At 49.0% G+C, this 71,545-nt stretch overlaps 1 protein-coding gene and 1 pseudogene across 1 annotated transcript; both read left to right on the top strand.

Moving 5' to 3' along the window:
• Window positions 1-28,390: 28,390 nt before the first annotated feature.
• Window positions 28,391-29,251, top strand: LOC102963382 (annotated as a pseudogene).
• Window positions 29,252-40,333: 11,082 nt separating this feature from the next.
• On the top strand, window positions 40,334-53,095 carry CCR7 (C-C motif chemokine receptor 7). Its single transcript, XM_007085815.3, has 3 exons — window positions 40,334-40,426; window positions 46,637-46,686; window positions 49,634-53,095. Exons 1-3 carry the CDS (start codon window positions 40,417-40,419, stop codon window positions 50,711-50,713), a joined length of 1,140 nt encoding a protein of 379 aa, XP_007085877.1. The 5' UTR covers window positions 40,334-40,416; the 3' UTR covers window positions 50,714-53,095.
• The last annotated feature ends 18,450 nt before the right edge of the window (window positions 53,096-71,545 follow it).

The following is a 71,545-nucleotide window of genomic DNA, read 5'->3' as shown; positions in this document are numbered from 1 at the left end:
TTCGGGTCATTCACCATGGTATTGAAGTCTTAAGACGACAGAATCAGTGCCTTTTGCCAGGCTGGATTCAGCCCTGAAAAACAAGCCTATCTACATATGCCTGCCCACACCATGCTAGGCCAATTGGCTGGAGAATGAATTCAGTCAGATCCGATGTGACTGCTTTTAACCACAGGGCAGGGAAGATTGAAATTAAAACTCCCAATTGTCAGAGCGATCTGTGTAGAAGTCACCAATGCTGGAGATGTTTCAATGTTTCTTTGACAATGTGGGATAGAGCTGAGGTCTTTGATTTTCTTTTTGTTTCCCATATTCCCATAGGCACTGGTCAAGTCACATAAACTCTCAGCCTATTTCAACTGTAAAATAAATTGAACTACTTTGTCTCGGTGTCTTCCTGCTCCAAAGAGCCATGACCTTTAGTGCATTTATTTTGAGTATGAATGCGTAGAATTTAAGGGCTTATATTTTCATTAATTTTTAACAACCAAAAAAAAAAATGGGAGGGGGAATCCCCCACAGTCCCCCAGTTTTCTTACAGGAGTTTCAAATTTCATTTTTTACCCTGTCTGTCAACAAGCATGTATTTTTAAATGGCTCTCCTACAGTACATGAACATTCTTCTGTAAAAGAGAGCTTTGGGAGAAAGTTACTAGGAGCTATCCCATTTTAACATAGTAGAATGTCCTATGGAAAAGATAAAATACTTTGTATATTTGAAAAGGGAAATCTGACATTTGACTAAGTTGCTCTAAATTTTTAGTTTTGGTCCTTCACATTTAGATACCAGTTTGGGGTTTCAGACAGTTGGTGCTGACAGTGTGAAACTCCCACTGCCTGCAGTTAAATTGAAGCTTTGGTTTCTCATGTGAACAGGCAGGGAAGCTGGGATTATGCTTTGTTAAATCCTCGTTTCATGAATAATCCCCCTCTTCCCCCAAGCACTACCACACATGGTCTCCCCACCTGGTTTCAGCATACGCAGGGGTTTTATCTTGTTTCTGACCACTGGGCACACCTTGCTGGAACAATAATTGGCTTCTTAATGATTTGCACAGTAGAGGGCTTAACGTCTTTGTGAATGAAAAATCCACTGTGCAAAACAAGTTAAAAGGAACTTGTTAAAAGGAGGCTTTTTAGAAGAAATCATGCTGAATTATAATTTGGCTTACTGTGATAATGCTTCTTTGATCAGTATGGGAAGAAAAATTCAGAATTTAGTAGAAAACAATGTCTAAATGTATTAGAAACTATAAAACTATATTTATAAATGTCTTTAGTATTAGGTTGAACCATATGAAATTGTCAATGTAGGTTTTTGTCTACAAAATGACAAGTTCAACTGGTTCAACCTAGTAATTTTGCATTTTATAGTCCAAGTATAAGCTCGAAATAGCAGCTTTCTGAGTGTGAAATGATAGAACCTTCGATTTATCAGGCTGATCTATATACTTCTTTAATAATTACTGCATATTGTTAAATAAAACCCTGATTCAAATGCAAATCCCAAACTATCAAGTATTTAACCACTGATTTTGAAAATACATTGCAGGCGGGGCACCTGGGTAGTTCAGCTCAGGTCATTATCTCACAGTTTGTGAGTTTGAGCCCTGCATCAGGCTCTGTGTTGACAGCTCAGAGCCTGGAGCCTGCTTTGGGTTTTTTTGTTGTTTTTTTTTTCCAGATCTATTGTATAGGTTTTTTTTTTTTAATATACGAAATTTATTGTCAAATTGGTTTCCATACAACACCCAGTGCTCATCCCAAAAGATGCCCTCTTCAATACCCATCACCCACCCTCCCCTCCCTCCCACCCTCTCCCATCAGCCCTCAGTTTGTTCTCATTTTTTAAGAGTCTCTTATACCTGGAGCCTGCTTTGGATTCTGTGTCTCCCTCTCTCTCTCTCTGCCCCTTGCCCGCTCACACTCTCTCTCTCTCTCTCAAAAATAAATTAATATTAAAGAAAATGTTTTTAATTTAAAAAAAGAAAATACACTGCAGGAAAGAGTTAAACCAACAGGTTTACGTTCACATGTTTTCTCATTTAGCACCAAAAAGTTTCTTATTATTTCTTTTTTTTTTTTTTTTTTTTTTTTTTGCATGTATCAGGAGTAAAAAGTATTGTGTAGGGAGGGGAAATTCCCCAACGATTTAATTGCTTTTTACATAAAACTGAGACAATTGCAGATAATGGCTTCCTATGTTGAGCCATTTGAAAGGAAGGAAAGACTGCCCCAGACTCCTTGACATTCAAAAGTGGCCAAGAGGGGCGCCTGGGTGGCTCAGTTGGTTGAGCGGCTGACTTCGGCTCAGGTCACGATCTCACAGTTCCTGAGTTCGAGCCCCGCGTCGGGCTCTGTGCTGATGACTCGGAGCCTGGAGCCTGTTTCGGATTCTGTGTCTCCCTCTCTCTCTGACCCTCCCCCGTTCATGCTCTGTCTCTCTCTGTCTCAAAAATAAATAAATGTGAAAAAAAAAAAGTGGCAAAGACCTTAGGTCTCATCCAGCCTTAGGACAGAGAGCATCCCCTTCCCCGTATTCCCTAGAGTTGTCATGCGCTGCTAAAATAAATAATGTCTGGTCTTGGGAGACCCATCCACTCCGAAGACAGAGCTTTCCTTGTTTAGCTAACTCAAAAGTATTTCTCCTCATTGAGCTTTAAAATCTGCCTTCTTATAATGTCAACCCTCTTGTCCTGCTCCCACACCTGGAAATCGAAGAGAATAAATGTAATCTTCTCCTGAGTAAAACACCTTCAAATATGTCAAGACCAGTGCCCCTTGAGATCCTGCCATAGGACACAGTTTCTCCCGTCCAGTGTCTCTTGATGAACTGTGGGTAAAGGACTATGTCTTTTCTACTCTTCAGGTCTGAACTGCTAGAAAGCACTAATGTTCTCTCTAATAGGGTAAAATCATAGTTCCTCTGCCGTGTACTGCACTTGATCAAGGCACATGTCGAGACCTCAGAAACCACCTGTCTGAAATAAGGAGGGCTGTTCGATGATGCCCTTAAGGTCCTGTCTGGCATAAAATTTTTATAACTATGGTATAGATGCAAACTCCGTACAATGAGTGTTGATTAATAGTTTCATATGGACCAAAACGGGGAGCAAGGGGGCTCGATTCACTAACACGGTACTTCTCAAAGTTCAATCATTTGCATACATCACAACTACCATTTCTAGGTACCACCTGTACCATTATTACTTAATAGCTTTCTCTGAATCAACTTACTCATTCCCCTTGAATCATTTATTTTAGAAGGAAACTTTATATCAGCATAAATGTGAAACCATTATCTTTTGTCATAAAACGAAAATAGTCTTAAATACAGATATTTTGCTGGTTGTGTTTATACTTAAATCACATTATTTTAAAGAACATTATTTAAAAGATCTGCACAGGGCCACCCGGGTGGCTCAGTTGGTTGAGCATCTGACTTCAGCTCAGGTCATGATCTCGTAATTGGCAAGTTCAAAAGATCTGCACATCATCCAAAATCATCTGAAGGCTCCCATGTAGTAGACTGGATAGAGATCTTTGGGGAAGGCTGCAATAAAAGGAAGGCATACTTCTTGCTACCTGGAATCCCAGGAAACTATCCCTGGGTCAACAGCAGTTTGTAATTCAAGGACAAAGTAGTGAAAGCTGACCCTGTGATCACCTAATATTAAAAACCAACATCTGTTGAGCACTTACCATATGTCTCTGTGCTTTTCATACTTTTGAGTTTTATTTTCTAATTTCCTAAAGTTAATATTAGAATAGATCACTTTACCAATGAAATCTGTATTTATAATCTTAAGCCAAAGTTAATCAACCCCTACAAACCATTTTCCTTGGAGAAAAAAACAGCCTCAGGCTGTAGCACAAGGTACTAAAATGATATGGAGATTAAAGTTGTGTCCTAGGATTTCATCACTGCAGACCAATAACCCAAAAGACTTGAAGACAAAAGAATCTACTTGGAGGTCAGTGTTCTTACACTGGGAGTTGTATGCGTGAAACATACTCCCTTTTGAATCGTTGTCTTCTTTCCTTCAGAGTTCTCCGTACCACCAAAATAAACAACAACAAAAATGCACCGATTTAAAACTAATGACTTGTAAACTTTGATGATACAAGTTATCATGCGGCATGGAGAATGACTCCCATGTCTGATAGGGTGTGTTGTGTTTGCATTTTACCCCTGTTGTGGTTTCCTGTCAGTCTGTGAGCTTTGGGAACCCTTTGAAAAGACCTTCCTGGCTGAGTCTCAGACATTTCAGGAAGTACCAATGTCAGATGGCTGCCATGCAGTTACTTACTCTGTAAACTTTACCCACCTCTTCCTGTGTGTGAGCTTTGGATGGGTCTTCCTCCTCCTCCAAAAACACTCCACATATCCTGGGACATTAGCTTTCAAATCAAATGTCAGTCATAGTCCAAATGGATGATTCTCAAATTAATGGGCATCAAAATTTCCCCAGGGAGGCTGCCCGGGCCCCACCTAATCCTACCCAATTAAAGCCTGCCAAGTGGAAGCCTAGGAATCCAGCACATCAAAGCTTTGAGAACCACCAATTTAGTTTAATCCCCTCATTTTCCAAAAGGGGAAACTGAGGCCCAAAGAAGAGAACTGAGCGACTGACTCATCCAGGAGCCAACCATCTGGGAGCCAGGCCTAGAATTGTTCTCTACAGCTTCTCCCTCCTTCAGATCTTCAGGACATTCAAAAACCTGTGCAAGCCCAGCTGGACTGAACTTTGCCGAAAGCTTGACATCCTTCACCTGCCAATTTATTTAGACCAGGATCACTTTCCTTGCAAAGAAACCTTCCTACTTCTCCCCGCTAAACAGCAGAGGCTAGCACCGTGAGTTGTCATCAGAAACCCGAAACCAGTTGTGACCGGTATCCAGGAACCTAGAGTTTGATGTGCTCTCCAGAAGCAAAACCAGTGAAATCCAACCTGTACAGGGTGAGATCCACCACGCGAAGAGAGGCTGTGAAGAGTGGTGTCAAGAACGTTGCTTTCGTGCAATCCCAAGTTCAAGTCCAGTGACGCCATTTCCGTTTTGTCGTCTGCACAATGGGGACAAAATGACTGCAGTACCAATTTCCCAGGGTGATATGGAGAAGAAAATCATTAATCATTTTGTCGGTGTTTTCAGCCAGGCCCTCCTTGCAAAACAGTTCTCCTAGGCTTCTCACTGAACTGTAATGATCACCGAAGCGTGTAGCTTCATGACAAAAAGTGAGCAAATGCAAGAATTGGTACAGGATCCCGCCACCATAATATCTGTTTCCAAACACTTCGCAACCCAGTTGAGCACACCAACACTTCAGCACTTGGTGTCATGCACCGAAGCAGAGGACTCATGTGTTGAAGCGGGGGGAAATTTGTGCTTATCAGAATAGCTGACTCACCGTTGGTTACAGCCAAGCGAAGGCCCAAAGCAGGATCTGCCTGGGTCTCCTCTCTTGCAGCAAGATTATCTCATCTTTATCCACACCGCCCCCTGCCCCCCCACCCTACCGACCTTGAAAGTAAATTTTATGATTTCCCACTTCCCAAGATTGGTCTGTAGACCAAGGACAGGTGGATAGTTAATTGACACACTTAAAAAGAAGCAAGCCGATTTGTTCTGCTGTGGTCCAAGTTGTTCTAGTCAACACAAGTTGGAGTATCCTGCTGTCAGGGGCGTTAGAGCTGCTGTCAGCTAGAACATACTGGGTAGTTTGATAGCCTGAGACGAAGTGCAATATATTTATACATGATTTCCCTTCTCGGGGTCAAGAAACAGAGAGGGCTCTTAACACCAGGCTTGTCTCATGAGGTAACGCCCTCTTCTGACAACAGGTGTGAGCTCCCTGCCGGAGGGGGAGGAGATGGGCTGTTTCCTGAGACACCGGCCAGAGACAGAATCCCTAGTCTGACGGTGTCCTGGAGGTATTGCCTCGCACCTGGGAGGCAAATGCTCCATCCACCTGGGTGCCTGTCTCCCAGGCTGTGCCTCCGGCACCCTCTACAGGACATTGCCAAGAACTGGATGCAGGAAGCTGGGACAAAACCCTCAAGTTCACACATTTATCTGGGACGGAGGGGGGACTTTCAGTGCTAAAACTGGGAAAGTCCCAGGCAAGCTGAGACAAGCTGGCCACCCTATTAACTAAAAGGGGAACCCTATTAACTAAAAGGGGATCTAAAGCCCGGTGTAAGGGGTAGAGATCCTGAGTTATTAAACCACCTTCACTTTTTGGTTGAGATCAGGGAATGAGGGGGAGAGAGCATGGATGGACCAGAATTCTAAGGAGAGAGGGGCAGGAGCTATCTGGGGGTTGGAAGTGAGCTATTGAATAAAAGAGCCCTTTTCCCTGAGTCAAAACCCCTCGGCCCTGAAGCAAAGAAATGTGTCAGATTCTGCAGCAGCCTGGGAAAGAGCTGGGGTTGGTCATTTCTGTTTTTCTTGGTGAGCTGTGAATCATTCTTTCAAGTGTTGTTCCCTCAACAACTATTTAACACCTAGTATAAGCCAAGAACGTTCCAAAGCACCAGTAATAAAGATTCAGTATGACCTGGCCCCTGCCTTTCACCTGGTAGAGGAGTTGTCTATACACAAGGTCAGAGTCCAGTGGGTGAATACCAGCATGGATAAAAAACTTTGCCCAAATGTGCCCTGGAAATGCCCTTACCCTACCGAGCAGTGAGGAGCTCCTTATGGGCGCCCGAGTACAGCAAGAACCACTTGGCAGGAATCAGGCCCAGGGCCTGTGTTGGGGGAGCATATGAGGGACAGCTGGAGTCTCCTGAGTCCTGCAAGATCCCCAAAGCTAGCCCACCTTCTCTACCTGGCCTCCAGGAATTGACAGAGCCCAGAAAAGACAGGTGAACACCTTGGTGGAAGTGTGAAAGAAGCAATCAAATCTCTAACCACAGGAGGTATTTTGTGTGTTATCCATGATGGGAAAGATCATGGAGCAACATGGGACCATGCATGTGCTCTCAGATTAGATTCTTTCAGAAGGTAAATGTATATTGGGATTATATCATGCACAATTAAATACCTGTCTGGACAAGGACTGGAAGGGAAATTGGATCCAGTGTGTTTGTGGTGAGATCAGGGGTGACCTTTTATTCTTCTCTTTTGAAAACTGGGTTTAATAAAGTTACATTATTTTATAACAAACAAGGACAAATATCTTTAATGTTAGAAAGTTCACATGTCCTACACGTTAATGAAAAATGAAGTCAAAAAAAAAAAAAAAAAACAAACCCATGATTGTTATGAATTAGACCAGTTACAAAAGAAAGGACAGTCCCTAGATGAACGCATCTGAAGTTCCCCAGGAAGAGAAGAAACAAAAGTTTGCACAGCGGAATTAATTCTCCTTTCAACTCATGGGGTTAATTATTTTGTTCATCTTCCCACCCTAACTGGTGCCAGAGCTGGCATCGGAACACCCAGGCCCGGAGTGAAGACACCAGCTCTGCCCAGCTGCCCCCAGGCAGGCTGGGAGATGTAACAAGAGGCTGGTGTCCTTCCAACACATGGTCTTTGGAGGATAACAAATCCAAGTTGCCAGCAAAACGAAGAGATGGAAGCTTCTGATTCAACAGTGAGGCCAGATTGAGCCTCGGGGTCCCGCAGGGCTGGGGTGTGTGTGGACGACCAAGGAGGCCACCAGGACAGGTTCCCAGCTGCTGAGGGCCCGGCTCTGGGGCTCAGAGGTGGGTCCAGTGCTACCCCCTCACACATCCCCCCGGATCCCCCCACCCCCTCTCCGTGGAACTTCCGAAAAGGCTTAGGATCATTTATGTAAACTTTAAACAGGATGCGTCCTGTTCATCCAGTTTCAATGCTGCAGGGAAACCAGCAAAGCCCTATCACATTATGTTCTCCACCCAGGGCCTATCCCAGGACCCAAGGCCTCCCCCACCCCCAAGGTCTGGCCTGGATTGTGGACAAAGAAGTAAGTATTAGCTGGTAGGAAATTTGAACCGTTGTTGAGTCAACTCTGTACCAGAGTTTATCCATTTGCAAACATGGTTCTGGGGGCCAAGGTGGCCACCCTGAGAGGTCGCCTAGCACCTCTGCCCCTTGCCATTCACCCCACTTGCTGTACCCTAGAAAGACAGAAGAAACTGGAATCTACCTGGGTAGAACCTTCCTGGCCTCACCTGAAAACCAACCGACCTCCATCCCAAGCCCCTAGGCCAGGCAAATTCCTGCAATGCCAGGGCCAGATTGCAAACATTTCTGCCCTCTTTCTCCTGTGTCAGACGAGCAAAGAGCTCTGTTACTCCCAGTGGCCCTGGCTGGGTGTCTCCTGAGTCTGGATCCTGACCCTGATGAGATTTCAGCTCTCTTCAGATCCAGGGGGAGGATTTGCTATGAAATTTCCTTCCCAGCCTTGTCCCCAGCCTCTTCCTCTGACACAGACAAAAACAGACTGCGTCTTCTCCAGAAAACAAGATGGTAGCTGAGGAGCCAGTGATGGATCGTTTTTCACATGTTCATCCAATACTTACTGACAGCTTAATAGATAGCCGGGTGATAGGGTACACTCCGAGATAAGAGGGACCTGGGAGCAGGCCCAAGGGGGTGGATTCTTGAAACCAGAGGAGAGAGATGCCCTGAATGCCTCAAGCTGGGGTCACATTCTTGGCCCCTGAGCCAGAGGAGCTCGGAGGAGGGACATAGCAAACCTTGGAGTGTGGAGGGCAGAGGGCCCCCTGCACGATGATCTCCATGCTTCTCCATTGGGGAACTTTGGTTTGTAGTCCAGTGGGCATGCCCAGTAGCTCTGTATTTTGATATCTGTCAAACAAGGGGAAGAATAACCCCTTCCCTCCCAGAAACCCTGATCCCCAGCTTCTCCAGCCCCAAGATCCCAAACCCCAAACAAGCCAAAACCCACGGGAGACAGGAGAGGGCCGCCATGATGTGCCCTCCCCAGCAAGCTCCCTGTCCATCCTCCATGTCCCAGACCCTTATTCTCAGTTCAACTAAGCTATACGAGGGAGTGCTCCCAAGGGGAAATAGGAATGGGACCATCTGAACTGCAAACACTCTGGCTGCTTTGGAAGTTCACACTTGCCCTATCATGCATTGCTGATTTTCAGCACAGAGTATGTGGTCCCAGGAGCAGGGGCCACTGGGTCCAGAGACTCTGTCCTGGGATTTGGCCTCGGGGTTCCAACATCAGGCTGCCTCAGTCATCTCTAGCACTCCCTCCCTTCCCCACCCCAACTCCTCTATTTAACCCTTGTGTTTGTGTGCAAGTCTGTCCGCACCAGGAGACTGAAATCTCTTGGAAAGCAGGGGCTTCATCCCTTGGCTGTTTATTCTCCCCACCTTCCCACCAGCCTGTTGCATATATCAAGTTGTCAGTGAAGTCTGCCAAAGCAACAAGAAAGTTTGGAGGCATGCCTACTAGACTCTGGGAAAGTCAGCCCTCTCTTGGGAGCAGATACTGCAATTAGGAGCTCTCAAAGTCCCTGGGCTTTGGGGTGGGGGGATCCCCAGCATCCAGGAGAGTCCCAGAGCTGAGAGTAATGAGCAGATAGTGCCTCGGTGCTGAGGAGCACAGCTTCTCTGTCTTCCATGGCCGAATGGCTCCACCCAGAGGATAGTCGGCTGGGATCCCTGTTCACACAGACCTTTCTCCATCCATTATGGATGAGCTTTCCTGAAGAAACTCAGAAACCCCAGCTGAATAGCTCTGAAGAATTACCTCCTTTTCCAGAAATAGCCAGTGTCCAGCCCTCGCCTCCAACCCCAGGAGTGCCACCTATCTGCAAATGAGAGGGAAATTGGGGCAGCTCAGAATTCCGCCTCCCACCTGGGGGAAGCTCTGAGAACCAGATGAGGCAATCCATGGATGGGCACAAGCTACTAAAAAGTACAAGGCTCTGCTCAAACCCAAGGGGGTTTTCGGTTGTTGTCTTCAGGGCAAGAGGCGCTGTAAGAAAATTCTCCCCTCCTGTTTTCACTTCCTCTTCTCTCTCTTTACCCTGGGAAGGGGAAAATCCTGCAAAGATTTGCAGCTGATGTATAAAAATACCAAAATAAATTTCGAGTTGCATTTTAACAGTATCTTCTGGTGGCAGCCACGTGACTGGGTTCTGACGTTCCAGATGCAAAGCCCAAAAGAATCACAAGACCAAAACAAATTGTGTGAGTGGTAATGCCTTCTGGTCCAATGCACCACCATATTGTCAAAGCCCCTCCAGCCTGGATGTGGATGCCTCTAAATGATCCCCACACTGTTACCGTCTTCAGGCAACTCTGTGAAGACACTGTCTCTGGATTATGCTAGAGTCCATGGACCTACCACCCACTGGTCTCCGGTGGGGGCCAGGTGGTATTTCAATGGCACAGAGAACCCAGAAATACTCAATCCTGCCAAGCCTGCTCCCCCTCCCACAAGAAGTTCCCAAGGAAGCCAGACCAAGGAGCAGCCACTAAATGGGAGTCACAGTCCCGTAGCCATACCAGCACGGATAATGTCACAAAGCTCTGAGAGCTGTTCTTACATTTACTGGGATTAATAGTAGCACATATCTGTGCTATACATTTACTATTGTGCTGGGCCTGGGGGTGAGCAAAGCTGGGAAGAACAATGAAAGACTAGCAAGAGGGAAGGTCATGTTCAGTGGGTTCAATAGTGGGGAAGTGAAGAGTGAGGAGGTGTGGCTGGAAGGTGGTCCCAGTGTGCCTTTGAGAGACTGTAGGCCTTGATATATGCTGCCTAAATGCTCCCCTCAGCCCCACCCCAGCCCAGTGAATGCCTACCTACCGAAGGGTATGGTCCCAACGTGAGTCACCACGGTAACCTCAGAGCCTGGCTGGTGATGGGTAGTATATTACAGAAGAGGGGCTGGGTAAATGTTCTTTGAATGAATGAATGAATGAATGCCAAGTGATTACAGGGCTAGCATATGGCCAGACTTTAAGACAGACACCCTACCTTACACCACTTTTGTCCCCATAGGGCTTCACAGTGAAGCAGCCACTTCATTGGAAGGACTACCTCGCTCAACATTGTTTTTTGATGCTTATTTGTTTTTGAGAGTGAGAACATGAGCAGGGGAGGGACGGAGAAAAGGGGGACAGAGGATCTAAAGCAGGCTCTGCACTGACAGCCAGTAGCCCGATGCGGGGCTCAAACTCAGGAGATTATGAGACCTTGAACTGCAGGATCATGACCTGAGCCAAAGTCAAATGCTCAACTGACTGAGCCACCCAGGTGCCCCTCAGTCAATATTTAAAAACCCCTTTCCTTTCATTCCTTCTCCTTGTTTGTCCGAGGCCCTAGACTTTAGCCCTTCGAGGCACTGGTGATGCCCTGCTTCCTTCCAGGAAAATCTGCGTTCCTCAGAAAGGATAACAGACAAGTGACTCACAAAGGGCAACACAGGAGTAGAATGGGGCCATCTCTGTCATCTGTGATAGGGGCAAGGGAGGTGACACTTTTGCTTCCTGGCTCTCAAATCTCATTCTGCATCCCCAGACAGTGTCTTCCACCCAGGGGTAGAACTGACCCTCCTGTTTTACTTAAAGTGAATTAAATTGAATCACCTTTCATAATTGAGTGACGCAGAAATGTCCCTATGGCCACCCTGGCCCTGGGCACCTTGCCGGCATTGCCCCAGCTTTCTTCCTCTGGCTACCCGGTTTCTGCCTGGGGGTCTGTTAGCCCTCCCACATGTTTGTTGTGTTACAGGCATTTGGAGAGGGGTTGCCACCCCCTAGCATGACTGTCTGCTGGGATGTGGGTGCTGTTCTTAGACAGCATTTCCCACTTTCCTGGGTGGCATGACTATCTCACTAGGCACTGGAGGTGGGTGCTCAAAGACACCAAAAAACATGCTTGCACAGCATGAGGGGGTGTCTGTTTGCCTTAGAGATCTGGCCTATGTGGTTTTCTTATAGAGCTAGGCACACAGTGCAGCCTCAAAAAAAAAAAAAATCATTTTTGGGAAAAGAAAAAAAGATACAAAATGCAGAAGAAGAACTGTCTATTTAAAGTAATCATGTGGTGAATTGTTGCAAAGTGGTTAAATCCTTTTTTATAGCAAGTCTTTTTTTTTTTTTTTTTTTTTTTAGAGAGAGAGCTCGAGAGCAGGGGGCAAAGGGCAGAGGGAGAGGGGATATCAAGGAGTCTCCATGCTTCAGCATGGAGCCCCACACGGTGCTCTATCCCATGACCCTGGGATCATGACCTGAGCTGAAATCAAAAGACAGATGCTCAACCAATTGAGCCACCCAGGTGCCCCTCTAGAGCAAATCATCTTAATTGAGTTTTCAGGATGTGGATTTGTTAAAAATTTGGAGTGAATTGCATCCTTCCAGATTCACTTTTCCTATGGGCTCCCTGAAGTCAAGGGGCTAACAGCTCCTAAAAGTAGCCATCAGTTACACAATCCTTATCATACCCACAGCACTAGGGAAGGGTATAAACCTAAACCCTTTAAAGAAAGTCAGAATTTCCACCATGAAAGGGAATACAAAGGATGGTGTCGGTAAACAAAACAAGCTATGCTCCGCGTTTCACAGTTAGTAAGTCAGTCCTTCATTCTTTTCCCATTTTTGCCAGGAAAATTGAGCTCAGCAGGCCTGCTTTTTTTCTTATAATGCTAACTGATGAAACTGCCTTCAAAATGCAAGCCATCATCATGAACATAAGTCCCTAAGAAGGGATTGCAAACAATGGCCTCTCTCCCCACACAGCTAAGGAGGGAGAGGTGCCACTCTACATCACAAAACCAACTCAAAGAATCAGATCTGACAAGGTGTTAGGATGAAAAGTTTTACAAAAATAAAAATCTTGTTCTCCAGGGCAGGGTGTAGACTCGGGTATCCATCACTGTTCTCTTAGTTAGAATAAATTTGTCCCTGGATGAATACACTCAACAAAGCAGTCTGGTAAGATTCCTAAGGCTTTAGAAGTGGTTGCCATGTCCAAGAAAGAAAGAAAGAAAGAAAGAAAGAAAGAAAGAAAGAAACAAAGAGAAAAAGAAAGGGGAAGGGAAGGGGAAGGGGAAGGGGAAGGAAAGGAAAGGAAAGGAAAGGAAAGGAAAGGAAAGGAAAGGAAAGATAAGAAAAAATAAGCCCCAGGGCACCTGGATGGCTCAACTGGTTAAGCGTCCAACTCTTGATTTCTGCTCAAGTCATGATCTCACAGTTCATGAGTTCAAGCCCCAAGTAGGGCTCTGCACTGACAGTGTGGAGCCTGTTTGGGACTCTCTCTCTGTCTCTCTCTTTCCCTCTCTTTCTCTCTCAAAATAAATAAACATTAAAAAAGAAAAAAACCAAAAGCCCTCACAGACATCTGTAGTTCTGACTGGTTTGCTCACTTGAGAATGGGCTGTTATCTAGAAACTGACATCTTCGTATTTCTACGCTCTTCTGTCAGTTTCTCTATCAAATCATCTACAAAGCCATTCCCATTTCCTCATCTCCCACTTGCATGATAGAAAAACATGAAACCTAACAGCCTGTGGGCTTTATAACATAATTTAAAAGGCTCAGGTATTGAAATTAACAGGGCTAAGCATTATTTCTCTATTGAATGGCCCTTTGAGTTGTTTAAAATCCACAGTGGGTGGGCATCCTGGAGATGTGCTTCCTGACACCTGTCTCCCCAAGAGGCCCTCCTCGTCCACCCTGAACTTCCCCTTTGGACACTTCAGAGTCTTCAGTGTGAAACAAGACAAACAAATTTTTATCATTAAGTCCCTGTCATTTTGCTTCGTGTTATCAAAGATTTCTCTCATCAGGGATAAACAGTTGGGAGGGAGAGAAGGGATGAGAAATGGGAAAAACAATAGTCACTCATCACTAAGAGTCACTCATATAAAAAAAAAAGTAGCATCTCAATTAAAACTTGTAGGTGTTTAAGTTCAGTCTCACTCTGTAGAGTCAAATATTGAATTTCGGTTGCCTTATGGGGTGTCATTGAGATCCTGATTAGTCAGACACAAATTGTACAGCTGGCTCAATTCTCGGGACCCCTCAGGAATTCTCAGAAGAAATAGCACTGTCACATCCACAGTCTACCCCCACCCAAAAAAATTACACATACATGTAAATGTAATCTACCTGATTCTGGGAACTCTTCTGGCTAGTTCCACTCTGCTGAAATGTAACCAACACTATGCTCTTGGAGCTCATATCATTCCCTCCCACAAATCTACTTCTCTACCCGGCTTGGCTGATCAAAATCCCACCTCCCACTGCTTGAATACAGTGGATACATCCTTATAATGAACCAATATGCAGCCATTTATTTTTTTAGACATAGATTTGTTTTTTCATTTATTTTTAAGTTTATTTACTTATTTTTGAAAGAGAGGGAAAAAAGCAAGTAGGGGAGGGGAGAGAGAGGGGGAAGAGAGAGAATCCCAAGCAGGCTCTGCACTGTCAGTGCCCCAACTTGGGGCTCGAACTCATGAACCACAAGATCATGACCTGAGCAGAAATCAAGAGTCAGACACTTAACGGAGTGAGCCACCCAGGTGCCCCAATATACAGCCATTTAAAGTGACGTTGTGAGAGAATAGTTAATTACAAGGAGGAAAGTTCATGATGTATTTGTTAAATGAAAATAGCAATTACAAAACAACAGGTGTTATATACCTATTTTTGAAAAGCATATATTCTTTTTTTTCTTTTTTTTTTTTTTTTTTTTTTAGTTTTTTAGTGTGTATTTATTTTTGAGAGAGAGAGAGAGAGACAGAACTCGAGCTGGGGAGGGGTAGAGAGACAGGGAGACACAGAATCCAAGGCAGACTCCAGGCTCTAAGCCAGCAGCACAGAGCCCGACACGGGGCTCAAACCCACAAACTGTGAGATCATGACCTGAGCCAAAGTCAGACACTTAACTGAGCCCCCCAGGCATCCCTTCTTTTATTTAAAAAAAAAGATTGGACAGACACGTGCCTGGGTGGTTCAGTCGGTGAAGCGTCCAACTCTTGGTTTCGGCCCAGGTCGTAATCTCATGGTTGTGAGTTGGCGCCCTGAGTTTGGGCTCTGGGCTGGGTGTGAAGCCTACTTAGGAAAAAAAAAAAAAGATTGAGCAGATATGGTCATCTCTTAGTGGTTTATTTCCTTTCCATACTTCTCAGCATTTCACATTTTACTTTTGCAATTGAACGAATATAATAGCAAACATCCCACTTGCTATTGGCTGCATTGTGCCCTTCCCCAAGTTAATATGTTGAAGTCCTAATCTCTACTACCTCAGAATGGATTTGGAGACAGGACCTTTAAAGAGGGGATTAAGGTCAGGGGTGCCCAGGTGGCTCAGTCTGTTAAGCACCTGATTTTGGCTCAGGTCATGATCTCATAGATCATGGGTTTAAGACCTACATCGGGCTCTGTGCTAATGATTCAGAGCCTGGAGCCTGCTTCGGATTCTGTGTCTGCCCCTCCCCTGCTCATGCTCTCTCTCTCTCTCTCTCTCTCAAAGATAAATAAACATTAAGAAAAAAAATTTTTAAGAGGGAATTAAGATCAAATTAGCAGCCCAACTAACTTAACACACTACAGGTCTTCCAAAGACCAGCTCAAATGCCAGCCCTGCCCCCAAACCTCCTCTCACCCCCAAACTGCCCCTCTTTCCACCTTTCTGTCGCCACCACTTTTGTGTCCTCTGGCCTCATTTAGAGTCACACTTGTTGACACTTCTCCCGGGCTAGGCCAGGCCAGGCCGGAAGCCTCTTGAGGGCTAGCGAGGCCCACGCCTCACTCCCTCTGCTTCCCCGAAGCCAGGGCCAGCTCGGATCCCCGGACGAAAGAACAACTTCCCCAGGCCGCCAGTAGGGGTCAGACCGCCGAGAGCTTTCCCCTTTCCGGCGGGGGGGGGGGGGGGGTGTGCGGCTGTGGCCCTGGGCCCGTTTGTGTCTGCATGTAGGTGTGTGTCCCCGCTGGGGGAGGGTGTGGCGGTTCCAGGAGGGCGCCACTTGGTGCCAGCTGTGTAACCTTGGGGGCAGTCACACGTCACACCCAAACCTAGAAAGTTCACACAGCATTTGTATCCTCTGGTTTCGTTGTCATGACGATCCACTAAGATTGCCTATTATTTCCCCCCCGTTCACAGGACAGGTAACCATCCTCCAAGAAGGTGGAAGAACAACACATTTCGTTGTGGAAACTTGTGACAATAGCAGCCAGAATGTACCGAGTGCCTGGCAACGCACTGCACAGGCCGTGTGACTTGTCCCAAATAATCCTCGCAACAAAGCCTAGAAGGGAGGAATTATGACTTGACCCATTTTATAGATAAGGAAACTGAGGCTCAGAGGGGTTGCCTGAGATCACAGGACTGGAAAGTGGTGGAGTTGGGGCTTAACCACGGGTTTCATAGCCACGGCCCACGCTTGAAACCAATATGCCACACTCCCCCTTCCCCACATAAATTAGCACATCGAGAAGGTGTTCAATGAGGGGAACGGGCAGGAACTGTTTCAAACACCAGAGACTAAGTTCTTCTGGAAGGTCTTCTTACAAATGGGGTGATTTGAGCTAAGCCTCTTGGACACGGTTGAGTGGAAAGGATGGGGAGGGGTCAGGCTGCCTCACTTAATGCTGTTTACGACTGAGTTTCACGAGTCAGATTTAACCACCAGCTTCAACTCCCTACATCCCCCTTGAGCCCCCCAGCATGTGCCCTCCACTGGGCTGGGAGGTGCAGGGGAGAGGAAGACAAAGGAGAGCTCCCTTCCCTGGGGAAGGCAGACTGTGCCTAATAATAGGGACTCAAGATGACACGCATCAATTCCATTGCCCTGATTTTAAGGCTCTACCCAGGGCTTTGAGTGGGGAAGCCCTGCTCCCAATTCTGCCATGAATTTTCTTCCTTTCACCTCCCCCCCCTTTGGGGAACCTGGTTTGTTTCTGATGCAGGTGAATCTCAGAACAGAGGTACTGCCGCGAATTTTCTATTGAGATTTTAGGCAAATCTAGCCAGTCTCGTGGCCTCAGCCTCTGCACCTGGAAATGGAGTCACTGACTATGTATTGCAGAATGACTTCCGTAAGCTAACAGCAATCATTTACATGCAATTTCCATTCTTTCTCTCTCTCTTTTCTTTTTTCTTTTGTTAGAAAGGTGATTTTAGGGGCACCTGGGTGGCTCAGTTGGTTGAGCAACCGGCTCTTGGTTTCAGCTCAGGTCATGATCTCACGGTTCAGAGTTTGAGGCCCACATCAGACTCTGTGCTGACAGTGCAGAGCCTGCTTAGGATTCTCTCTCTCCCTCTCTCTCTGCCCCTCCCCCTGCTCAATCTCTCTCTCTCAAAATAAATAAATAAACTTAAAAAAAGAAGAAGAAATGTAAGCTTAATGTTAAGGAGAGAGGTCAAAACAAAGACATAGGTTTAAAAGTCAGCAACATACAGATAAAAGTCATGGGAGTAGATGGACACTCCAGGAGAGATGTTTGTTAAATGAAAGAAATGTTAATCCATTCTCCCAGGCCCACCTCATGGTTCCACACAATCAAAAACTCTAACCCTGGCAACTAAAATGAAGAAAAGCAGGGGCGCCTGGGTGGCTCAGCTGGTTGAGCGTCTGACTTTGGCTCAGGTCATGATCTTGTAATTTGTGAGTTTGAGCCCCACGTCGGGCTCTGTGCTGACAGCTCAGAGCCTGGAGCCTGCTTTGATTCTGTGTCTCCTTCTCTCTCTGCCCCTCCCCCACTTGTGTTCTGTCTCTCTCTATCAAAAATAAATAAAATTTAAAAAAAATTTAAATAAAGAAAACCAGCTATTTATTGAAGGAGGGGATAGAAATAGCACCAATCACCAGTTTTCATGCCCCTGGACTGGATGATGCTTTCAGAGAAGATGGTAGAAGTGGATTAACCTCACAGTCCCCCAGGAAAACCAGAGGAAAAGAGTTGGGTCTACAGCAATAACGTGATCCCAACAGTAGCACCCATGTGAATCCAGAGGGTCTGGTTAGGGACCCTCTCCTAACTTCTGCCCCTCTTGCTGGACCCACTCTTACCAGAACAGGTACCTGAACAGTGGGGGCATACTTCTCATTGGCTTATTTCTTGTAAGGCTCAAGACACAAGACAGAGTCTTAAGGAGTTGACTTGAGAACATTTTCTTGCACAAACCGAATAAATGGGAACATTTCCCTGGCTGGGGCCAATGCAAAGTCACTTTAGATTCATATCCACATTTAGCACCTTGGCATGTATCTGATTTCTCTGTATTTTCCTTTTTTCTTCCTTCCTTCCTTTCTTTCCTTCTTTTCTTTCTTTCTCTCTCTCTCTTTTGTTCTTTCTTTCTTTCTTTCTTTCTTCCTTTTTTCTTTTCTTTGGGTCTTTATTTTCTTTCTTTCTCTCTTTCTCTTTATTTTCTTTCTTTCTCTCTTTTGTTCTTTCTTTCTTTCTTTCTTTCTTTCTTTCTTGGTAGCAGAAAAACTATCTGCAGAGAAAATTTCTTCCATGTGGATTGAACACGCTACCTTTTTCATCCCAGCCTCCAAGTTTAGATATCTAAATCCAGTTTTGAGAATATTATGGTCCCCTTCTGCAGAAGGTAAAGAAGAGAGGGGTCCCCTCATTCCCTCATCCTATAATCCCAGGGCTGCCTAAGTAGTGCCTGGCCTCTCCTAATTGCTCTCAATGTTAGCATTCTGCAATGCACCCAGTGTATCAAGGGGCTGGGGCTCTGTAAGGAAACCTCACTTTCCTGAGCTTCTGCAGAATCTGAGAAGATGTGGTGAAAGAGAGAGATTTCTCAGTAACTGTGCCCACGTGGTTCCGGGGCCTTCGCAAGCTCTGTCTATGCCAGATGATTCTCCTGTCAAGCAGGACAAGCTATCAGTGCTGCCAGTCATTTGGTGCAATGAGGCCCCCTTATCACCGTCATTCGTTTATCTGACAAACATTATACATTTATCTGCCTGGCACCATGTTCTATACTGGGGATACAAAAATGAAAAGACAAAGTCCTTGTCTCCAACGTCTCAAGACCTACTAGGGCAATAAGAAAGTCTCCCTTTTTTCTTTCTCACCCCCTCACCCCCACTCCAGTCCCATATCCCTGATATCAGGAAGTAAGACAAGCCTGGGTTGAGTCAAGTTGGAAAAACTATTGGGTTGGGCTGTTGGCTACCATTTTGGCTAAGAACCCAGTAGAATCTGAGACATTTAGAGTGTGCAGTAATGTTGGTTGCCCAGATGATCTTCTCTGTGGCACGATTTGGAGTGGGCTGGGGGTAAGCCTTACTCTAGGCTCCTAGGAAGGGACAAGCCTACAAAAGGAAGATAAAACAGTCACAAAGCTAAACACACTGCCTGTTCCCCGGGAGAAAAGAAGATGATACAAGTAGAAAAATATCCAGGCAGCAGAGAATTATGCAGGGACAGGCAGCCAAGCGGGGGAAAGATGTGAATCTAGGTGCCAAACTCCACGCAAGGGCCCTGAGGCCTGGCCCCAGCAGCAGGGGGTGGAAAACTGTTACCACCTCCCCTTTTCTGGTTGGGGAGGTATGGAAGGTGAGTGGAGAGGTTGCTTAGGTAGACTAGACTTATGCAAACCCCTTCCCAACCCTCTCCCTGCCAACAACTTGCTGCCAAGAGGCTGGGTCTAATTGACTCTGGTCAGATCTGGTCAGGTCTGGTTGCGTCCGGCTGAGTCTGATTGGATCTGGTTGGACCTAGTCAGGTCTGGTCAGATCTGGTCAGGTCTTAGTTGAGTCTGGTCAAGTCTGATCAGGTCTGGTTGGGTTTGGTTAGGTCTGTCCAGGCATGGAGCTGAAATACTACCCCTGCTCTACACGGACTAGTAGTCAACACAGACACCTAAGTTCAACTCCCGGACTGCTCCTTGCTAGGAAAAGTCTCTGCTTCTCTTTAAGCTTCAGCTTCCTCGTGTATAAACAAGGGCCCTATCAGTACTTATCGTAAAATTGTTGTGAGGAGTGAGACAACTTGTAAAAAGCACTTGAACAGTGCCCAGCAGAAGTGGGGTCTCAATGCCTGTTATTATCAGCTACCTGGTATCTTTCCACCTGCTGCCCCTGCCCCAGCAAAATGGACTCTGCCCGCCCCCTGGAACTCACATCACCACCTGGCTTTATCTTTCATCTTCTGCCCTTGAAGGGAAGAGACGTGTTTGACTCAAATCTGTCAGAATTCAAATGAAAAGTGAGAATTTCATTGATTCTTGTGAGAGAGGGAGAGAAAAGAAAAAAACCTAGAAGTGATGGTGTCTATTGGCAGAAATAGGCAACCCGTGCCAGTTCCCAAAATACAACATAGATTGAATCACTGGTAGTTAGAGACAAGTGGACATTAAAGATAGACTTGCAGGGCTCCTGGGTGGATCAGTCGGTTGAGCGATCGACTTCGGCTCAGGTCATGATCTCACAGTTCATGAGTTCGAGCCCCACATTGGGCTCTGTGCTGACAGCTTGGAGCCTGGAGCCTGCTTCCAATTCTGTGTCTCCCTCTCTCTTTGCCCCTCCCCTGCTCATGCTCTGTCTCTCTCTCTCTCTCTCAAAAATGAATAAATGCTAAAAAAAAAATTTTTTTTTTAAAAGATAGACTTGCTACTACCAAGTGTGGCCCGTGGGCATCCCCTGTGAGCTTGTTGGAAATGCAGACTCTCGTAACCTACGCCAGGTCTATGGAATCAGGATCTGAATTTTAACACAATGGCTCCTACGGTCTCCTATGCTACATTTGAGATGTACCGGATAAACCAGTGGTTCTCAATCTTGGTCACACTGGAATCATCTAAGGGGCTTTGAAAATTTCTGTATCTCAGAACAGCTCAAATCTCACCAGGTTTTTCCAATACGTAACCTGGGTTGAGAACTATTGGGCGACACCAACCCTACAATTTACAGGTCAAGAAGCTCAGGTCCAAGAGGTAAACTGATCTACCCAACTCACATGGCAAGGGAATGACAGTGCTTGCGACTTGAGCCCAAGTCTCCAACTCCCAGGCTCCCTTCACTGTACTTCACTGGCCTACAGTAGTTTGGGAAATGGGAGTGGGGAGGGGAGAATCAGGTTTCCCTTTCTGATTTGGTGTTTCTGTGGTTGGGTCCTCGTGTCAGGTCCTAAAGGAGGGCTTCCTGGACATAGGTGGCCTTAAGCTTTGAATTCCACAATGAACTATGTCCATGGGGACCTCACCCTCCCAGGTGGTAAGTTCCCAAATCTCAGGACCATGTGGGATTCTGCTTCCTAACAGATTACCAGTATCTGGGTTAAAACACTCTTACCCAGACAGCCTGGCCCTGCCATTCCCACACACCTCTGTCTTCCCAGAGCTTCAAGTGCTCAGGGACTGTCCCACCTCCCAGGCCACAATGTTCTCAGAACTCAGGTGAAGTTTCTGAGCCCCCACAGTCTCAGCTCCCGGCCCCTCACAGAACTGCTGGGACAGGCCCGTTCTCAAGTCAGCAACCGCGACCGTCTCGAAACCATCAGGGCTAGAGGCTCCCCGTGACTTGTTTTTGCTCTCTTTCAGGGTTTGGAGGGGGTGGGGGGAGTGTGTGCCTCTCAAACCTCTGATTGTGTCTGCTTTCTGACTTTTTCTGGCATGTTTTTGAAGTGGCTTTTTGTTATTCTGCCTCAGCTCACTCACCTTTCTCAGCAGCCGTGGAAAACACAGCCCTGTTCTACTCTCCGCTGAGCACTTGGATTCCATGTAAACAGCTCGCCTGCTGGCCTGACCCGGCTGAACAGGTCGGAAGGGCCTGGGCCTGTCGAGCCCTTGAAAATAAACATGTGGCAGAAAGTTTCCCCATGCTCAAGGTGGAGGATGGGGTAGACACAAGAAAGCATAAGGAACTTTCTAGGCACAGGATTATTGATGGCCCAGGCAGCCCTGGAGCAGCCAAGGATAGGGACTTTCTCTTTCCACGAGCATCAGGCCTCCAAGAAAGAGGCCTTTCTGATCTCCTGTCCTGAAAACTGAAGGATAGCTGTAGAGCTGTGCTGTCCAATATGGTAGCCTCTAACCACGTGTGGCTACCGAGCACTTAAAATGTGGCTGGTGTGGGGCGCCTAGGTGGCTCAGTGGGTTAAGCGTCCAACTTCAGCCCAGGTCATGATCTCACGGGTCGTGGGTTTGAGCCCCGCGTTGGGTTCTGTGCTGACAACTCAGAGCCCTGGAGTCTGCTTCAGATTCTCCCTCTCTCTGCCCTTCCCCTGCTCACGCTCTGACTCTCCCTCTCTCTCAAAAATAAATACTAAAAAAAAATTTTAATTAAAAAAAAAACATGGCTAGTGTGACTAAAGAACTGATTTTTAGTTTTACTTAATTAAATTTAAATAGCTACATGAGGCTGGTGGCTGCCACGTGGGACAGTGCGACTCAACAGAAGCGGCTCTTAAAGCTGCACATTAGAATCATATGGGCAAATGTAACACTCTGATGCCCGGATGCACCCCCAGGTGATTCTGATTTATTGGCAGAGGGTGTGGACCAAGCAGCAGAGTTTTGAAGGCTCCACGGGCAACTCTAATATGCAGCCAAGTCTGAGAACCTCTTGGCCCAGAGAACTTGCAGCAGCCCCTCCAACCCTAACTTCCTACATTTGATTTCGTTTCTGCAGTATTCAGAATTCGAGGACCAAGGCGTTTACTTAGGGGATCAACTCAAGCACTTGAAGATGTTTTGCCATGCTCTGAATGTAATAGGAACATGTAGGAAATGGAGAAAATTCAGAAAAATAAAAAGGAGAAAGTTAAAATCCCCTAAAATCCCACCACCTCAAAAAAGAATTAAAACATTTGGATGTAAATCCTCCCACTTTCCCGTGGATACAGCCTTATGTTTTGTTCAAAATCGGGGCCATACCATGCTTCCTATTTTGTGATGGATTTTTGGCACTTTGCTTACTTGGTTAATACCCATTCATGTACCATAGATTGTCATGGCTACCTGGTATTCTATCACATGTATAAACCACAACTTTTTTATCCAAATCCATATGAATATTGGTCCCATTTTTGCTATTGTTTAAAAAAAAATCGCTAGGAACATAACAATAGCAATATCTTTATGAAAAGCCATTCACTAACCCCTTAAGAAGATGGGGGGGGGGGAGGGGAAGGAAAGAGAAAAGAAAACAATACAGTCAAGAGGCATACCAGATTCAAAGTAATTCAAATGACTCTCCTGTCAAACCTGTTTACATTCTTACCAACAGAGCATGAGGGTACTTATTTTTATGCATGCTAGCACTGGGGATTGAGTTCTCAAATTTAACCAGGTTGAAAAAAAAAAAAAAAAACCACACACAGGCAACTCACAGTGAAGTTTGGCGTGAAGTAAGGCATACCTAAGGTACTGCCTTAGGTATTGGAGATAAGGATGAATGGAACACCTACCTGCCCTCTGAGCACTCGGGGCAGGGAGGAATTCAAGGGCTTGGCTTTAAGTCAAGGAGAACATGGATGCTAAATACAGGTAGGAAAGCCATGCTGCGGAGCAGGGAAGAAAAGCTCGAAATTTTTCATGATGATGTGGGGAAGTCTGGTGTGGGGGTTGGGATGCATTTGAGCTGGCTCAAGACGGATGAATACAGGCACCAACAGGTGGTGAGAGGTGATGGTACTTGGCAAACACCAAAAGGTGCTGGAGGCTCAGGGACTGGAAAGGTGTCACTTCCATGCTTCGGTGGCTCTCACAACTCCCTGCAATCAGGAAGCTCCCCCTTAGATCCATCAACCCACAGCCTCTTATTGACACTTAAATCCCTTCCTTCCAGCTATTCGCAATGGGAATAGGAGATGACTTGGTTGTCCACAGTCACCTTCAGAGAATTCTAGATCAATGCACTATCAAGCATGGTATGGTATGTTTTTATTTGGATTATTCCCCCCTTTTTTTTTTAAAGCAACACTGACATATAATGTCATTATGTCCATTTTAAAAATGAGTCAGAGCATTCCAGGTCGCAGGGCAAAAGTCTGAGTGACTTGGATTCCCCGGGCCTCAGGCCCCGAGCCCACCCTGTACACTCTTCTTGGGATGGCCCATGCCAGCCCCGTGTAAAGAGGAAGGCAGCCAGTCCAAGTCCTGGCTCTTCCCCTTAAGACCATGGGAGAATTCACTTCATCTCACTGAGCCTATAAAACATGGATTGTAGGAATCATGACCATTAGATTTGAGGGGTGGGAAAGCATTCTGTTAAAAATAACAATGAGATGAAGAACCTGTAACTCCCATCAATGTGGACAATGGCCAAGTAAGCCAGCCTCTCGCTTTCTCTTTTTATGAGTCTCTGTGGCACACACACACACACACACACACACTTTAAACCTTAAAGTCTCAGACATACTGGCATTTCAGGAATAAGGCAAGTCCCCAAAGATGGCCTTTCTTCAGAAGCTCACGAAAAAGGAATTAAGAAACTTGCCCAACCGTGACCTGAAGCCAGAGGTATGAAGGGCATGACAGCCACAGGACCTTTGAATGTGAGATCCCCTTTTCCATCCATTGACCTACACTCCCCCTTTCCTCAGATCTGTCCTATAACGTCAGGAACAGAATCAAATTTCCCACCTGCCCCTTCTCCTTATAACTCTGTGATACATGTCCCTGGAGAGTCCCACACATCAACGCAGAACAAAAACAAAAACAACAAAGAAAAAATACCAAACCTGCCCCCTCAAAGCCCCCGCCCCTCTACTATGAGTCGCCCACATGATAGGAGTTCTTTTACTCAGGTTCCAAATACTAGAAATGAAATGGCCTTTTTTTTTTTTTTTCACTTCTGCTATTTACGCAGAAGTGCCTGCCAGTGACCTCAAGGCTAAACCCACCATATTCAAGTTTATTTTTAGATTTCTCAGCTGTAGAAACCTACAAGATGCCAAAATGAGTTCAGTGATTCAGTCAACAAGGGGAAGGAGTTGTGGGGGACCGAGCCCTGTGGAGAACCTGCTTCAGGCCAGGTACCTTCCTGGTTCTGTTTTGTGTCGTCCTTCCAGAGACAGAGGAAACTGCGAGCGATCGTACCTTCGCAGGTATTGAAATCAAGGTTCCAGGTAGTTATATGACTGTCAAAATCAATCAGTTAGTAGTGGAACCTGGATTTGAAATCAGGAATGACTCAAAACCCAGGGTTTTTGTGCCAAACCCTTCCCGCCTCCCTTCTTTTCTCTTGTTCACAGCCAACTCCCACATATCTCCTTGACCTGAGTGTTTGCACTCTCTCTGCCCTAGCTACCTGTACCTTGCCCTTTTATGCTTGGGAACAAAAATAGGGTCAACCCAGGGAAGGTTCTGGAAACATAAGGTTGTTTTTTTTTTTCCTCCCCCCTCAAAGCAGCGGCACAGGCCTGATTCCAACCCATCCAAGTGACTGACTGCTTGCCCCATACAAATCCTAGTGTTAAGGAGAACAGAAGTGAGGTACAACTCTCTAGTACCATGGGGCACCGCAGCTGGATCCAGGCTAGAATCCCGGCTTGCACCCTGGAGGCATTTACACGTCACTAAGCCTCCATTACCTTATCTATAAATTGGCAATGATATACCCACTTGTCAGGGTAGTTGGGCCCAGGTCAGATCCCAGCACATAGTTGATGTCTAAAAACTGCTCGTTCTCTTCCTCTCTTACCTCCCCGGGAGAGGGGAACAAGGCTACCACCAGGGAGCAGGCCCACAGGAAGCTTTGGTAACTATCTCTGAGGAAGCTGAATGGATTCCTTTAGGCCTGCCTCAAACATCTGCAGGGCCCAGGCAAGAGTACCAAGCAATGGAGGCCTACATACCACATGCCCAGATATTTATGTTATAGATCAAGCCAAAAAACTGTTAAATAACAGGTTCTATCCTAGTTTGAAAATCTATGTTTCCATAATGAAAAATGTATTTTATAATGACCTAAAAGGCCGTGTTCAAATTTAGAGTTCTCAGACTCCATGGAGAGCTTCCCTCCCAGCCCTCAGCGCAGGCCTGCAGTCCACTCCCCTTTTCTCTTTCTCCGCCCCTGCCTGCACATCTAAGCTATGTCTACACCACCACCTACACATTCTGCCAGCCTTTGGCCACCTCGTAAACCTGGGAGTTTCTGGATGCTGTGACCTGGAGCATGACGCGGAAGTGGGGACACAGACCCACCACGTGCCCCTCATTTGCCCGACAGGGAGGAGAGCCATCAGAAGGCCAGAAATGGGCCTTCCTCTACCCGGGTCTGCGGAAAGCACTGCATGTGGTCAAGGCACTGTGTGCCTGTCCTACTAAGCAGGAATTCATGCCGTGAGCTGGCACCACGACAGTTAACCTCATCCTTCTTCTATTGCTAAGCCCTAAACCTGACATTTGAAAGGAAATTATACTTTTGACCATTTCAGTCTATTTGCAGTAATCTTTGTCTTTCTCTATCCCCAGGGCAGGAGCCAAGGAGGGGGAGATTCTGATGTGCATATGTTGATAGTTACACATAGAATCTCTTCAGCTCTATTTTTGTTCTCTGCTTAAAAAATCTTTGCTCTGAGAGCTATAGGGGATGATGAAACTGTTACATACTGTGTCTCCCTTGTGGCAGTGGTTACACAACTGTATGCATTTATAAAAACCCCTAGACGTGGGCACTAAACTAGGTGAACTTTACTATACGTAAATTATATCCCAAAAAATTATGTAATAAAAGTTCTTTCGTCAAACCACATTTTAAGAAAGGAGCAGGATTTGAAAGAGAAATATGTTCAGGCACCCAAAATAACTTCTTTCAGTGTGACATTTAGCATGAGTCAGTGTCACGAACATCTGTCACATTCGTAGATGCCCATCATCTTACGGATAGCCTTCCTTTTCTGGAGGAAATTCCCTTGTTAAGGTCCTGCCTCCCCAGGAAGAAGTCAAGAACTCAAACTCCCAGGCTCCCTTGAAGCTAGGACATGAGCACGTGACCTACTCTCTGCCAATCAGAAATGCAATGAAGACTGATTTCGAAGTGAGTAGGTGTGAACACCCAGACCGTAAGGGGCTTACATTTTTGCTGACGTGTTGGCAGTAGAGGCGGTCCACTCTGGGGCTTTCGGTGGTGGAGTGTAGAGGGGAAAGAGGATGGATGGGGGAGTTCCATTCCTTGCTCTCGGCTACTGGCTGTGAGTCCCCTTTGGGAAAGTCCTTAACTTCTCTGAGTTTCTATTTCCTCATCTGCAGAATGGGCAGCAGAATACTTACCTCGCAGGATTATTGTGAGATCGAATGAGGTGATGCAGGGTCTGGCATGCCGCAGAGTCCGAATAAGTATTAGCTCCCTTCCTTCCTCAAACGGTAGGTAAGATCCTTGAAATTAATGGCCCTGCCTTACCAGCCTTCCCAGAGTACAGACCCTATGAGTTTTACTCAGAAGCCAAAGCTGACACTGACCTGTAAGGAGCAGGGGCAGGTGGCCATGCAATTAGGGAGAGATAGGCACATTAAGCTTCCCTCCTCCACCCATCTCCTCCTGTTGTACCAGAGTGGCCACTATTTCATGAGCTCTAGGTGAATCCTGTTTGGGGTCAATTCAACAGAAAAACCCTTCGGTGTGACTTAACATCCACTAGTTGAACACCAAAAATATGCCAGGTGCTGTGAAATAAACATCTAAGAAATAAATAAGGTGCCACTTAGTTGTACCCTGATGGAGAAAGATGCATACATGCCTAGGATAAATATTAGACTGAGGGTGCCATCACAGCAGTGTGAACAGCATGGTGTGGGCATCAGGTGCGAACGGCATGCTGTGGGCTTGAGACATCAGAAATTCCTCAGGAGCCAAGGGCTGTTTGAGTTGAGTCTTAAATAACAAGTTAGAGTCTAACAGGGGAAGAAAGGGACTTCTCTCCTTGAGAAGTGCATAGTGCTTTGGGAGAACTCAAAGTTGGCCCAGAAAGGCTGGGTACAGGTTGGGGTTGGAGACTGAGGCCAGGGCTGGTGAATGAGCTGTGTTGAGAAGGGCTTTGCATGCACAAGAGGAGAAAAAAGCAGACATGGTTTCCCTAAACAACTGTGTGAGAAGGATGGTTTCAAGACTCCTCCTGTGTTTTTTTTCTCACCAATGCTCTACTAGGATTTCCGAAATGTGCTTAAACAGAGCTTCTCTGAACGCCACAGCCCCTCCTGGAGATGATCAATGGAATCCCCAACCGTGAGGCCAGAGAGGACATCCAAGGTCATCTGGTTCAGTCCCCAGAGGAGGGAGCAAGAGAGGGGCTCCTGGAAACTTGGCAGGCCAGGCTGAGACTGGAACTCCAAACTCTCCCACCACAACAGATGGTCTTGAGCTAAACAAGCATAAAGACACTGGGCTTTCTAATAACTAACATATACAAACTCCAGGCACTGAGCCAGCAGCCCGCAGGTGAGAGATCACGGGCAGCTTCTTGGAATGTGCCGTGGGGACTGCTGAGTGGCTCTAGGCCCTGGGCCTGAGCCTGTTCATATGCCCCAACTCGGGAGGGTCCTCCTGGACCCAGGAGTGGACCCTGACTGCGGTGAAGTCAGGTGGGATGCAGCAGCGGCTTGTTGGGGATGTGATCCTGTGCTTTGAGAGGAGGGGCTTCAAGCCGGGTGGGGATGAAGATGCTACAGGCACCAGAGTCCTTGCCAAGCACTGTCGTGACCTGCAGACGAAGCCCTTCTAATGAGCCCTCCTCAGCTACGTGAGCTCCGGCTGGTGGAAGCCATGGTCTGGGAAGGCCTCGACGTGGTCTGGTCCTCCAGGGCCCTGATAGGACACAGTGACTCAGCAGAGACTGCCCCCGACACCATCAGAGGGGACTTCAGCATCCACATCAGCCACACCAGTGACTCCATGGAGGGGGCCCAGACGGAGATCCAGCTATGGTTCCAGAGCAGTGAGCTGGTGGATGGGGCAGACGAAGGCAACCAAAGCAGCATTTACCCAGCCTGAGCCCTCAGGCTGCCCTCAGCCACCCCGTCAGCCACCCAGGATCAACTACCTCTGTCAACAAGAACTTGAGCCCACATCCATGGTCCACCTATCTGCTCCAGACCACCTCCTTGTCCACCTTCTGCCCCACTGCAGCCCAGGGGGGTTGAGCAACCAAACTTTACGCACCTTTAAGTATCCTAAGCCAGCAAGAACTCGGACCAAATCCTCTCTGTACCAAAGTGCCAGAAAACCTTTGGGGTGTCTCCAAAAGTGTGTAGTGTGACCTCCCTTCCCCGAGAGGAGGTGGACATTAAAATTCAATGTGTCATGCACAGAGGTGGATCATTTATTATATTCTGCCATGTCTGAGGTAACGATGAAGACTTTATGGAAAGTTGTAAGAGTCTGAGAGTAGAAATAAAGCTTACCCTCTCACACACCTTAATTAATTAATTAACTAATAACATGTACAGACTCCATTGTGAAATATGTAGGATTAGCCCAATGGTGGGCTCGGTCTGGGGGGTGGGGAGTTGGCACTGTGGATTTCTCACCCATCACTCGCCTTAAGATCAACCTCACCATTTCCGGCCCCTGCTTTCACCACAGAGGCTATTTTAGCCCGAGTTTCCAGTCGCCCTCACCACCTCCCCAAGATAAAGGTCACTGCAGAAGTCATCACCAGGTTCTCACTAAGGAACAAAAAGAGCCAAGGGGATTCTGGGCAGCCCTCCGCCACACACAGGGGCTCTGGCACGGAGCTGTTGGGACAGTTGGCATAGTGTGGCCATCCCTTCTCCCCACGGGCTGAAACTAGAACGGCATGAGGTTTCTCTGAGCAATTCTAGAACAACTGCTCCCTTGCTTTCCCTTTCACCTTTCCTCAGACCCCCATCCTCACCTGCCCCCACTCCTTCCCTCACAGAGCTTGGCGACGTGAAAAACACAGACCTATAAACTCTTCCTCTCGGCACTGAACCCAGGTGGCAAAACAGGAAGCATCTTCTTGTTAAGGCAAACCCATTGTGTTCTCCGTGCACGCGTGTCCCGACAAGCAGCAGGAAACCGCCACTGGGCCGTGGCAACAGGTGTCAGGGTGACCTGAAGCCTCCTGCTAGCCTGTGCCTGGCCCTCCTTCCCTTTCTTCCTCCTGGACAGCCGCCTCCTTCCTCCTGCAGCCTGACAGCTCTTCACCTCATACCTCTTGCTCCTGCCCTTCGTGGTGGCCCAAGGCCTGATACAGACCTTAAAAGGCCCTAAACCCTAAAAAGATTATAGCCGCTCTCCAAATGTAATCTGTAACACTGACCAACCAACACACATACACACACACACACACACACACACACATATGCTGGAATTAAGAGAGCTGCTCCTTTAGATTTTTGGGTTACAAAATTCTAGGTAAGTTCAAAGCAGAACGTTTCTCAAATTTGGGGCGTCCCTGTCTGGTTGGAGCCCTAAATCTAACTAACCAAGTTACCCAGCACTGACGGAGGCCCACTCTGCTTGGCTTCACATGGGAGTAGATTGTTCCCAAGTAAACTAAAACAGGGATTGGAGCTGGGGGAGGGCTAAGAGATATGATCGTGGACTTGATCTACTTGCCCAGAGGGACTGGAAGCCAGAGGACACTCGGGAGAGTCAGGAAATTGGTGCTTTGACCAGGGCTCCAGCTGCAGGAAAGGCAGGACTGAGTTTCTGCAGATCTGGCTCCCTCCATGGGACTCTGGGCATGCTTCCTTCTGGTAGGTCTCTCCAGATCAGACCTTCTAGAGAAGATCTCTGTTCTTTCTTGCCCTTTTCAAGACTCACCCTGTTCTTTCTGATGGTAATGGGGGTGGGGGGGGGAGTTTATGGTAAGCTATTATTCCTTTGTATTTATTTATTTTTATTTTTTACGTTTTCCATTTTTACTGAGACATAATGGACATAACAAACACTGTATTAAGTTCAAGGTACACAGCACAATGACTTTGATTTACACATATTGTGAAATGATTGCCACAGTTTGTTAACATCTATCATCTCGTAGATACAAAAAGAAATGAAAAAAATTTTTTCTGGTGATAAGACCTCTTAAGATTTACTCTCTTAGGAACTTTCTTTTTTTTTTTTTTTTTTTAAACGTTTATTTATTTTTGAGATAGAGAGAGGCAGAGCATGAACAGGGGAGGGGCAGAGAGAGAGGGAGACACAGAATCTGAAACAGGCTCCAGGCTCTGAGCTGTCAGCACAGAGCCCGACGCGGGGCTCGAACTCACGGACTGTGAGATCATGATCTGAGCCGAAGTCGGACGCTTAACCGACCAAGCCACCCAGGCGCCCCTTAGGAACTTTCAACTATACTGCCCGTCAGGGTTGCCTACCACATGTTTCCTACCACACTCCTGCTCAGTCTTTACTGCTCCTGAACTCTTCCCAACTTGTGTTCTGGTCTCATGTTTCAGCTGACGCCTCAGCTTGACAAAGATAAATGTGTTTTTATTAACATTTTTGAGATTTCAGCGAAGAGGGAAAATCCAGACTTTTAAATACTGTTTTCAGACATGCCTTTGGTATATTTTAATTTCTTCTGGATTTTGTACTCAGCCAATATCATCTATTCTGCATGTCCTATATAATATACCTGAGTAGACTGGTTAGTCTAACCTAGGCCTTTAAAAACTAATCTTGAAAAATCAGTATTTTCCCAGTTTGTTGTCAGAATTAGCACACGGACCACGTTTCACTTGAGAAAACTTGATGGATCAGATCAGTAGATAGTATATCACTCTTTACAAAGTCTAGCAGCCTACCTTCTTAATTGGAAAGCACAACTCTAACCAATTGATTCCGAAAAAGGAGTTCATCAAAAGGATACAAGGTGGGTCCGAGAATTGGTAAGAAACAGCAAGACCACGTTCTTGCTTTGCAGACAGAGACAACTCAGCTAAGGTATATTCATATATATATATATATATATATATATATATATATATATTCAGTGGTTGAACTGAATAACTACAAAAGTTTCTTGCAGATCCTGCTCCCTGCTCCTTCTTAGAAACCTTTGCTCATGGGCAGGACTTCCCCAAAAGCAGTACGCACATCCTCGGAGAATAAGACAGGGTGCAGAAAGTGTAGTATGAGGGCATCTTTTCCAGGCAAGGAGGGGGACAGCCAGGACCTGTCTTTCATGTATGTCAGGTCATGCCTAGCGTCAGTCTGGCATGATGGGAAAAGCCCCTTAGCTTGGAATCAAAGGTCAAGTCACTTTCTCTCTTGGAAGTCTCAGTTTCCTTAATCAGAAAACTGAAACATAGCAAACAGAGTAGCCCTGGAGGTTACATGGATAAGATATAGGAATGTGCTTAGAAATATGCAAGCTCCATGCATATGCAGAGACTTATTACTTCCCATTAGTTGGCATGCTCTTTGGTCATTAGTTAACTGTGGTTTATCGGGCCTTCAAGTCCTAGCACTTGACTCAACACCTGGCTGAGTAGGGGCTCAGTAAATGGATGCCAGGTGAATGGATGGATGAACAAATGGACAAGCAGAGTCGTGAGGAACAGTCAACTCTAGGAAATGCTTTGCACACCATCTATTGACACATCACAACAGCAGAGAGAGACTCATTCGCTCCAAAGATACAGCGAAAGCAAAAGATGTCTCACGTGCCAAATACAACTTACCCATCGCTCAGGTAACGAAGGCCAGAAACCTGATCCACAGGCTACGTGTTCCCTGCAAGAAGGCCAAGTTAAACAGTGTGGCTCTCCCTGTGTCCTGAACTCCCAAACTGAGAGATGCTGAGAAAGTAAGCAACCTGTTCAAGGTCTGCTGGGCGACACTTCTGGCCTTGGCACTCGCTACTGATCACTCACCACTACCTTCCTTCCTTCCCCTGGGTCACTCCGACTCCTCTTTGATGGCACTTTTTTCATGGCCTTCCTGATTCCCTTCCTGTGTGCTCTAGTGGCTTCCTGGGCTTGCCCCACCCCTACTCCATTCGTTCCTACAACATTGTACTATATTTTGTCTTCCATTATTTTAAAAATATTCTGAAATATTTAAATATATAAAGGTATAACGAATAATACAATCATATTCCTAGACACCTCTCCATTTGCAACCTCTTCCCTTCCCATATTGAGTTTAATGTATGCCTTGTCATGCACATTTTTGTACTTTTAGTGCTTATGGGTTAACTGCCTCTTTATTTTTCCATCTTCCCCACTATTATGGAATAAATGTTTGTGTGTCTCCAAAACCCATATGTTGAAGCCCTAACCCCAAGGGTGACTGCATTTGAAGGTGGAGCCTCTAAGGCAGTAATTAAGGTTAATTACTTAACCTTAATTAAATTAAAATAAGGTCGTAAGAGTGGGACCCTGATCCAATAGGATTAATGTCTTTATAAGAGATATCAGAGGCCTCACTTTCTCCCTCCTTCTCCCTCTCCCTCTCTTCCCGCCCCTTTGCACATACTGAGAAAAGGCTATGTGAGGACATAGTGAGAAGGTAGCCATCTGCAAGCCAGAAAGAGACGCTGACTCTCCTGGACCCTGATCTGGGACTTCCAGGCTCCAGAACTGTGCGGAAATAACTTTCTGTTGTTTAAACCACCCAATGTATGGTATTTTGTCAGCTTGAGCTGACTGCTACATCCACTGTGCCCCAAGTGGGCTAGGAAAGGCCAGGGACCACGGGTGTTCATCTCTGTAGACTCCACAGCCATGCCTGACACGTACATGCTTGTCAAATATTTGTAAAATGAATGAAAAGGAAGTCACTGCAGAACCAAAACAGATGTCCTAGGGCCTATTTCCCGGGACCAAAGTGTTCTCTGCTCTGCCACAATACAGGTCCCATTCAAGCTGCTGCTGAGACCACTATCTATAGTCAACTCCCAACAAAGTAAATTTAAGAGGAGAAAAGGGAATTCCCAAGAAAAAAGTGCAGGAAGTGCTGGCATCTTAAGAAAGTCGCTTTAGCGACCAATTAAATGTGTATCAGGCACCTGCTTATTAGGAATTCAGTGTTGAACAGCCTCCATTTCTGTAAGGCAATAGTCTTTATATTTTTTAGTTTTTTTATGTGTTTATTTTATTTTTGAGAGAGAGAGAGAGAGAGAGACAGAGTGCGAGTGGGAGAGGGGCAGAGAGAGAGGGAGACACAGAATCTGAAGCAGGCTCCAGGCTCTGAGCTGTCAGCACGGAGCCTGATGTGGGACTCGAACTCACGGACCGTGAGCTCATGATCTAAGTTGAAGTCAGACGCTTAGCTGACTGAGCCATCCAGGTGCCCCGGCAATCAGTCTTTAAAAGACCAAAGACCTAGTGGTCCTAAGATGCCCTGGATATAAGCAAGCACTATGTGTCTGCTTCTGTTATGGACATGTCCTTTGTATGGACACTTTGGAGTACTCATGGCACTCCAAATGGAGAACATAAGCTGAAAGACCTCTCCTTCAGTTTATAAGACTAAGCACATCCGTGGCACAGCTTGAACATGATCGTGGCCACTCCCACGAGCCCCTAAGCATCAGTAAGGGGCTTTACTTCTGGAGTCTCTGCTTTGACTTCTAAGATTCTCCAGAGGGAAAGAGGCAACAGTCTCAAGAAGCTGGCTTCAAGTCTCTTGCTCAACGTGCATCACATGCTCCATAACAAGTGCGATGAGACAGAACCCTCCATGATGGAGGATATCACTGTGGGACCCATTATTGAACTACTATTGAATTATACCAAACTACATAAAAAATCTGTTGTTGTTGTTGTTGTTGTTGTTGTTTAAATCACAGCATTGTTTGAGACAATGCAAAGACGACCCAGAAAAGTACCCAGCACAATTTTGTTTTCAAGAAGCATAGAGTCTATTCCAGAATAGAAAATAGTTCCCGTGCCATGGCCGTATATACCAGTTTGGGTGTCACCAAACTAAAGTGCTATGGAAGTGCCGAGAAGAAAGGGCAGAGGAGGTGGGCCATCCTGAGTCTCCAAGGATGGGATGGGACTTGGAAAGTCATACTGAGTTCTTCCTACACTGCACCTCCCATAAAGAGTGTATTCACAGTAAATAGTCACTGACTGCATGCTAACACTCACGAGGGATTATGAGGGAAAGCTCATAATCAGTGTTGAAAATACTAGGGAATCCCCAACGTCTCACTCAGAGACCAGCTAAGAAACTGAAACTGAAGGCTCCCAGGCCACAACATGCCACATCCACGTAGCCAGAGCTGGAGGGGCTTGGCAGTACAGTGAGCGGAGGAAAAGGCTTTGAAGTGAGCACCACCACTTAGCATCAGGCAGAAGCTACTAAGGAGACCAGAATCAGTAGCAGCCCATTATCTCTCTACCCCCAAAAACGTGGCGTATCTGCCACAAAATTCTCTAGTCCTTCCCAGTGTACTTGCGGACTTTCCATGGTGGCCTATACCAGTGAGAGAACCAAGAAAATCCCTAAGGATAACAAGGAATAGCCTGAAAAGAGAGTCTGGAGCTTATGGAGAGTCTGGAGATTATGTCTAATCCCGTAACTTTTTAGATGGGCAGCCAAGAACCAGAGAGAGGAACTGACTTGAGCAAAGTCACATAGTAACTTATGGCAGAAGCAAGACTAGAACACAGATCTTCTGCCTCTGAATTTATTTTTTCTTAGAAGCATCTGGCACACGGAAAAGGGCTCCAGGAGGAAGCTTCCGGAATAATTCCAAACTGAAGTTGTCCTGACGTTCCTTACCAACACCCTGCCCAGATATAACCCCTGAGGATCCTCTCCACCTGGTTCAAGAGATTGCCCATATCCCTAAAAGCAAATGGGTTCCAGATGCCAATGAGAGTAGCCAAAACCTTTGGGTTGGAGGAAAAGTTCAATGAGGTCTTCTCATGCTTCCATTTAGGGATTTGGAATAACAGGGAGTAGTTAAACAATAAGCAGGATGCCATAAAAAAAAAAAAAGTCTTGCACTTCAGAGTCTCAGATGCCAAAGTTTAGGCATCTTCTAGGCAGCCCAGTCTCCTCACTTTGCACTTGAGAAAACTGAGGCCCAGAGAGGGGAGGCAATTTGCCCAAGGTCATACAGGGAGCTAAGCCCACTGCACTATACCCCAAAAGAATGTTCATATGTCTGGGGAGAAGAAATCCTATTCTATCTACTTGCCCATCTGCTCTGTGAAATCTTGGATGTTTTTCCCCCTTATTTTAGGTAAAGCATCATTTCATGCTTGGTTTTGGTTATAACTGTAGGGAACAGGGGTATAATCTAACTTTAACTTCTTCTGTACCTTAAATTCTTTGGGGACAGGAATCACCTTGTATCAGTCAGGGTTGAAACAAGCAAGACCCACTCTAGATATTTAAAACAAAATCAATTTAATATGGGGGGCTAGTTATCCAGGTGATGGAAGAGCTGAGAAGTCAAACAAGGGATGGTGAGGCTGCCCAGAGATTAATAACAGTAGAAAGTTTCCAGCATCCCTGCGGCTGGAGGGACACAGGAAGAAAGTAGTACTACCAAAGCCCAGAAACTAGGGCAGGAGCTGCAGCCAAGGTGGGGGTACTCATCAGGTACCGGCACCACAGCAGCAGGGGCTGGCTGATGGACTCTAGGATCACAGACATGAAGCCACTGCTGGGGACACCACTGGAAGCAGAGAAGGAAACACCCTAGTGATGGAAAAAGCCATACCATGCAAACAACACCCACAAATGAGTTTGAAAGGCTATACTAATATCAGACAAAACAGACTTTAAGACAAAAAATGATTATAGAGACAAAGAAGAACATTTTGTAATGATATAGGGATCAATCCATCAAGAAGATATAACAAATACACATATATGCAGTTAAAAAACAGAGCCCCAAAACACATAAAGCAAACACTGACAGAATCAAAGGGAGAAATACTCAATTCAACAATCATGGTCGGAGACTTCAAAACCCTACTTTCAATAACGGATTAAAAAACTAGGCAGTAGATCAATAAGGAAGCAGAAAACTTGACCAACTATAAATCAACTGAACCCAACAGATGTCCATAGACTGCTTCACCCAACAACAGCAGAGTACATATTCTTCTCGGGTGCACATGGAACATTCTCCAAATAGACCATATGTTAGGCTATAAAATGAATCTCAACAAATTTTAAAGAATTAAGATCAGGGTGCCTGGGTGGCTCAGTTGGTTAAGGTCTGACTCTTGATTTCAGCTCAGGTCATAATCTCATGGTTTGTGAGTTTGAGCCCTGTGTTGGGCTCTGTGCTGACAGTGTGGAGTCTGCTTGGTATTCTCTCTCTTCCTCTCTCTCTGCCTCTTCCCTGCTCTCTTGCTCTCTCTCAAAATAAATAAACATTAAAAAAAACTACACATATAAAAATATTAAAAAAAAAATAAAAGAACTAAGACCACACAAATGATAGTCTCTGATCACAATCAGTAACAGAAGGAATGGGGCACCTGCGTGGCTCAGTCAGTTGAGCATCCAACTTCAGCTCAGGTCATGACATCATGGTTCATGAGTTCGAGCCCCACATTGGGCTCTGTGCTGACAGCTCAGAGCCTGGGGCCTGCTTTGGATTCTGTGTCTCCCTCTCTCTCTCTGCCCCTCCCCCACTCGTGCTCTGTCTCTCTCTCAAAAATAAATAAACATTAAATAATTTTTAAAAAAACAGTCAATAACAGAAGGAAAATTTCAGAATCCACAGATACGTGGAAATTAAATAACACACTTGTAAATAATCAGTGGACCAAAGAACTCACAAAGGAAATTAGAAAATGCTTCTAATGAAAATACAACATATCAAAACCTATGGGATGCAGCTAAGTCAGTGCTTGGAAATTTATAGCTATAAATGACTATATTGGGGAAAAAAAGAAGAAAGATTTCATATAAAGAACCTAGCTCTCACCTTGAAAAATCAGAGAAAGAAGACCAAACTAAACCTGAATCAAGTAGAAGGAAAGAAAGAATAAAGACAAGAATGTAACCAAATGAAATAGAGAATACAAAAAAGTAGGGAAAATCAATAAAACCAAAAACTGGTATACTGAAGAGATTTAAAAAATTGACAGATCTCTAATTAGACTTACCCTGATACCCAAACCACACAAAAACATCACAAGAAAATAAGACTACAGACCTTTATCCCTTATAAACATATATGCAAAAATCCTCAACAAAACGTTAACACCCCAATTCAGCAGCATATAATAAAGATTAGGGGCTCTTGGGTGGCTCAGTCAGTTAAGCATCCCACTCTTGATCCCAGTTCAAGTCAAGATCTCCCAGTTCATGAGATCAATATCCACCGTGGGTTCTGTGCTGACATCGAGGAGCCTGCTTAGGATTTTCTCTCTCCCTCTCTCACTGCACTCCTGCTCTCTCGTTTCTCTCTTTCTCTCTCTCTCAAAATAAATAAGTAAACTTAACATTTTTTTTGAAAAAAAAAAAAAACATTATACACCATAACCCAATAATTTATCCCAGGTATCCAAGGCTGGTTCAACATACAAAAATCAACCTACATAATACACCATATTTAATAGAATAAAAGACAAAAAAAAACAAAAACCAAGGTGGAAACAGAGAAAGCATTTAACAAACTCCAACAAATTGGGAATAGAGGAGAACATGATATATAGAAATTAACTCAAAATGGATCAGAGTTAAATGTCAGAGCTAGAAGTATAGACCTGTCAGAAGAAAACATAGGAACAAGTTAAATCTTGAACTTGAATTAGGCAGTGGTTTTTTAGATAGAATACCAAAAGCACAAGTGATGAAATAAAATAAATGAATTGGGACCTAAAATTTAAAAATTTTATGTTAGAGGTGAAAGACAGGGGCACCTGGGTGGCTTAGTCAGTTAAGTATCCAACTCTTGATTTGGGTTCATGTCATGATCTGATGGTTCATGGGTGTGATCCCTGTGTCAGCCACCACTCTGACATTGCAGAGCCTACTTGGGATTTTCTCTCTCTTCCTCTCTCTCTCTCTGCCCCTCCCCTGTCCCCCCCCCCCCACACACACACACACATACTCTCTTTTTTTCTCTCTCTCTCTAAATAGATAAATAAACTTAAAAAAAAAAAGAACATGAAAAGACAATCTACTAGATTGGAAGAAAATATTTATGAGTCCTATGTCTGATAAAGGACTTATACCCAGAATAATGAAGAACTATTACAACTCACAATAAAAAAACAAATAACCCAATTCAAAACTGGGCAAATGATTTAAATAGGCATTTCTCCAAAGAAATATAGAAATGATCAACACCATTAGGGTAATGCAAATCAAAACCACAATGAGATACCATTTCATAACCACTAGATGACTACAATTCAAAAGACAATAACAGGTTTTGCCAAGGATGTGTAACCTTCATATAGAACTTATGAGATTATAACATCATGAGGCCACTTTGGGAAATAGTTTGACAGCTCCTCAAAATGTTAAACCTGGAATTGCCATATGACCTCACAATTTCACTCCTAGGTCTGTACCCAAGAGAAATAAGAGCATATGCCCTACACAAAAACTTGTAAATGAATGTTCATAGCAGCGTTATTCATAAAAAACAAAAAGTAGAAACAACCCAAGTGTCCAACTGATGATGAATAAACACAATGTGGTATATCCATACGATGGAATATTATTGGGCCATAAGAAGCAATGAGGAAATGAGACATGCTATAACATGGATGAACCCGGAAAATATTATGCTAAGTGAAAGAAGCCAGATATAAAGGCCACATATTATATAATTCTATTTATGTGACATGCCCACAATAGACAGATGTATAGAGATAGAAAGATTGGCGGTTACCAGGGGCAGGGGGCAAAGGTGGAGGGGAGATGGGGAGTCATTGCTAATGAATAGGGGGAGGGTTGCAGGGGAAAGTGATATAAAATGTTCTAAAATTGATTGTGGTAAAGGTTGCACAACTCTGTGAATCTACAAAACCAAAAAGAGTGAATCTTAAATTTATATGTGGGTTATAGCTCAATAAAGGTGTCAGAAAAAAAGGAAAGGAAGAGAAGAGAAAGAAGAAAGAAACATTCTGACAATGTCTCTCATTCATTCAATGCCTCCCATTGGCCAAACCTACCCAAGAAGCTGGGAGGCAAAATTGTTTGGGAAATGTAGTTCCCTGTGACACTGAGCAGGGCAGAGGAAGGATGGAGATAACCCCTCACTCACCTCTGATTCTCTGGCCCGTGAGATTCAGTCTATAAACACGTGTCAAATCTATAACTGGCCCTTATTCTCCTGCCTTGGGCTGGGATCTGTCTGTTGGACTATACAGGGGGCTTTTTGAATATAAATAACCTGATGATTCATGATCCTATGACCAGTGAGTGGGCTATCACTGTCACCTTCTCATTCCCCTTGGTTCCAGAAAGCACTATAGGGTTGAGGCCGGATTGGAGGGAGGAGCGGGGGTAGGAGGGGCAGAGAAGAGGGTGGCTGCTCTCACAACTTAAAAGCACTTCCTCCCCAGACAGTGAGAGCTCAAGACCCGGCACAGCCTTCCTGTGTGGTTTCAGCCGCCCAGAGAGTGTCATGGACCTGGGTGAGTGAGCCTCCTATGTGAGAAAAAGCAGTACTGGGGTCACTCTGACATCCAGCCTGACTTTGTGGAATGGAGGTGGAGGAGGGGGATGGAAGGTATGGAGGAGCCTCCTGAGGAATCAGGTTCTGAATTTGGTGTCTGCTCCCAGACAGTGCCACCCTGTTCTCCCAGGCATGGTGGATGCACCTGTCAGACCTGGGGAAGGGGGTAACCATCGGTACTAGGAAAGACAAGGCAGAGTGAGGTTGTGTCTTTCTAGAACAGTAGGGACGGGAGAAGGCTGCAGGGCTAGGGTTGGTGGTGATCTGGACGGCACCTGTTCTCATCTCAGCTTGGGGTGATGGGTGAGGCTCTCTAGGACCTGTTCCATCAGGGACAAAGTCTCCCCAGAGGGCTCTGGGCCCCTCCGCTTCCCGCCTTCCCTCTGATTTCCACCTTTATCACCTGCTAACCAGGGATCAGAAGCTCTGTTACCTCAGGGTTGCGAGGAGGAGTAAATAGGAGATGATGCCTTGTGCCAGTGGTATAGGCGGTGCAAATGCAAGCCGGCTGCCCACCTCTCTGGCTTTGCCGCCGCCTCTTGCAGGTTAAAGGCTGGGTGGGCTATGGGAGATGGGACCGCAATGGGGCATTCAGTTTGAAGTCAGAGCCCAGGCCTCCAGCACAGCCTCTGTGTCACTTCATTGCTTTTTCTGCCCTGGCAGATGAGTTTTCCCTTTAAAAAGCCTGTCCTCTGGTCTAACCTCAGTCTTAACTAGAGGGAATGAAGCTCTTGAGAGGGTTTTGAGGGGTACGTCCAGCTCCAGACACCCCATTTGTAAATCTCAGCTGTGAAGTCAGACCGGGCTGAGGCTACAAAGGCCAGGTTCCTGGATGGTTCATTCTCACCAGCAAGCGAAGCACCACGGCAGCCTCAAAGCCGCAAGAGGTTGGCTTTAAAAAGTGAAGGTTCACTGGTGCTGTCCTCATACTCCTCCCACCACACCACAGCTTCTTGCCTTTACTCTACCTCCCCCACACCTGCCCGGAACCCTGGGCGGACAGAGTGATCAGCTGTAAAGGGGTTAAAGTAGCCACCCACCCCACCACCTGGGGCTCCTGGGAAGGTGGGGTCTGATCTTTACCTCTCCATCACAGGTGCTTTGGGGGTATGAGCAGAAAGTATCTGTGGAATGAATGAATGACATCAAGAACTCTGAGTTGATTTTAGTTTTTAAAAATCTCTTCCAACCTCCTCTCCTGCCACCAGCCTGCTCGCTAATCCCACTCCCCAGACCCCCACCACTTACCATAATCACAAAACGCAGGCATCACCCCCTAAGAAGCGGTCCCTGACTCTCTGTGTGACCTCTGTGAAGGAAACCAAGCAGGGTCCCAGTGGTGTGATGGGAAATGTTGGAAAACCTGCTCCCCCCCCCCCCAATCCCCCTAGGAGGAAAGGCTGTGATTGGTAGTTCTTGCCAATTTCCATTGTGTAAATTCTCCCGCCATGGTTAATTTCAAGCCTTAGACAATTTCAAGGGATGAAATGGCTGAGCACAGAGTCAGGGAAGGATGTACACAACTAGCTCCCTGGGCCTGTGAGAACCAGCTCTCTAGTCCACCACTGAGGGTCCCCCACCCCTCCCCAACCTAGGTTTGGGGAGCTAGTCTCACAGGCTTTGATGGGGGGAAGGAGGGCAACCTCTGGTTTAGGAGAAAGGGATGTTCTTGCCTGCCTCACTCAACTCAAGAGAGAGCCCCAACGGCCAAGCCTGAAATGCTGGTAAGAAGGGAAGCCACTGAGAGAAGCGTTGCTCAGAACGGACTCTGGACGGTTGGTTAAGGCGTGTGGGCCACAGAGGATCTGTTTTTCTCTCTTCATCTGCCCAGCAGGGAGCAAGAGGTGGGCGAGGAGACAGAGTTTCTGTTACACAAAATGAAAACACTGAAGCAGGACTGAACTGGTCTTTGATTCACGATTTGAATGAGCACCCCCCACTCCAAGCATCCTCCCCACCTTCGAGGGAGGAAACTTAAGACCTCAGAATTCTCCAAAGCAGAGAAGAAAAAAATGAGTCCATCAGAGACTTCTCTCTCATAGCTTGACCTGAAATGGTGGCAGAGGGGTATTGAAGGAACTCAGGGCCAACCCTTCCCGGCCTTTTGGGGCCTGGCCGGGTGGGGGTGGGGGTGGGGGTGGGAATGGTACAGCCTGAGGGGGCTGTTGGAGAAATCTCTCCTCTTGGTTTGGCACCTTCTTTCCATCGGCTATCACTGATGGGCGAATTGGGGCATGACAAGTCTCGTGGAGTGAGAGACACATATGTCAACAAGCCACTGAGACAGAGCGAGATACAAAGCTGATGGGGCGAGCGTGAGGCACTTGGGAAGCTCAAAGAAAAGAATAGTGAGCATGGGTCAGAGGGGCATTTCAGTTGGGTTTTGAAAGGTAGGTAAGCGTCACCAAACCAGACAAGGAGGAACAAGGGATGCGGGATGTGGCAGGGATAACAAATCCAATTTTCATCAGAGGCCAATAAGTCAAATGCCCTTATGTCAGGGCAGATGTGGGGCCAGTTCTGCGATGTTAGGGGAATAGAAACAACAGAACTGGATGACCCGTAAGATATGGGAAAGTGAGGATTCCCATCCTGCCCCATGGAGGTCCCTATACACAGTGGGTTCATCAGAAATGTAATGGGATGCAGTCGTGAGAGTTCCATTCTAATCTCAGATCAGTCTCTTAGAAGCTGTGTGGCCCCAAGCAAGTGGCTTAACCTCTCTGGGCCTCTATTTTTGGGAATATAGTATAAACATCGCAAGACATCGCTCACAGGATGTTGCAAGGGAGACATACACAAAGACGAAAGGGAAGAACAAAAGAGGGGTTAGGAGTGTGGTTTCTGGAGATGGAAGGATTCAAAGCCCAACTCCACTACTAGCTGACCGTGTGACTCGGAAAATTACCAATCTCGCTGTGCTTCAGTTTCCTCAGTGCCAGATGGGGATACCAGGAATACCTATGTCAGGTCTTCTGTGAGGATGAAATTATCAGACCTGGGAAGGGTTTGGTGTGGACTGAGAGCTCAGTGGGATCTGAATATCACTGGATAAAACAGTTGATATCACAGTGACTGCAGGGTTCAACAGCCCTGCCTACTGCCTGAAGGGCACCCCCCCCCAGTTCTCCCACCTTCTCTCCAAATTTCCTTACTGCTTCCTTGCTTCTTCCCTCCCCTTCTCCACTGCCTCCTCTCCCTCCAACCCTGCCCCCTGTAAAAAAAAAAAATAAAAAGTGTCAGCAGGTGAGGAATTCCAGAGAGGAAAAAGTCTGCAGGGGCTTTGCGGGGGGGCAGCTGATGGGCAGCTATAATTCTCTGGGCAGCCTTGAGGGCCCGGAAAATGTGGAGATGGAAGTTCAGGATTTGGGGGAGTAACTGACCAGCAGTCTCCTCCTCCCAGACAGGGAGGCAGTTTCCCTTGCTGGGGGCTCAGGTTGGAGTTCTAGGGAATTTTCTTTCCATTATGATTATTACTAGAAACTCAAGAACTCAGAAAATACCCAACATGTAAGTCACCCACTTCTCAACCTCTGAGATTCCCAACGTCAGTGACCTCACCCAAGCTGGTGCTCAGGGTCCATTGCTTTATGACTTTGTGCCAGACAGAAGCAATCTGACTCATGGCCGTTGACCAGGCTCCTGTCCCACCACAGAGTTCCCCTAAATTCCCATTTGATAACCTTTCTTGAAAACGGCCTATTTTTGTTCTACAAATCCTTGCTCATCCGCCATTTCCAACACACCTGGAATGAGAAATCATCTACACACACACACACACACACACACACACACCCTGGTCCCGCCCCGTTTCTCTTCCCCTCCACCGGTGAGCAAAGGAATGGGACAGGGCCCAGGAGGAGAAGGGGTTGATGGAGTAAAATAGAGACACCTCTTGCTCCTTGTATCTCACCAGTTGTGACTTAATCAAACCTTTGAGGTTTCTCAGTTCTCACTGACAGTCAAAACGAGCTTTCTCTAGAGTAACGAAATATTTGTACGTGTTTAAAGAAACCTCGAGCGCTTCACGCCAAGATGAGTCAGTGGAGGCTGGGCTGTGCGTTGGACCCTGACGAGAGCGTGGCTGAAGTAAAGACGTGGGCTTGGGCAGGGCCCCTCCGGGTAATTCAGCGGATGGGAGAGGGGGGCTAGGATGTTGCATGACAATCTGTTCCCTACCAGGGAACAAGGGGGCAAGCTGGGGACAACCGGCTAGTGGGTGCCTGCCCTCAGAAAGAGAAGACAGCCAGGAAGGCAGGTGCAGGCAGACCATGAGGGTCTTGACTGCCATACTAAGCTAAGGGGGCTTCCTCCTTAGGGGTGGATGGCGAGGTCCTCAGGATTTCGGAGGACAGCTGATGGGGGTGGGCATCAGAGGTCAGCCTCAGAAAGACGTGTCTAAGCAGTAGTGTGCCGTATAACTTGCTTGACGTGAGAGAAATACCTATTTGCTTATGTGGCCTGATGCCCTTCCTCCTTCACTCAGGAACCCCCAAGCCCAGAATCCCCCGCGTTAGGCTCTCCATCAGAGCACACGGTGTGTGAATTGGGTGTCATGCAGAGAGGCTTCCAGCAGGTGGCGCTGTGGCCAAGGAAACAGACTCCGGTGCTCTCCCTCTTGGAAGCAGAATTCCTCGCTGCAGGAAGAGGGCCCCCAGCTTCCAGAAGGTGCTTGAAGCACAGTCCGAAGCATTTCCCTGTCCCTGCTGAGGCTGGAGGTGCGACCGGCCTGCAAGTCCTGCCTGGGCATGCATTGGTGGCACCCCAGTTATTGACTGTCCTGTGGGCCAGGCCCTGGCTGGGAACTGAGGGTCCTGTTACTATAGGGAGGGGGCTACAAAGGCAAGAAAGCACAATTCCTGCCCTCCGGGTGCTCCCAGAAGGTTAGGTGATCTGTACATAAAGTACCCTGTGAACTGTCCTCCCTGCTCAGGCTCAGAGGAAGTAAGCTCCCGCTCCAGCCCCTCAGCTCCTCTACAAAGCCGAACTGAGCAGCCAACTGTCCATCTTCTGACTGCAGCACACCAGGCCTGTGCTCACCTAGGGTCTCGGCCTGCTGCTCAGACTCAAGGAGAGCCTCCTGGCTTCCAGAATGTACCCAGGGCACACTCTGGACAGGCCAGACGGGGTCCCTTCCCCACAGCTGAACACGTTCCCCTTTCCCACATCACACAAGGCCCCGGATTAGCAAGAAGTTAAAGAGAGAATGTATACACACACTTCAGTCAAGCCAAAAAAGTAGTTACTTCAGAGAAGTCTCCCATCATACCACACTGTCACAGGACAGTGTCCCCTCAGGCCATCCTGGTGCTCTCTCTCCCTTGGAAGAAGGGGAAGCAGGGCATTCATTCGTTCATTCATTCACCAACACACAATTCCCTGGTGCCTTCTTGATTTGGGGTCTGCGCTGGGTAAAAGGGAAGAGATCCCTGCTCTAAAAGCAGGCTGAGAGAACAGGCAAAGTAAACCACCAGTTGGCCTTGATGAATGTCACTTGAATGAGAGGCTATGGAGGCAGATGGGTCCCCAGAGCACTTTCCCATCTTTGAGATGCCAGGAAATAACCTCACTCCTCCACCCATCCCTGTGACATTACCCTATTTCCTCAGCTGGCCTCACCCAGAAGACACTCAGGGCTGTATTTGGGGCTGCCCACTCACCTGGGTGTAGGAAAAATGCTCCCCAGTGGCTACTGGCACCAGAACGGTGCAGGACACACACACACACACACACACACACACACACACACCCTGACCACCACCACCTCAGGGCTGTGCTACCCATATAACCTGGAATGGGAGGGGCCACTCAGACCCAGGAGTCAAGGTCAATCAAAATTCAGCCTTGAGGGGTGGTATGGGCCAGAGTGGACTTTCCAACTCCAGAAGACACCCTGAAGAACCAAGAAGGGGGTGGGGAGCAGGGACTGCCCGCTGATCCCACTCCTTCCCAGGACCTCGGAGTAGAGAACGAGGAGGAGAGGGCGGCAAGGCTGGGCAGGCAGCCAGGTGCTTCAAGGCACAATCTGGTTCTGATGTTCCAGGCAAATGTGGTGCCTGGGGCTTGTGATGAAAGTTCCCAGCAGTGCCCCCACCCCTCCCAGAGGCTTTCTTTCATAACAAATCCCTGGCCCTGCCACGCAATAACTTTCTCACCTTGTCTCCTACAGGGAAACCAATGAAAAGCGTGCTGGTGGTGGCTCTCCTTGTCATTTTCCAGGTGAGATCTGTGGCCGAGAAAAGCTCTGTTCCCTCCTCCATACCCCCTCCCCAAGTCCCCCCCCCCTTCCCATCCCTGGGGTCCTGGTGGAGGAGGTGGGCACTTGCTGGAAGAAAATAGACCCAGACACAAACCCACTCGTTATTCCTTAAGCTGATGGCCATCCCTCTCCATCTGCTGAGTGACCCTACAAAGCCACAGATGGTCTCTGAATGTCCTTTACTCCATTTAAATGAAAACATGGGGTCAGGGAATAAAACACCACTGTCTCCCCCACCCCACTTCCACTGTCCCCATTCAGGATCCAGAAATGTGGGCTCCATCTGAGTTCGTGGGAAGGAACTGCACAAAGCAAAGGCTGTGAGGTGACTGGAGTCTATGCATATGTATGCATAGCCACACATGTAAAACTTCATACGTGAGCTGAGAGAACCCTTGGTCTGGTGGCCTGGTTACTATCCAGTTACCGCAAAGCTGTCTCCCTCCCCCAGTGTCCAGCCGAAGCCTCCCCTGGAGGCCCCAGTCCCTTCTGTGAAGTCAAGAGGCCAATTTGAGCCCCACTTAATGGGGAGGGAAGAAAGGATGAGGCCTGGGACACTGGGGGTGGGGGTTGGTGCACATACTTTATGGGGGCCTGAACTCTGCAGGAGCAAAGTCCCCCAGTTTACAACGTTCTGCTTCGCAATCCCAGAAACGGAGACAGGAAATCTGGCCCCGTGAAGTACCAGAGTTAGAAGAAACTGTAACTCATACAGTCTACTCTCTTCCATTTGTTTGGGGCGGGAGCTCTCTTGGAGGGGGAGGGGGAGGGGGAGGGGGAGGCTGAGGCCAGAACTGGAGAGGCAGTCCTTCAGAATTTGGCGCTTCCCCGGGTCTGGAGGCCAGAGGGGCAGCTTTCCAAGAGCTCCGGCCAGAGGCAGGCCCCAACCTGGGCGCTGTTCCCAAAACCCCATCCCAGAGGCCCCCCGGAGCTTGGGCTGCAGCCCACAGCCTGGCCCCCCTCCTCATCACCACTCACTCCCCTCTTGCTTCCCATTTCCAGGACTCGGGAGGGGCTGTGTTGCTGCAAGTGGAGCCTGGAAGGTTGGGGAGGGGACAAGACAGCTGGGGCTCATTCTTCTCTTTCCTTGGGGGGAGGGGGGTGGCTCAGATGGGGCAGGATGTGGTGGGGCTGAAGGCTACAGAGGCATCAAGCCTGGTGGCCTGGAGCCAGGAGGTAATAAAGGGGAGAAAGAGAAGGCGGGACAGGGTGGTGGGGAGCATGCTTCATAGAGGCTGGGTGTACCCCCTTATGTCCAGGGACCCCGGACTTAAAATCCTGGGCCTTACCATGGGTGGCTGAGAGCAACCAGCCTCTTCCAGGACTCCCAGGCTGCCATCATGCCCACATGAGGGAAAGGGGGTTGTCACTGATATTTGCTCAAGATAGCAAAGCCCAAAGAAAAGGCTCCTGGACATTAGTTTGTCCTTGTTCTGTCCCCAAGCAGGACAGTGATAAATTCGGAATTCGGAAGTAAGAAAGACAGAGACAGGATGTGGGGAAGTCAGTAGACTGGGTTCCACTCTGGCTATGTAACTTTGAGCGAGGCTCTCCAAGAGCCTCCCTTTCCTCAGCTCTAAAGTCACTCCAGCTCCCCAGTTGTATGCAAACCCCATCCTGTTGAGCTGCCCAGAGCCCACTTCCCAGAGTAGGGACCGTGGGCTTCCTGAGGCGATCTTGCAGCCCCACTGCCAGGCTGCACAGGCTTAGCCATCGCTGTGCGCTGAGGCACGGGGCAGGCGGACGTGAGTCCTCCTTCATTGATAAAATCACAGCAGGCTGCCTGAACCCTCACCCTGCCCTGCAGACAGGCTAAAAAAAAGCCCTGAGCAGCTGAGCCTGGCTGATTGGGATCTGCCGGAAGAGACTGCAAGGAAGAAAGAGACAGAGAGGTAGGGGAAGAGGGTAGCACAGAGGGAGAGGGAGACAGAACCACACTCTCTTCCTGAGGTGCAGGAAGGACTCCGTCACAGCTGAGGAGGCTATGGCCCAGTGGTGCATCAACCACTCCTGCCATAGCCGTGCAGTTGAGTGCACTTGGGCACACATTGTCTGAGCCCCTACTGCGTGCCGGGCACCGTGCCTTGGGCCCCAGGGATTCATAGAATTCTTCGAGTCCCTAACTGCCCAAAGTCACAGCAGCTCACCCCACACCAGGGTTTCAAGGCCTCTCAACCAAGCATTTGCCTTCCTCTCTTCTCGCTCTAGGCCCTCCTCAACCTTAACCCCAAGGTGGATTTTCCCTTAAAAGCTCAAGTATTTTGTAGGCTCCCTGGAAAAAATCTTTCTAGCAGATTCTAAAGGAGGCTCAAGAAGAAAGGCACACATCCCAACTCTCCTGGAGTTTCCAGGCGCCAGAACCTAAGTTAGGCCCCTCGCCACAGCCACGTGAGGGAGATAGTACCCATGTCCATTCCACAGATGAGAAAACTGAGGCCCAGAGATAAAGTGTGTTTATCTGGCCCAAGGCTCATCTGACCCCAAAACCCAGACACTTTCCAGTCCCCCATCAGGGCATGTAGTGACAAGTGTCTCAGAGATGGCAAGATCAGACCCTTGCTACCTATTAGAAATGCAGAATCTTGGGTTCCAGCCTATTAAATCAGGACATGCATTTTGACAAGATCCCCGGGTAATTCATATGTGTGTCAAAATTTGGGAAGCACTGGTTTCACACCAAAGAACCACCTGGAAAGTGGCCCAGATCCATAGAGCCCCGCCCTCTGAGATTATGGTTCGTCTCAAGTAGGGTTTGAGAATTTGCAGGTGATGCTGATGATGCCAGTGGTGGGGGCCACACGTTGAAACCACTGCCCTGGGGCAATCCCAGGGCAGCAAGATTCGCTGAGCTGAGCTGGAAACCACTTCACTAAGCTGGATCATGTTGCCCTATTCCCGTCCCCGCAGGTGTGCCTGTGCCAAGATGAGGTCACAGATGATTACATCGGAGAAAATACCACGGTGGACTACACGCTGTATGAGTCCGTATGCTTCAAGAAAGACGTGCGGAACTTTAAAGCCTGGTTCCTGCCAGTCATGTACTCCGTCATCTGTTTCATGGGTCTGCTGGGCAACGGGCTGGTTGTGCTGACCTACATCTATTTCAAGAGGCTCAAGACCATGACTGATACCTACCTGCTCAACCTGGCCATGGCAGACATCCTCTTCCTCCTGACCCTTCCCTTCTGGGCATACAGCGCGGCCAAGTCCTGGGCCTTCGGCGTCCACATTTGCAAGATCATCTTTGGCATCTACAAGATAAGCTTCTTCAGCGGCATGTTGCTGCTTCTTTGTATCAGCATTGACCGCTACGTGGCCATTGTCCAGGCCGTGTCGGCCCACCGACACCGTGCCCGCGTCCTTTTCATCAGCAAGCTCTCCTGTGTGGGCATCTGGATGCTGGCCATGGTGCTGTCCACCCCAGAGCTGATGTACAGCGGCCTCCAGAAGAGCAGCAGCGAACAAGCACTGCGGTGCTCCCTCATCACTGAGCACGTGGAAGCCCTGATCACCATCCAGGTGGCCCAGATGGTGGTGGGCTTTCTGATCCCCCTGGGGGCCATGAGCTTCTGCTACCTCGTCATCATCCGCACCCTGCTCCAGGCACGCAACTTCGAGCGCAACAAAGCCATCAAGGTCATCATCGCTGTGGTCGTGGTCTTTATAGCCTTCCAGCTGCCCTACAATGGGGTGGTCCTGGCCCAGACGGTAGCCAACTTCAATATCACCGGCAGCGGCAGCTGTGAGCTCAGCAAGCAGCTCGACATCGCCTACGACATCACCTACAGCCTGGCCTGCGTCCGCTGCTGCGTCAACCCTTTCTTATACGCTTTCATTGGCGTCAAGTTCAGAAGTGATCTCTTCAAACTCTTCAAGGACTTGGGCTGCCTGAGCCAGGAGCGGCTCCGTCAGTGGTCTTCCTGCCGCCACACCCGGCGCTCCTCCATGAGTGTGGAGGCTGAGACCACCACCACCTTCTCCCCGTAGGAGGCTCCTCTGCCAGGACTAGATGGACCTCCCCCAGGGCCCCTGGGCTGGGGATAGGGAGCAGATGACTTGGGCTCCAAAAACTGCAGAGGGAAAAGCAGTCCTGGCTATTAAGTTTTATCTCGTGGGGAAAGCCTGTGCCGCAGCCCGGGCTTCACCCTGGCCCTAGCTACCTCCACCAAGGTTGCAAAGAGTTGTGGCCGATGAGCCACACCAAGTCCTGCAACACTCCCAAACCGAGGCTGTTGTCTCCCAAACCAAAATCCCAAAGTGGAAGTCGGAATACGGTCCACACTCTTGGGGTAAACAAGTAGTTGGTGACAGGTAGGCTGGCGGAGGGGGCCCGGCGGGTCCTCTGAAGGAAACTCCTTCTGACCTAGAATGACATCCTCCCTGAGATTCAAGGGCTGAGACAAGGTCTTCCAGAAAACAAGGCTTTGTCTCCAAGACCAGAGATGGTGGGGAGGCTTGGCATGGCAGCGAGAGGAGGATGCCAGTGGGCCCAACTCCGACTTTCTGCCTTCATCGCTTTTTCCACTGTCATCTGAGCCAGCAAGAAATGGCAGCCTCTAGGCCTCCCCCAAAGCACACTTGCCCCTCGCCTGCCACCTCTCATCAGGCTGCTGCCCTCCCAGGCTCTCCTCGGGGAGGGGTGTGGTGTTTCTTGCAGGTCAGGCCAGCCGCTTCTGCCCGGCCAAAGCCATGCTCCCAGCCAGGACTCTGGGGCAAGGATGACGTGTGGCCAGCCCTTCTCGGGTCTCAGCTCTGCTCAGATGGAGGAGAGGGCAGGGAGAGGGGTTAGGGGCCACGGGGTGGTGACAGTGCTGGCTGCCAAAGACCAATGAGCTGCTTTTTGTTCTTAGTCGTGGGGACAAAAAACTCTCATCCTGTCCAGCACGGTTTACTCACATACAAATACAAGTTTTCCCTTGAGGAAACAACAGCTTTAAAAGAAGGGAACATTTTTTGATAAATGACAAATGGGCATGTTCCTGTTTTGCAAACTCTCACTTCCCACCTGACCACCCCCACTCCTCTCTTTGCCCCGGTCTTCATTGCTCAGAGATGCTCGGAGCCACGAGGTCTGCCGAGCTATGTCCTGAGCCCATCCAATGACACAGCCCCAAGAGACTAAAAGAAGCAGGGGGAGGGGAGGCACAAGGTGCCTGTCTTGCAAATGCCCTTCCAGAGCTCATGGGAGAGGACCTAAGCCTGCACCATCAGCAGTGATCTAGAGTCACCAGTGTGAGCTGACCTTTGGAAAGAACCAAGTTGTCCCTATAACCTCAATGGCTGGGAGCTCTCCCTGACCTTTAGGAACATTGACACACTGATCTGCTCATCTGTCCCGACTCAGCCTGGAACCAGAGCCCCTGACCCTTTGTCAGTCCCTTCAAGTTCCCCAAAATGGTGTTTCCAGGGAGGGCCTCCCCCTGGGCACAGAGACCACAGCACGCTGGATTAAGGGGGCTTGGGATGAGACCCATGTGATAGGCTTACCCTTTGCTGGCTGCTTGAAAGCCAGGTTCGCCCACGTCCCTCCCTACTGACCATTGTTGCAGCAATAGCCAATGTATGGTTACCCACCATGGAGGGGCAAGAATCAAGAAACAGCCACTGCCCTCCACATATATCCATGTCCCTGGGTGCCCTGATGCCCAGAACCTGACCCCTCCAAGCCAGAGCGGAAGTTAGCCCAAGCTGTGACGTATGAGGAGGGATCTAAAGGGCCCTGAGCACCAATACTTGGGGGCCTGATGCGGGGAAGGGGGTGACATTTATGCAAAGGTGATTCCATCAACTTTACAAAGTGAAAAAAAGCCTGTCTGGTAATGAAGCCCATTGTCCAATTTCACAAGCACATTACATTACCCTCTGCCGTGGGATGCCCTGGGCACTGTTTGTCAGCCGGCCTCCATACCGGGAACCGGCGCCCTGGGAAAAAGGAACCCGGCAAGGACGCAGTCAGCGTGGGGCAGTGCTTGCCGCAGCAGCATTAAATATTAAATGGTGCAGCTGCAAATGTGTGTGCACGAGTGTGGGGAGAAAGGGGGAGCCCCAGAGTGCCTGTGGGACCCCAAAAGGAGCGTGGAGCCCACTGGTGTGCACATCCTAACGAGGGTACAGGCAGGAAACCCAGCCTCAGTTCCTGAAGGGAGAAATGGAAAGGAACGGTCGTGAACAGGAAGCCAGTCCAACCGCACAAACATGCCACCTCAGCTTCAAATACATTTTTCTAAAATAACTGGACATCTCCAAGTATTTACAAAACCCCAGCAAAGTTAATTCCCCAAACTGCTCTATCTCAGCTCATTGCTGGCCTGGCCCCTGTTTCCTTGCCCAGCACCCTCATGTGCCTTCAATGAACTTTGGGGGACCCCTAGGAAGAAAGAATAGACTCACTGGGGAGCACTCCCCCAAGGGCTTCTCTCTCTCTCTCTCTCATCTGCTTCATACAACCGCGCCGTCTTCCTAGGTTCATGGCCCCCACAGCCCCTCCCCGTCTCCCACAGCTTCCCCCTTCTTTCCAGCTCCAGCACCTTGCCCCCCAGCTTCCCTGCCTGCAAACCCAGGCCACAAATCTGCCCTTCCAGCCAGAAGCACCACACCTCTACATGGTTTCACGGAGCTGCAAGGGGCCTCAAAGATCCCCAAAATGGTGTTTCCAGGGAGGGCCTCCAGCTGGCCCAAGCCCCAATCACTCTCTAGATGGGGAAACTGAGGCTCAGAGAGAGGAACTGACTTGCTTAAATAGACACTGCAATGTACGGATACTGGATAAACTTGCTTTGGGCGCCTGAGGATCTGGCAAGATTGTGGAGGCGGATGGGGGAGAGCCGAGGCTCTGGAGACTGGCTGACTGTGAACCTCAACTCTATTGCCTCCCAGCTGTGTGACCTCCAACTGTTGCTCAACTGCTCTGAATCTCAGATTTCTCAACTGCAAAGTGGAGAGGATTTGGCAAACATTTAGCACGGTGCCTGGAATGCTGCATGTGGCGGTGAGGAACCCAGCCTCTGCGGCCAGACTGCCTGGCTTGAATCTCAGCTGCGCTACTGGTCTTAGTCTCTCCATGCCTCAGTTTCCTAATCCATGTGATGGAAACAAAAATCATTGCACCTACCTCCTAGGGTTGTCATGAGGAGCAAATAAAATTCATATATGTAAAATGCTTAGAAATCCTTACGGAAGTGTTGTTGATAATCGTTCAGAAATGTTCAAGACACGGTAACTAAAAAAAAAGTTGCTAACCACAAAGAAACCAAATTCAATTCTTTAGCCCCATTTCCATCCTCATACAATTTGTAAATCAAGCTGGAAGACAAGCTGAAGATTAGTCAGTCTGTCCTTCCCACCAATTGTACAGGTGAGCCAACTGAGGCTCTGAGAGGTGAATGACTCCCCTGGGGTCTCTCAGGAGCTCTTGGCCATGCTAGAACTTGAACCCAGGTTCCCAAGCTCCATCCAGAGCTCTTGCTCCGGACCTCCTGCACTCACTCACACTGCCCTACACATCCACCCTGGCGTTTGCCACCCTCATCCCAGACCACGTAGCTCTGCCCTGACAAGCTCCAGCCCTCCTGTCCTGTGGCCAGGTCCTTAAGGAGACTCTCCCCTCTCCCCCTTAAATCATTCCTGTCCTTGCCATTGAGTCTGGGAGAATGAGGTACAAAGAAAAGAACAATGGCAGCAGGCCCAAAGGAATTCAGGCAACTGATCTTTTTAAGAAACGATCCTTTCTGGAGGTCACGTTCTCAGTTATTTGTCTGTATTGAAGGTAAATAGTTGGAGGGAGAAGAAACAGGCCTATGGGGGCGGGGTGGGAGTTGAGGCGAATAAGATGGGGAGCAGAGGGGCGCAATTTTGAGTGGGGGCAAAAGGCAGGGGGAAGGTGGGGCAGGGGTGTATTCTAGGGACTACTCAGGTAGGGACCAGACTTGGAGAGTGTTGTCAGTGGATGGAAAGATGTCCTCCCACCACACACACACACACACACACACACACACACACACACGGCTTCCCTGGACCTCCCAATCACAGGTGAGGAGAAAGGAGCTCTATTAATCTTAGACACAGGTGGGCTCATGGCCTTCTTTGCCAGGAGGAGGCTAGAAACAGCCCAGTTCCCCTAGTCTGAGCCCCTAGAAAAACCCTATGGAGTAAAAGAAGCAGGTGTCTTCTCCCTGAAATCAAAAGAACAACCATGTCAGCCCTCCCAGCTTCCACTCTGAGAGCAGATGTTTGAGAGGCACTGCAGGGAGGAGAAGCCTCATCACACACGCGCACACGCACACGTACACACACGTGTGCACACACACCACCCCCCAGCTCAGCCATTTGTCTTGTCAGGGGCCTAGAAAGAGACACAGACAAGGGGTCTGCTGTAGAAAAGGCTACATGGCCCCTTGCTCAGCCAAAGCAGCTCTAGACCAACAAATCTCATCTGATCTCCAAAATCAGCAGCGAGGGCACGTGATTGCTCCACGACTCCCCTCCTTGGGTGCGTGCGTGGCCAATTCAGACTGCTCTTCCTCCCGCATTCGCTGTGAAGATGAATATAACCTTCTTTTTGTCTATTGTTTCCTAACCCCAGGGAATCCACTTGCTGGATTGTTCTATGTGTAATAGTAACCACTACACAGTGTGGCCTCCAGGTGCTCCTCTCTGTGTAAATAAACATCGGCCTGCACGAGCAGGGTGGGGTCAGGCTTTGCCCGTTTCTGGCCAGTTTCATTCCCTCCGGGTGCAATAGGTCCAGAGGTCAGACAGCCATCCCCCTAGCAAGAGGGCAAGTGAGGAAACATGCCTTGCCCCGGCATTCTCTTGTGCCTATGTCAGAGCTTGTTTAGGGCAGCGTAGTTTATATTAGTCCCAAGTAAATATCTGACACGGTGAAGTTCAACAGATACTGCAGATGAAATGCCCCAGACCCTTTCCCAGAGTTTAAAAGGAGGCCTGGAAATGCACGCACATTTATCTTCTATGGTTTATGCAAACTACTCAAGTGACTGAAACAGGAACATGGTCACGTGTGAAGGCCAAGTGAAGCATTCTTCCCAGGCCCAGGAGGTGTTTTCTGTGGCATGGTCAGAGCCTATGGTCCAGCCAGGGGCCAGGAGTCACCTCTGGTGGCACCAGCTCTGTCTCTTGCGTGGAAGCCTGGGCTCCCACCCCGGTAGCTAACTCCCCGGACCCTGCCGTCTTGCCTGCACTAACACCTCTTTCTGCCACCTGCCTTCTTTGGACACCCCCATTTCAGGGATGCTCAGCTACCAAGGGGTATTTCTGGTAACCTCTGGCCTTGGGGGTCCAGGGAAAGGGGAGCAGGAAGAACAATGGGAAGCTTTGAGCCTGGGGAGTTCAGGGAGAGGCCCCTCTGCCTTCAACTTCACCTTCAGATCAAGACACAGGCCTACACCTGCCTGAAATCCTTCAGTCCCTGTCAGAGGTGGAGCTTCTGAGTCAGAGGCTGGATAATTACAGGGTGGGAGGCTATCACAGAAGTGACTGCAGGAATCACAGAGCCTCTAGGTGGAAAAGACCTCACGTAGGAGGGGAGACAGGCTCACATTTACTGAGTGCCTATGATGTGCCAGGGACTGCTGGGTATACCACCTCCCGCTGAATTCTTAGAACAGGTGAAAACGCTGAGGTTCAGAAAGCCTGTGTGACTTACCTGAAGTAACACAGCCATAAGAATAACTACAACCTTACCACAATTGTGTTAGCATCAAACCTGCACTAAGCATCAAACCTTAACTCATTTAATCCTCAAGCAACCCTGCTAGCGTCCCATTTTACAGCCGGGAATCTGAGGCTCAGAGAGGTTAAGTAACTTGGCCAAAACGCACAGCTGCCACGTGATAAATCTTCACTAAGTGGCTTAGTTCTTGACCAGTTCTTTGACCAGCTGGCTTCCGAAGCCCGTGTTCTTGCCACTCGACTACACAAGCCAACTAAATAGCTGCTCGGTCATTACCAAATATGCATGGAGCCCCTCCTTTGCGCCAGGCCTTGTGCCAATATTCTCAAAATGTACCAGCCAAAACTTTGCAAAACCTACTGGACACAAAGCTCTGACCTGGGAGGAGGGAGAACCAAATAACAAAGATACAGCCCCCATCCACCAGGGGGATGTGACCCCACGGGCCCTGTGGCAACCAGGTCTTTGCTGCTCCTTGAAAGCTTGGTCTCCCCTTCTCTCCTCCAGGCTCTGCTTCCCACCCAAGCTTCCCCCACAGGCCAGCCCTGCAGGGCTGCAGGCTCTAGGAGGCAAGTGTCTGGACTCTGCCACGGACATACTGGGCAACACCGGCGAGTGGCTCCCCCCACCCCCACCCCGGGCCTTCATCTCCTTAACTGTGAGGTGGGGGAGCTGCACCAAATGATTTCCACCATTTCTTCCCGCTCTGATGCGGTGGTGGCTCCTCACCTGGGTGGGGTCGGCCAGGCAGGGCTCTGGGCACACTGATGCCTGAAAGGGGTACAGAGTGAGTGGGTGAGGGGCTGAGGAAGCTGCCCCACCCCCAGCTGTGGTTTCTGGTGGGGCCACCGTGGCAGCAGGTGGAGGGAAGTGTTTGTCACCCTTCCAACAAAGCAGTAAAACAAAAGCCTCCCGGGGCACTATGGGAGCAGGCAGCAAAGGGCGCCAAAAGTGCCAAAAATAAAACACACCTTTCCTTTGATAGACACCAGCGGCTGCCGAGGTGCCTGGCCTGGGGGCGGTGAGCAAAAGGCTTCGATTTCATGCCCGAGACCGCACCTGCACACAACCGGCACGCACATACACATATACAAGTTGCACACACTCATATACACAACCAGCTTCACGGGCCTGAGACCCGTGCAGTCCCACAGAGCTGCGCTCAGAAGGCCCCACACTTGATTTAATGCTCAGCTGTCTCTATCTTGAACTTCTTAATAATTTTTGCGCAAGAGGCTCAGCGTTCTCATTTTGCACTGGACTGGACTGTACAAGTTCTGCACTGAACCCTGCTGGTGTACACGCAAAAGTATGTACATTCACAATATGTTTAAGAAACACACAAGCATTTATATACACCACACGCGCACACACACACACAAGTATAGATATGTGCATACACTCCCACATAGAGCAGTAGTCCCCTCATCCTCCATGCACACTCACTGCAGCACACACATGACCGAGGGGCCATGGACACTCACCAGTAACACTCAGACACCTGCAGTTCACCCACACCTGTTGGCACAGCTCAATCACCTTAACGTTGAGAGACAGCCGAACAAAGCTTTGGGGAAGGGGCATGGTGGGAAAGCATTTCCTCCTGTCCCCAGCCTCCCCAACAGCTACAGCTGGCTTCTCTCATCAGCCCAAGGCCAGCAGCTGGGACCAAAAGCAAGGTAGAGATTGGGAAGTGGAGGGATCAGTGGGAAGGGAGCAGGACATGGGGTGGAAGGGAGAGAGACAGCAAAAAAGAACAAGAAGAACAATAATGGAGTCTCCAGGCAAGTTAGCCAGAGCAGTGGTCCCATACGAGTTTAAAAGGCCTTGGACTCGGGGCACCTGGGTGGCTCAGTTGGGTAAGCCGGTTTCAGCTCAGGTCATGATCTCACGGTTTGTGAGTTCGAGCCCCACGTCAGGCTCTGCACTGACGGCATGGAACCTGCCTGGGATTCTCTCTCTCCCTCTTTCTCTCTCTCTGCCCCTCCCCTGCTCACACACACACACACACTCTCTCTCTCAAAATAAATAAATAAACTTTAAAAAAAAGAAAAAAAGGTCTTTGACTCAAAAAAGTAACAGCACTGTCCGCCCCTGAAAGCACAGTAACCCCACCCCACCCTGGAGAGGCAGTCACAGGAACCCCACCTCCTCTTCTCACTAGCTCCAGGGCCTTGAGCAAGCCACTCAACTTCCCAGCCTCAGCTTCCTTCTCCTCGGAATGGAGAAAACGATGTCCACACCAGAGGGGTATGAGGTACGCCCAGATCCCGCAGCCTCGCCTCCTGGATTCTTCCCAAGCTTCAACATCTTGTCTCCTTGTCAGGCCTTGCAATCCGATCCTTGGTTCAGAAACTCCAGACCCCTCATTAATGGCAGATGTTCAGACGTGTTTATTCCCTGTCTTCCCCTCCCCTCCTTTCCTAGCCAGACACAGACGTGACAGGTAGACACATTCCATGACCCACCATCCCTTCAAAGACCTTCAGCATCCTAAGGCCCCTTTTGATGCCACTGCACACACCCCCTCAAACCAAGCAGGGCCTCGAGGCCTGGAACATTTTCTTCCTTCTCTGCTTTCTGCCCCCAATCCTAATGTTCCCTCCTTAAAGTTGTTCCAGACTCTGTCACTACCCTAAGGGCCCAGCAATCTGTTCAGTGTTACCAGACACCAAGGAGTTAACCGGGAAGCAAATCAGCTCCAAGGGGTGCCTCTTTTCCCCTAAGAGATGAAGGAACTATTTCCCTTGACACATGAGAGAAGAAGTCACTTGCTTTGGTTGCAGAGTGAGGGCCATGGCCCTGCCCCCCTTACACCCACCCACACGAAGAGCGGAACGGCCATCTGAGTGATGACCACCAAGAACCTTGATTTCATTAGAATTCTTACAAGGGTGTAGATCCTTCAGATCCCCACACACACTCCCTCGATTTATGGAGAAGGAAACTGAGGCACTGATGAGTGAAATGATGGGGAAGATGGGCCTGTGGTCTTTCTGCCATGCGGCCCCTAAGAGACGAAATTCAGAGCGTCCTTCCCCACCCGCCCCCAGTCTCTCTCACACACAGCTGACTTTTCCCATTCCTCAGGCAGGTTGGAGGTCAGCCAGGGAGGGGTAGAGGCGGTCTGGTCACCAGGTACCCCTTGACAGGCAGGAGTGGGGCAAAACAAGGGATCTGGTGCCCGATTCCCATTCTGGTTTCACCATTTACTGTCTGTGTAGCCTTGACCAGTGCCTTACCCTCCACAGCCTCTGTTTCTCCCTCTGAAAATGGGCATGATGTTTTTCCAACAACTTTCCTACAGCTGTTGGGAGAATTACATTGAATGACATAGGGAAGATAGGAGCTCTTTGTGACAGTAAAGTCGTGTGGAAATAAAGCCTTTTTGTATTGGCTTGCTAAATGATACCTAACTGGGAAATTAACACAAAACAAGGGCCTCGGCCTGGCAATCACTAGACAAAAAGCCCTTCAGCCTGAACGACACCTTTGGAAAAGACACCCTTTCCTTCACAGTAACTGGAATACTCCCCTCTTATGTGAGTACATGCTTGATCATTTAGGGGCAATTTTTCCCCAAAAGATGCGGGAAGTAGCCCCCCTTGGCACATGAGAACAGAAGTCTCTTGCTTTGGTTGCAGAACAAGGGCAGTGGCTTGGGTGCACCTGTGTGCTCCTGTACCATGTGGTCGGTCCTCAGCAGGTGCCCACCGTGCTCCTTGATGACTGCAGCTCCTTCCAGGAAAGGAGGCTTCAGCCACCAACCTGAGCTGATACAGACCAGTTCCTGATTGGCCAGCCGAGCCCAGTACCTGGCACAGAATAGGTCAAAAACATTTGTGGAATAAATGTATAAATGGTGAATTTGGGGTCTTCCCACACCCTTGACTCATAAGTTTAAAATCTACCCAAAATCCCCTGTGCTGCAGAGATATGCCCAGCAGACAGGCCTCTGTGTGGGAAGAGCTTAGTCAAGGCTAAAGGTAAGGGGGGCCCTTTCAGATGTGCTGTCCTGAAAGAGTTTCAGACCATAAACAGATGACCTTGCCCTCTTATGGCCGCCCCCACCCCCCACCCCCCAGCACGGGGTCCAGGTGCTGACGCAGGCTCCTCTACAAATAGATGCCGTTTCCATGGGAACTGAAACCCCAGTTTGTTTTTCCCTCCAAGGCACTCTGTAATTTCCAGCACATTTCTGTGCAACGTCAGCATCGTAACCTCACGGCAAGCTGCTCCTCGGAGTGTGAGTCCAGACCAGGGCAGCTGAGCTGACCCAGAGACATCACAATGAGGGTCCTCTCCCGGAAGGGTCTCTGGGGGCAGCAGTCGCCAGCCTCTGCCTGCCTCCCCACTGCGGAGTGGTGCCCAGCAGAGGAGGAGAGGGAGAGATGAGTCCTCGAACCTCCCCAGGGAGGCCGGGTGGGGGACGGGGGCGGGGGGCGGGGGTGGACGGGGGACTCATTTCCAGTAAGAAGTAGGAGAGATGCACAAGGTCTCAGTCTGGCAGCCTGGGCCCCAGCGATGGGTAACAGATGATTTCTGGCTGCAGGGGGGAGGGGAGGTGGTGCTCTCAGCGGTTGGATCATCAGCCTCTATTGTCTGAGCCTCTGAGGAAACCGCCACGAAAGCAAAAGCAGAGCAGAGAAGGACTTGGGAGCTGGAGGGGGTGTGGTTGGTGGACAAGGCAATGGGGAACTTAAAAGCCAGGATGAGAACTATATGGAGCAGGGGTGGGGGGACGATTCTCTGCTCTCTGTCTCCTGTCCATTCAGGCTTAGGGCCTGGGAGGCATGTCCTTCCCAAGTCAAGCCCTGAGACGGCCACAGCCTGGGAAAGACCCAGAGCCAAAGGACCCAGCTAAGCCCACCTGGACTCCTGGCCCAGGGCGGCTGTGGCCTCTGCCTCCCACCACCTATAAAGGCAACAGGTGCATGGCCCAGGCACCCTCAGGGGCCCCAGAAGGGGAGTGTGAAGCCAGGGCAGGAGTTTGGATGCCTTTGAACTAGGCCCTTGACCTCACACTCTCTCTCTCTGAGCATCATCATCAGCAACTTGGGACATAACAATAACGCCTACTCCTGCCCCTTCCAAGGGTGTTGTGGGTGGGGTGAGGAAACGTGTGACAATGCTCTGCACCCCAGAGCCCTCAGCTGCTGCTGCTGCTGTTGTTGTTATTGTTACCTGTGGGGACAGCTCCACTGCACCCTGTTTCAACCCCAGAGCTCTCCACACTGCCCACCCCTCCTGCAGAGCGCCCGGCCACGGACCGACTGATGGCCTGCCTCTCGGCAGGCCGGGTTCCCCGATTACTCAACAGCGTCCACTCGGGACGCTTCAACCCCAGGCAGGCGGCCGAGGCCCCCAGCAGAGCGAGAGGAATGTTGAAAGGAAACGGGACACGGCCAGCAACGTGCCCTCCCCAGATTGGTAGCCATGTGGTTGCTTTCTGGGGGCCCCCGTGGCCCGGTGGCCCCATACCCTGGCCTCACCCTTCTGCCCTCAGCGCTTGGAGGCCATGGCCATTCATGCTACCTATTCAGTGCACCATGTGGTTAACGACAACAGTCAAACCACTGACCTGATTTTCTGCAAAAAAGAAAAGATAACAGGGCACTTCCATGTGGGTGGTGTCACAGGCGCTCACTTGCACACACATGCAAGTTCCACACAGTGGAAACTTTCTCTGTCTCCTTGACAGGAACCCAGCCCTGAGAGAGAGGGGGAGAGACTGAAGTGCCTGTACCCAGAGCTTCCTGGGGTACAAACTCGGTGTTTACCTGAGCTCACTGAGACCTCCTTCATGAGCACGGCCGGTTTGAGGTGCCTCCCCTGCGGGGGACATTGCCTCTAACATGGTCTGAGCCTCTGTGAGGTGTCAGCTTTCCCACCGGGTTGCTAAGTTCAGGCAGGATGGGGCCATATACCACACCCCCACAGATCCCCCAGCTCAGCGCCATGCTACGGTCCGACAAAGGAATTGTTAACAAGTTCCCTGACCCCAAAAGGTCCGGAGAGGTCCTGAGTGGAAATATCTGCCAAAGGAAAAAAAAAAAAAATGTGTCCTGTCCCTGCACTTTCTCTACACCCAGAGTCCCGCGGACCCAAACAAAAATATCTTAGGGCCAATTCTGCCGCTTATAAGTGAGATATGGTCTCCTTGTGGTTAGTTCTTGGTGGTGGGCAGCTGTTATTATTATTAGTCCCCATCAAAGGGAAGCTGCTTTCCTCTGTCAGTCTGGAACAGCATCGAGAAGAGCCGTCGAGTGGCCGAGCTCAGCACTGTGGCCACCCACCCCCATGTGGTCTTAGCTGTGCAGGGTGTCAGAATGGAGACACCAGAGGTCACAAGCCAGCACCGCAAGGACTTGCCTCAGACCTGGAGAGTCCCCAGCACCCCCACTCCCCATTATCTATCTTTCCTACTCAAGCGTGGTCCTGAACCAGCAGCACCTGGGAGCTTATAGGAAACGCAGATGTTCAGGCCTTACACCTCTGAAATCAGAATGTGCGTTTTGACAAGCTCCCTAGTTGACTCCCCAGCCCAGGCCCAGGTCTCCTGGGAGTTGTGTTGTGCCCCAGGGAGGCTGCGGCCAGCTCACCTCAGTCACCACTGCCTTCTTTCCCCAGAGAAAAGTCAGGTGAGGTGGGTGTGCTCATGACTCAGAGGGTGCTGGCTGCCTGTGCTGACAATGGGCAGAAGCCCCATGCCCGAACCTACCTCTCATCCCCCCCACTCTCTCCACCTTCCAGACTTTGTCCGTCTCGAAGCATGGAGCGGTGGTGGGCAGGGGGCCACATGCAAGGTGTCGTCTGGTCTGACCAAACCTTTGAAAGTCTTCCGGCTCGCCCACTCTCCAACAGTTGATGGTCACAAAGGTGACCCAGCACTCCAGGTGTGCCTACCCCTTGCCCTTTGGCTTGTGTCCCCTGGTTAGCTCTATTCTGAACCTCCTCGGTTGACTAGAGCCAAAACTTGGGCCTCCACTCCCTGCAGGCAATCAGCACTCCAGACGAGCCCCAGAGCCCCAGCTGAGTTCAGGGAGGGGAGTCATGTTGGTTAAGAAGGCAGTTTGGCTGAACAGAAAGCCCTTAACAGCTATCAACGCCCCTAGGGTGTGAATATCATCGATTCACTTATTCACTTAACATCTTAGTGTGAATTAGCTACTGGCAGAGGTGGGTTGGGACGTGTGGCCTGTGAAAGTTTAAGAGACGTGGTCTCAGGATTGGGAAAGCAGGGGTCTAGCTCGTTTCCACTCCTCTCCCCACTACTCCAGCCAGCCACTCCTGCAAGGGCAAAACCTCAGAGGTCTGTGCCTAGGGGTGAAGTCACCAGTTTCCAGTTTGCCCCTGTCTCCTGACCTGGGATTTCGAGGGGTTCTATGAGGAGGGGGCTGCCTCAGAGCTCTTCCTTCAAAGCAGCTTTGAAATTTCCCAGAATGGAAAGAAGAGAGGTAAGAAGAAGGGAAGGAGGGAAACTGGTATTTCAGGGGCTCCTAATATGCATTGGTCACTGTGCTGACTGTGTAACCATTAGCTCATTGGGTTCTCCCAATGCTGTGAGTTGGTACTGTTATTATTCTCATTTTATAGTCAAGGAGATTGAGGCTGGAAGAGGTTAATAATGCACACAAGGTCACCCAGCTAATAAGAGGCAGAGGCAGGATTAGACCCAAGTTCTGTCTAACCTGGGGATTCCCCCACGACCAGCCAGGTCTAGCGAGGCAGGATCATGAGTCCGTTTGCTCTGCCTCTGAGACCAGCCAAAGGAGGTGGACAGCTCCAACACATCCCTCCTCATGGACTTTGGACAAAAACTGGCAAAATGAACCTCCATCCTGAAGCCCCTCTCTGTAACGCTCCTCCTGGAGAAAGTTCACAAAAGGAAAGGGAGCCGGCAAGCCAGCCTGAGTGGCACCCTCTGGTGACCTGGTGGCTGTGCCAGCATTGGGCATAGGGCCCAGAGATCCTGACACCGCCACCCCTCCCCCACGTAGTCTCATTCCCAGCCCCTGGTGCTGCAGGGCTCCTGCTGGCCTGATGTCACAGCGCCCAGGACGCCACAGATCCCAGGGCCCTACCCATCCTACCAGGTGGGAGAGCCAGGGGAGGAGCCAGCTGGGGCCGGGAAGGGCACAGGTGTTCCAGCTGCACCCTCCTCTCCCCCAACCAGGGCAGGCACAGGGTGAAAAGGAGCAGGGGCCATTTTGCCAGGCTGGCCTGCCACAGTACTGAAGAGTTCCCCCACCCGTGCCATTCCCAATATTTAGAAAACTAATATTTATTGAAGTAAGCCAGGATGGCCATCTTATTTTACCCGTGAGCCACAGGTGTTGTTATGCTCAGGTCACTCTGAGGAAACCGAGGCCCAGAGGGATTTACCAACGTGCCGAACGTCCCACAGCTGGTGGGTGCAGCAGCCAAGAGGCAAGCCCGGGCTTCTCTGGCTCCCTCTCCGCTCAGGGCTGATACTTCCCCCAGGATCTCAGTCCTTTAAATGTGAGCCTGATTTGATTCTTGAGACCGGAAGCCGAAATTGCCCGTGCGCAAGCCCTCTAGCAGCTTCAGTGTGGTCAGCGCTGCTCGGGGCCTGACCCGCAGGCAGGTGGACGGTCTCACCACGGGGTGAGGGCGGCTGGAAAGGTGTGTTCCACACAAAGAGCAAGCTGTCAGTTATGTCCTCGTCCTTCCTCCGCTCAGAAACCTCACAAGGGTCCCACTGCCTCTCAGTGAAACACAAGCTTCACATTCGAGCCCTCCTCTGTCTAACCCCACCCTGCTCCATACCCCCCTGACTCCCCATCACCCCTTTGGTTTCAGCTCAACTGGACTGGTCTGTGTTCCCCCACTGAGACCTGCGTTTCCCTTCCCCTCCACCTTTGCTGGGCTCTTTCTTCCCCCTGAAATCCCCACCCAGCCATCTTCACCTGTCCGAGTCCCGTGTCTCTGTCATGACCCATTACCAATGCCACTTCCTCCAACTAACACTTTAATGCGAACTCCCCTTCCTGTAGCTCCCCATGGGTCTACTCCACCAGGTTTACAGTTCTCCAAAGAATAGCTCATCCCCCACTCCCCCTCGCCCCAGTCTGTTGCGAGCTCCCAGGGCAAACCCTGTCTGGTTTCTCCGTGCAAATTCCCTGGTGCCCCACACAGCACTGGGAACGTGGCAGGTGCCTCGCAGGCCCGGGTGGAACAGAATTGTCATGGCATCTCTCTGGAAGCAGGTCTTGCACCTAGAGACCTAGGGTGGTTCAAAACGAGACTCGGATTTCCTGGGGTGCAGGGTGTTCTTGAGCAAGGCTCTGCCCCTCTCCAAGACTGGTTAGAGGTGCCAACTCTGTCACCAGGAATCAGGAGAAATCTGGGAACGGTGAGCAGAGCCAAGGAATGTCCCACCCACGGCATCTGGAGCCACTTCCTTCCTGGAAAGAGAACAAAGCAGAAAGAGGAGATAAAACCTCCCCTTGCATGGAGGGTGTGGAGGGCTGGGCCCCAAGTGGGCAGGCCTCCAAGAAGGGAGGCTGCCAGGTGACAAATGGGAGACCTGAGGGTGTGGTCGGCCAAGACCCCTTCTCTTCCCCCCTTATCCTCTGTTTCTTCCAGCCTCTCCTCTGTGAACCCCAGACTTTCCTCCCCCACCTCCTTTGTCTTTCTATTTCCTCACCTCCTCCCCCATCTCTCCCTCCTTTGTCTCCATGACCACCTACTCCCCTGGACTCCACTGCAGAAAGACCACGCGTGACTCTGCATTTCCACCCCCTTATCTTGACATTCCAGGCTTCCTCGTGGGCTGCCAACACACCTCTCCACCCCTTCCCGCCTCCGCCTCCCCCTCCCTGAGCTTTCCTCCCTCTTGACTCTGTTCATGTGATTCCCTTAGGCCTCCATGAGCTTTCTCCACCTCCCCCTATGTGGCTGTCCTGCCTCTCCTTCAAGACCCCTCAGATTCCACCACCACCACACACACACACACACACACACACACACACACACGTCGGAAGTCAGAATGTATCACCCCCTTTGCTAAGCTCCCCCTGTGCTTTCACCTCCCACCCGATGTTTACTATGCTCTGCTATGGATGGAAAGAGCAATAATAACAGAAATAGAAATCTTTGTTTCCCAGAGAGTCCTGCCTCCCCTTCCGTAGTACACAGAGTCGACCCTGGGAAGTGGCTGCCCACCCAGAACTACATTTCCTGGCCCCCATGGCATTAAGATGAGGCCACGAGACTCACCAATAGAATGTGAGCACACGTGGAGCTCCTGGGCCGAGGCGGTAAGAGGCTGATGTACCTTCTCTACACTCTCTTCCCCACCCACTGCCTGGATGCCCATGGCCGAAGAAATCTTGGAAGCCACACGTTGAAGATGGCGGAATTGGCAGCAACCTGGTCTCCCAATGAGCTCCACGGCCAACCTGGTATCTCCCGAGACCATCCTAGGAGCAAAAACCAAACCTCGAATCGTCTCTCAGCCATTATACATTCTTGGGCCTATTTGTTACACCCAGTTAGCCTGTCGTGACCAATACAAGCAGCTACCAATGCATGGAGCACCTACTATCTGCCTGCAACTCTATTAAGTGCTTTCACATTCATTACCTCAGTTCATGCTCCCAGCACTTCTGTGAGGGAGTTGCTGTTAAGTCCCCATTTTACAGATGAGAAAACTAACACTTAGAAAGATTAAGTAACTTGGCCAAAGTTACCCAGTTAATAAGCTTCATTCTAACTGGAACCAGAGAACAGAGCCATCTATAGTGAGTTGGGCACTTGTCTGATATCCTCCCTGAGGTTATTGTCACTGGGAGGGTCAGGGTGGTGTTCTAGTCAACCCTTTCTCCGCTGCACGGCCAAGTGTGTGAGCCACCCTAGATATTGTTAAATGTAGCTGCTTTTTAGTTCTTATTTTCCAAAAGCCTGCTAGGTCCTACAACAGGGGGTGGGTGGGGGGTGGCACTGCCCATATGTCACCTCTGATCACTGCAGAAACCCTGCCCGGCGGGTATTTACTTGGCTGACCTGGAAGCAGTTTCCAGGAAGCTAAGCGACCGGGCCAAGTAGAAGGAGCCGTGTCTGTTGGACCCTCACCTCCACGCTGAGCCCAGGAGAAAGCCTCACCTTCATTCCACCTCTCTCTTGTCAGATCACTGCTGACCCTCCCGGGGGGTTCTGGCAGAGCCAAGGTGGGAATGGAGGGGCACATGCACACGCACGTGTGCCCGTGGGCACATGCACACTGCACATGTGCAGGCACGCGTCCTACGTGAGTGTATCAGTGTTTTGCCGTTCCTCTCTCACTCAGTCTGGTTTTCATTTCTTCAGGGAAGGGGGTGGCGTATGACCAAAAAGTAGAAAGAAAGAGAATTCCTCAGGCTGATGGAATGAAAGATCAGAGAACATCAAGGTCGACAGAAACTGTGGGTATCATGGCCAGCCCACTGGCTTACCTCAGGAGGAAACAGGCCCCAAGAAAAAGACTAGCTCGGTGAGCTGGGGTTAAAATCGGCACTTCAAAACCCCCACAACTGTTCTTTGTATAAACCCCTCCGCCCCAAAGCTGCAGAGGGCCTAGAGCACCCACAGCTTCACGGGTCAGCTCAGGTGTCCCCTCCTCCAGGCAGTCTTCCTTGGCGCCTCTACCCCTTCCCTGTACTGCAACGGTTGTCTCACCCACTAGATTGGGAGAGGGCAGAAACAGATTCTGTCTTTGTCACTGTTGCCTCCCCAGACCTCAGAAGACCTGGCATGTGGTAGGCGCTCAGTAAATACCTGTGGAACTGAATGTCCACCTGAGCAAATGGATAAACCGAGTGGTTATAGGTGCTCTTATACATAATAGTGGCCTGATGATATCCGCACATTGCTTTCGTTTCTCAGACCAGATAGTCTCAATGGAATCCCATGAGACCCCTGGGGCAAGAAGAGTGATATCAAGTGTACGCACAAGTGCTCACGTACACACATGCAAGCCAGCACAAGCAGTTCCCATTCGTGCGTAGGTATAAGCATATAGAGACTCATCCCCTTTCTAGCTAGCAAGGAGGATGCCATGACGTGCTATTTCCTGTTTTATCTGCAGAAATGGAAGCCTCCTCCACCACACACACACACACACATACACACACATCTGGTCCCTCACAAGTGCAGGGCTGGTTTTCCCCTTTAGTGGAGGAGAGCAAGAGAAAGCCAGCTGGCCACAAGGGGGCATCCAGAGACCATTGGGACTCAACGCCTGAAAGCCAAGGTGACTACTCTCGCCTCAGAGACAAGGAGACCCGACCGGCAGGGAAAACTGAAGGGCCTGGGTGGGCTCTCGTGTGGAAGTCCGGAGGAAGAGATAACCAGCCGCTGGAGAAATGAGGCCAAGAGACGAGGATAGAGCCTCAGTCAGTAGATAATGGAAATGGTAATAACAATTGTTCTATTTACTCGGTGTTTACCATGTGATGTCCCATGTGCTGATCTAATCGCCCAGCAGGTAATAACCCATTTCATCCTCACCTCACCTCTGCAAGGCTCAGTATTGCTATAATCCCTGTTTTATAGGTGACAAAACACATGTCTCAGAAAGATTAAGGGGCAAAGTCAGAATTTGAACTGAGGACCCGTTGTCCACAGTCAACACTGTTAACTACTCTGTACCCTCGGCATTAGACCTTCAGACTTCCTATTTCTTAAGAGTTTTTTTTACGTGTTTATTTATTGGCGGCGGGGGGGTGGGGGGGGGGGTGGCGCAGAGGATCTGAAGCAGGCTCCGAGCTGTCAGCACAGAGCCCGACGCAGGCCTCAAAGTCACAAATCACGAGATCATGACCTGAGCCGAGTCAGACGCTTAACTGACCGAGCCACCCAGGCCAGGCGCCCCCAGACCTCCTATTTCTCAGCCCAGGACTCCACAATGCACCCCATTTGCCTCGTCTGTGAGGCCTTTCAGGTAGTTTTGGAAGAGCCTGGGAACTGATTTCCCAAGAGTGAATTGCTTGTTGCCCTGAAGCTATCCCTTCACATGCTCTAAACTGTTGACGTTGGTTGGCATAGTTCCTTTGAAAGCAATAAAGCATCTCACAGCAACACCCATGAAGCTGTTTCTCTTCCTTTGACCCAATAGTCTCATTCCTGGGACTTTATTCCAAGGAAATAATTCCAGCGGAAGCCCAGTGTTATCTGCATAAATGCGTGCACTGAAGTCTTTTCTTTAAAGGTCAAAAACTGGGAACCAGACTAGGGAAGTGGTTTAGTAAACTGGGACATCAACACAATGGGCAATCAGGCCTGGAAAACTGCAGCTGTAGAACTGTGACAGGAATGGGGAATGCTTTTACTACCCGCTGTGTCACCACCAACATACACACCCCCCCCCCCCCCCACTAGCTAACTCAACTAACCACGCTTATCAGAGACACGGAGAGGGAGAGAAATCTCTGCTGGTGTTCAAAATAGATTCTTAGCCTCCGCCGCCCCCAAGGAAATGAAAGACAAGCTGAAACACAGCGACAATATAAAGAAGGAATTCTCTGCTTTTGAGTTTCTGAGGCCCCAGGTCCTAATGATCTAGAAGATTTTCAGAGAGTGATTTTGATTATTGGTTATTGATGATTTTCACTTTCACACCGTGGCTGTGATGGAATTAAGTGATGTGATTCTTCATAAATTCTGTGAAGGTTTAAAAAAATAATAATAACGGGGGCACCTGGGTGGCTCAGTTGGTTGAGTGTTCGAATCTTGATTTTGGCTCAGGTCAGGCTTTGCACTGACAGCATGGAGCCTGCTTGGGATTCTCTGTCTCTCCATCTGCCCCTCTGCCGCTCGTGCTTTCTCTCCCTCTCTCTCAAAATAAATAAATAAACAAAACACAAATAAAATTTTTTTAATTTTAAAGAAGAATAATAAAATAAATTCTGTGAAGGTAACTGGTATGGTTTCTGCTTTCTGGCGGGACCCCGGGAGACACATACACGGACCACAGACCCTGATGTATGATATCGCCCCCCTTGTTGACAAATGGAGGGGAAAAAGGAGATTTCAAAATTAGCCTGCCCGCCAGGAGTTCAAATTATGTGAATGTATATATACGTTAGGATGGTGACAAGGATGGCTGTCAAATCAGTCATACTTTTCCAAATCATACTTTGTATTAGTCACCTACTGCTACGAATTGCCCTAAAACTGAAGTGCCTTTCACCAACTTTTATTAAACCGCAGGTCACGGTGAAGGTCGTGAATCCAGGTACAGCTTAGCCGAGTCCTCCGCCTCAGGGTCTCTTGAGGGCCGCAACGAAGGCACCGTCCAAAGCTCACTCACGCGGTCGTTGGCCGGATTCTGCTCCTCGTGGGCTGCTGGGCCAGAGGCCTTGATTCCCTCACCGCCAGTTGGCCGGAGGGCTCCCTCGGCACCTTGGCACATGGGCTCCTCCATAGGGCAGCCCCAAGGTTGCAGCTGGCTTCAACAGAGCGAGTGAGAGAGAAGAGTCACAGAGAGTGGGTTCGAGCAGGATGAAAGTCACAGTCCTGAATAGCCTGACCTCAAAAGTGACATCCTCTCATGTGTGCCATGTTTTATTCATTAGAAGCAAGTCACTAGGTCCAGCCCACACTCAGAGGGAGGGGAATACACAAGGACATGTGGTGTGCCTACCACATACTTGAACACTTATAGTATCTTCTCAATAACAAAAAACAGTATTTTCGACATGACTTGTCTAACGTGGGGATTTTCTAAATGTGTCGGCAAACTCCCACACCCATTTCTCATAGGCCGCGGGCGGGCGTCCCCTGCCCCCATGGAGCTAAGGTTCATGGTGCTCATGGCCTCTGATCCCCACCTCACCTAGCAGAAAGGCCCGGCTTAATGAGTGAATTCCAGACTTGGAAGGAGGGTGACAGTCGTGTGGGAATGGGGCAACCAGACACTTGCAGAAGCCAACAAGGCCTGGCCGGAGGTGGCCTCATCTCTCTCAGGCTCAACTCCCCCCTTTCTTCTCAGCCCTCCTCACTCCAGCCACACCGGCCTCTTCCCCGGTCTCAGACAGGCCAGCCCCTCCCATCTCCCTGCAGGAGCTTGTGATCTTGCCTCTCTCAGACCCTGGCCTGCCCCAAAGCCTCACCTGCCTAACCCTTAC

Source organism: Panthera tigris, chromosome E1 (genome assembly GCF_018350195.1).
Source record: "Panthera tigris isolate Pti1 chromosome E1, P.tigris_Pti1_mat1.1, whole genome shotgun sequence".
Lineage (NCBI taxonomy): Eukaryota > Metazoa > Chordata > Mammalia > Carnivora > Felidae > Panthera > Panthera tigris.
Note: the sequence above shows the minus strand (reverse complement) of the source record. Positions and strands in the feature narration are given on the sequence as shown.

Coding starts and splice junctions, on each gene's coding strand:
- CCR7 (XM_007085815.3), top strand. Junction 46,687..49,633: donor CTCTCCTTGTCATTTTCCAG/GTGAGATCTGTG, acceptor CCGTCCCCGCAG/GTGTGCCTGTGCCAAGATGA.